This window comes from Brassica napus, chromosome C6 (assembly GCF_020379485.1).
Source record: "Brassica napus cultivar Da-Ae chromosome C6, Da-Ae, whole genome shotgun sequence".
Lineage (NCBI taxonomy): Eukaryota > Viridiplantae > Streptophyta > Magnoliopsida > Brassicales > Brassicaceae > Brassica > Brassica napus.
Genome location: NC_063449.1, coordinates 1,049,039 through 1,111,637, shown reverse-complemented (window position 1 = coordinate 1,111,637; position 62,599 = coordinate 1,049,039). Strand labels below are relative to the sequence as shown.

Here is a 62,599-nt window from a genome sequence, read left to right as displayed (position 1 = left end):
TCTAACCACCTAAGTTCTAAGTTCCCTAAGCTAGCAGGAGTTCTCTAAGTCTAAATTCTCGGATCCATTTTCTTTTGCTCCAGCTCTCCTTATATAGTTGTTTTAGGTCGGTGGCCCATTTACACCTTTGCCTTTGGGCCCAAGTTTATCTCTTTTGGGAATATTCCATTTTTCGTCGATCTTTGTAGTTATCCTCGAATCTTGATATTTATCTTCGGAAACTTAACGTTTATCCTACTTCCGCGAGTTAGGATAAACCGTCATAACTCCCATTGGGCTCGGGTCCCTTCTAAATCGTAGATCGGCCTCTAGACACGTTTAGATCCTCTCGGGCCGTTTTTAGGCCTTCAGGCTTTTCTACGATTTTAGTTGTAAAACTTCGAGAGTTACTCCGATCGAGACGAAACGAGAGGTATATGATCCAAAAGTCGGATATCACAACTACACGGAGGACACGAGAGTCAAAACGAGTCGGACTGGCCGGGATTGGATTGTCCCCGCCCTAGGGCGAGGTGAACCGGGCGTGGATCGTCCTCGCCCATGGGCGAGGTGACCGTAGTGCTGGTCGTCCTCGTCCATGGGCGAGGTGACCTTGGTGATGGCCGTCCTCGCCCATGGGCGAGGTGACCGTGGTGCTGGTCGTCCTCGCCCATGGGCGAGGTGACCTTGGTGATGGTCGTCCTCGCCCATGGGCGAGGTGACCGTGGTGCTGGTCGTCCTCGCCTATGGGCGCGGTGACCTTGTGAGAACGGTCCAGCTCTCGGGTCTTGACCTGTCTCTTTTCGTACCGATCTTTCCGGATACCCTCGTCCATAAGTATTTGTATTCTTCCGATCTTTCGTTCGAGAAGACTTTCGTGAAGAATTTGCTAAAATGATAATCTTAGCCGTTGATTTCGAGATAACCGTTTTCGACCCCAACAGTTAGCCCCCCAGCCTGCAAGACTCGGAGACGATTTTGCGGGCGAGTGAAGTGTTTTTAATCAGAATTTTCGGTTAAGAGTACATTTTCTCGTTGATTGTCTTTTGAGATTATTTTATTGCGGAAATCCACGTCACCCTCATATCCTTATAAGTAGCAACTCATCAATTACAATTCTTCACACATCTTATTCCTTCAAACTTTTCTCTCTTCATTCTCTCAAGCAAGAATGTCTTCCTCCCAAAATGAAAAGAAGAACTCCGACGTCGAGATGGGTGAGGCCAGCCCGGTTCTACAGATTCCGGCCATTCATGAAGCCACTCCGACTTTCGTTGCTGGATTCCTTTCTTTCAAAGAGAGGCTATCCAGGCGTAGTCCCGAAAAGGAAACGAGTCAGACCTCTGCTGAAATGTCGGGTATCTCTTCCTCGTCTGCGCTGTCGATCTCAACCGAAGGAAATAAGTCTCTGAGCGATGCTGCGCCCCTCGTAGGAAAGGATACGGTACCTGTGCAAGTGCCAACTTGGCCCAACCTTCGGGCTCTTCCACTACCCCGGTCTCGATTCCTGAGAAAGGACAAGTAATGGAGTCGATGCCTCCGCCTTTGGACAGGAAAGAGATCGTCTTAGGGCTTCCTGCGCCTAGTGCCGCTCCGCTGCCCAAAGGTCGCAAAAGGAATGGCGCCGCAACCGAGACCGCCAAGAAGAGGAGATGTTCCAAAGGTGCGGAAGGAGAGCCTTCGGGGCCTTCACCGCAATATCGTGCCAAGGTTCATTTTCGAAAAACAAATTTTCTTGTAGGATACTTTGTTCTTCAATTACTCTGACTCTTATTTCGTTCGCAGTTCATATCGTTGATCGACGGGATGATTAGCGACTGTGGTTCGGAGGTGGAGCGTTTGACAGAGGGACTAGCAGAGTCGCAGGAGGCGTTGAAATGAATTGAGGCCACGCTGAAATCTACTGAGGACGCTCACGCTGCTGAGACTTCACAGCTGGAGTTTCAGGTCAGCGGTCTCGAGCGGGATCTCAGAAAGTAGGCGAGTGCACTGTTTAGGATGAAGAAAGAGAAAAAAGCCAAGGCTTCCGAAGTCCGTCGTCTTCAGCGCCAAATCCAGAGTCAAGAGGAACCAAGGACTCGTGAGCCAGCGGGGACCGTTGTCCCGCGGGACGAGTTTCATGCCTGCCAAACGAGGATGTCTGTTCTCTTTGATTCCCTCATGGCAGTCCGTAAGAAGGATCTGGCCCTGGCGGGCATCGAGGGAGGTCTAGGTGAGATCCAGCTACTCAAAGGCGAAGCGGTTCCGACTCTGGACTCTGAAAAGGCCAGGCTACTGTTTCATAAGGAGGAACTGATGGCCTCCGAAGGTGACTTCGATTCGATCCTCTCTCTATCCTGAAATCTGAATGCACCCTCGCGCCGTGTTTGGAAGAGACCAAAGGGCAAGTCCGTGCGGCCGAAGAAGGCGAGGGCGATGCAGTCGAGAGAGGTGACGGTGAAGTGGTTAAGGGAGGTGATGTCGATGCGGTCCCGAGCTCCGATGAGGTTGAGGATGAAGGCGGTGCTCCGAGGAGTGCCTAGGGTAACGATCCTTTCGGGGATTTTCTTTGTTTTGTTTTGGCCTGTTCATGAGGCCGTAATTTGTATGTTCCGGGACTGGCCGTTGGTGGCTTCGAATCCCTGCCCTTGTTAGGGCTTTTTGTAAGAAGCTTGGCTCAATCTATAAAACTTTTCGGTTGTTATAAATCGAGAGAACTTCTGTTTTTCGAAGTTACAGGGCATGGTGTGAGTTGTCGTCTCATTCCCCCCCGAATGATCACTGTATCCATCGTTTGTTGAGTACGCGAGTTTACGTGGTTTTCTGCTTTATGCGAAGGCTCATGAAAACGAACAGATTTAAGTGAAGAGACAAGTTTTGGGATCCATATCAGGGTGTTGATATTATGCCTTTGAGATGTCAAAATCCAGCAAGGCTGGGTTTAGGGCAATACCTAGGTTTACTTTCGGACTGAGGCTATGCGATGACATGTAAGACCCGATCCCGGCTCTAAGCCCAAACTGATCCGCGACCTTACCATCCAACATTTGAATGTCTGATTCCGGTTTTAAGGTCTTTTAATTGCTAAGTTCAATTCCATTCCAAGTGAGGTTCATGATCAAAACAATCTTATCAAGTGAACATAAGGCAAATCGGATTGTATATATATAATAAATGAGATCTATACATCATCCATAGATTCATACTAATTGGTTTACACACTTAATCTATCATAAGTTCACAGTTTGCACAAGAGGCTATCAATACTTCACATCTATCCACAATGACCCATTCACCACACATCTTCCCTTGGCTTGAATCCTCACGGCATCTTTCCTTTACCACGGTCCAGGTCCGATCCTGAAACCACGCAAACCACAAGATAAACACAACAGGCCGATAACCTAAACATCAAGTCTAAGATTGCATGGTTCGTCCCTAAGAGCTAGGGTCTGTCCAGAATGGACCTACCCAAATAAATTCCCAAAAACTAAATAAAATCCATGACAATTCATGATAATTCCCAACTAAGAGATTCCCATAATCAGATCTCAACCGATCCAACCCGAGGTATGAGATCCGACCATAGAACAGCCCGGCCAATGCCTAAGGCTTAGTCTCTGAACCGGCCAAGGCCTGGGTTCAGCGTTCCCTGTCTCCATCAATCCAATAACATCACATGACATAATATAAAAACAGATTCAGAAGAAGTAAAGAGTATGGATGTATCTGCCAAGCAATCCGACCACAAGTCCATACGGATCATCCGCAGGCCCGGGGCCGTCTCTTGCAATCTACACCACTAACCTTAGGAGTTCTTTCCCCTGGAGGCACGTCCTTCTCCTTCTCCTTCTCCTTGTCCCTCTGTCTGGTATCCATCTCTACGGCCTGGTCTTCCCACGATCAGAACACGCCAGCAAGATCACACCACTCCACACGGTTCTCTTCTCTTAACCGCCGGTCTCTCGCTCTTTATCTTTCTGGTAAGATTTTGGCAGAGCTTTGCCTAAGGAATTTCGTGCCATTATCTGTGCCAGGGACTATTTATTTATAGAGAAACTGAGCCCCAACTGCCCTGGAGAAACCGGCACAAGCAGTTAGAGAGAAAGGGCACAAAACTGCCCCTTTTGCACCTTTTCGGAAATAACTGCCCAACTGCTCTTCTCTCCTTTGGGCTGTCCGAAAACTAGTCCCAGAACATCATCCTGAGTCCCTTGTCTGAGGCCAAGACCCACAGACCCTTGGTGGTTCATGTCAAGACCCCACCAGCCCATAACCGCCCATGACCCGACCACACCGGCCCAGACCATAACACTCCACTGAGCTGAGTTGAGCTGGTCACCAACTGTTCCCAGCTGAGTGAGCTAGTCTATCAGCTTCAGTGAGCTACCCAAGACTTAGTGAGCTAACTCCACACTATCATCAGCTGGTTGAGCTTGCTCTCGGCCTTGTCCAGCTACCGGTCACTCACCCAGCTCTCTTAAGTTTCCGTTTACTTCATCCTGGTCAAATCCCAGCTTCCTGATGCCCTTAACCTTGCCTTTGAGCCATGATACGCTTGTCCTTAGGTCTGATGACCTGACTGGTGCGTCTCCTCGCACCATGGCTCGTCCCAACGATCCTATCTAGGATCGGGGATGCTACAAGTCTCCCCCACTTGATATGGATTCGTCCTCGAATCCGCACCAAGTACTTCTTCTTCGAATTGTTTCATCCACTCAGGAAACTCAGCTTTCATTCTTGCCTCTGTCTCCAAAGTTATTTCTTCTCGCCCATTGCTCTCCCAAATCACCTTGAGCATTTGGGTTGTTTTGTTCTTAGTTGTCTTCTCCATTCTGTCCATGATCCGAACCGGCCTTGTTTCTAAGGTGAGGTTTGTCCCTAGATCATAAGGAATCTCTGGTATGAAGACATCCTGATCCGACAGGCTCTTTCTTAGTTGAGAGACATGGAACACATTGTGAAATGCATCCATCTTGGACGGCAAATCCAACTTGTACGCCACTGCTCCCACTTTCTCAACAATTTGGAATGGACCCAAGTATCTCAGATCTAACTTCCTCCTACCTGAGATTCTCACCCTTCCTTTGAAGGTTATCATCTTCAGGTACACCATATCACCAACTTCGAATTCAAGTTCTTTCCGACGTTTGTCAGCATAATGCTTCTGCCGGTCTTGTGCTGTTCTCATCTTGTCCTGAATGAACTTGATCTTCTCAGTTGTTTCCTCAACTATCTCTGGCCCTATCATGCTGCTCTCCCCCACTTGGGTCCAGCATAATGGTGTCCTGCATGGCCGCCCATATAAGGCTTCATAGGGGGACATGCCAATACTACGGTGAAAGCTGTTATTATATGCAAACTCCACCAATGGTAGATGTCTTTCCCATGAGTCGCCCCAATCCAGGACACATGCCCTTAGCGTATCCTCTAGTGTCCTGATTGTGCGTTCTGATTGCCCATCTGTCTGGGGATGGTAAGCTGTGCTCATGTTCACTCTCGTTCCTAAGGCCTTTTGAAAAGCCTTCCAGAAACGTGAAGTAAACCTCGGGTCCCTATCTGACACAATGCTAGATGGAACACCATGTAGCCGCACGATCTCGTCCATGTACTTGACCACGATCTGGTCGACCCCATCTGTTTTCTTCAAGGGCAGGAAGTGTGCTGATTTGGTGAGTCTATCTACTACCACCCAAACCGCATCATTCCTTTTCCTGGTTGTGGGGAAGCCGGTCACAAAATCCATTGTGATGTGATTCCACTTCCATTCCGGAATGGGTAAGCTTTGTAACAACCCACTCGGAACCTGATGCTCCGCCTTGACTAACTGGCAAGTAGCACACTTGGCCACCCACTCAGCTATGTCTACCTTCATTCGTATCCAATGATAATACCTCTTAAGATCTTGATACATCTTTGTTGCACCAGGGTGTATTGAGAACTTGGATTTATGAGCGGTCCTCATAATTTCTTCTTTCAGATTCTTATCATTGGGTACACTGACTTGACCTCGTACCAGAATGGTTCCATCTGACGTGATCTGGTACTCAGTCAGTTCGTTCTGAGCAACCTTTTGTAGGTTCTCGTCCAAGCCTTGTGCTTGCCTGATCCTGGTAAGGAGATCAGCCTGGTTTACTGCCTCTAAACCCAAAGGCTCGTCCTCGCTGGCCAAAGTGTTCAGATGCAGAGACCGGACCATCCCTTCCAACACCCCTGCTTCCTTCTCAGCTGATACCTCGGCCCTCCTACGGCTCAAAGCATCTGCTACCAAATTTGCTTTACCAGGGTGGTAAGCAATATCCAAATCATAGTCTGCCACAAACTCCATCCATCGTCTCTGTCTCAAATTCAACTCTGGTTGAGTGAATATGTACTTGAGGCTCTTATGATCGGTAAGGATCTGTACCTTAGCACCATATAGATACGATCTCCAGATCTTCAATGCAAACACCATGGCCGCCATCTCCAAATCATGGGTTGGATAATTTCCTTCATGCTTTCTCAGTTGTCTCGAAGCATAGGCAATCACCTTCCCATGTTGAGTCAGGACACATCCCAACCCTATGATGGACGCGTCCGTGTATACTACATAAGGTTGATCCGCCTCAGGTAGTACCAGAACTGGCGCACTTGTCAACATGTCCTTAAGGGCCGTGAAACACTCCTCACACTTCCCTGTCCAGACAAACTTCACGTCCTTGCCTGTGAGTTGAGTCATGGGTTGAGCCAAACTCGCAAACCCTTTGACGAACTTTCTGTAGTAGCCGGCCAACCCCAGAAAGCTTCTGACCTCCGTAGCATTCTTAGGTTGCGGCCAAGCCCGGATAGACTGAATCTTCTCCGGATCTACAGACACTCCTTGGTCTGAGACAATGTGTCCAAGGAACCCAATGCTCCTCTGCCAGAAACTACACTTGCTTAACTTAGCAAAGAGTTGCTGTTCTCTTAGCCGTTCAAATACTGCCCTCAGATGTCTCTCATGGTCTTCCTTGCTTCTGGAATATACAAGTATGTCATCTATAAAGATGATTACAAATTCATCCAAAAAATCTCGGAAGATACCATTCATCATCTTCATGAACGCAGCTGGAGCATTGGTCAGACCAAATGGCATAACCACAAACTCATAGTAGCCATACCTGGTCCGGAATTCCGTCTTCCTGATATCGTTGGGCTCTATTGGGATTTGATGATATCCCGAGGCCAAATCAATCTTGGAGAACCACTTGGCTCCCTTAAGTTGATCCAACAACTCATCAATCCTGGGTAATGGGTACTTGTTCTTCACAGTCACCCTATTCACCCCTCTGTAATCAATACACAGCCTGAAGCTAACATCCTTTTTCTTAACAAACAGGACTGGTGCCCCCCAAGGCGAGACACTCGGGTGTATAAACCCTCTGTCCAACAACTCTTCAAGTTGTTTCTTTAGCTCGGCCATCTCGGCAGGAGCCATTCGATAGGGACTTTTAGACATTGGGGCCGTCCCTGGTTCCAGTTCTATTATGAACGGATATGCCCTATCAGGGGGAATGCCCTGTAGCGTCCGAAACACGTCCTCGAACTCACTGACCAGCGGTATCCCATCTGGGTCACCACCCCCCACGACCTCCTTAGTGGTGATTGTGGCCAAGTAAGCCTCACAACCCTTCTCAAGCATCTGTTCTGCTTGGATTGCTGATACCACTAAGCAACCTGAGGCCGGTTTAACACCCTGGAACCTGATCGGGGGTCCACACCCACTCTCAAATTGCACCGTACCCCGGCGGCAATCTAAGGTGGCCCGATTCTTTCCAAGCCAGTCCATACACAATATCACCTCGTGATTCTTAAGGGGGACTACAACCAGATCCACGGGCATTATGTAAGGCCCCGACCCGGTTTTCCTTAACGCCGGTACGTCCTTAGTTCGCTTACCTCGACCAAACTGGCCCTATCCGAATTTATTCTCTTAACTTAGGATTATTATCCAATTTTCCTCTAAGAGGTTCAGTTCAGTACACAAGGTTTGCTAAGTCTAATCCAGCAACTTAGCAGTCTACTAGTAATCGCAGCATAATGAACATGTACCTTACTGCCTCGGTACTTTGTTATCTGATAATCCATCCATACAATCCTTCATTGCTGTCTTCCTGCTTCCCATCCGTCTTACCCAGCCAGCTCGATCAGATACTTAACCGAATCCCCTTCTTCCTTAGTCACTCAGCCAACAATCCCCACGTGACCCAAGTAAACAAAGAGAGACGGCTTGGTCTCCAACCAGCCATCCAGAACAGACAGTACGCCAGCCTTGCTAGCGCCTCAGAACCAGTCCCTGATCACACCCGGATCAGTCAGTACACGGTCGGCTCCACAGCCCTCAATCCAGTCAGTTCTCCTCACGGCCATCCTGCCCTCAAACCATCCGGTTCCAGTATCACGTTCCTTTGAGCCGTGCCCATCAGTACACTATCTAATCCCGTACAAGTCTCGGTTCAGTCAACACCAAACCATCAAGATTCGGCATGTACCATAGCCGGTACAGAACGTTAAGACTCGATCCGAGCCCTAACCGCCTCAGACACCCCTTCCCGTCTGATCCGCATCGTCAGTACAGACGCCTCCCATCAGATACTATCAAGCCGTCTACGGAAACAACCGACCAAGCCTCATCAGTCTATCCCTTTCAGTACGTCGCCAGTACGGATCGCCTCCCACAATCCGGTCAAACGGATCATTTCAATATCGGAATACTCCTAGGCCCGGACCGCCCAAATCCCAGTATACACGGTAAATTGTATCCATTCTCTCATGCCTTTAGTTCGTCCGAACGGACTGATAGCATATGCTGTCGCACAGAGTTCTCACCCAGTCCGTACACAGTATCCGATCGGGATTGATCAGATCAGGACATCGAACCCAACAGATACGCTGTCTCTAGGCCCGCGACCACTGCTTCTCGATCTTAACCACCACAGGCTCTAGTATGCGTCGCGATCCATCAGTACACGGTAGTGTCATTACAGATTAAACCGGCGGTCTTCATGTATGCCACCCGAACAACCAGTACACGGCTCCAGTCTGCACCGACTAAGCCGGCAGACTCTTTTCTGTGGCTTGCGCATGGTCCCCCGGACAGTAACCGTCGTATATCCCATTAACCCATGTCGTTCCATCGTTCTATACCCGGCTTGCCTTCAACGACTCAGGCCACGCCGCACGCACCATCGCTCTACAGCCGGACAGTCGGATTAGGACCCGATCGGCCCTTCTCCGGTAACTCCATCCCTCTCCATTCCTCTCTGTATTTCCCTTTTTTATTTATGTCTCCCCACCCGCGTGGAAGAAGTGTCCCCATAAAAGGAATGTTTTGGGCGGTTTTCTCCCCAACCGCCAGTTCCATAACCGCCTCCGCATCCCTTCCAGTCCGTAACCGCCCTAGACGGTTTCTCTCTCGTTTCTTTCTGTGTTTTATGTTGTTTTGTCCAGGAACCCGTGTCCCTCTCTCTGATCCGCGAAATCCCACTTAAGGGAAACAGATGGGCGGTTTCTCCACCAACCTAACCGCTCCGCGCCCAATCCCAGCCTGTAACTGCCCTCGGCAGTTCCTTTCTCTCGGCCAACTGCCTTTGACGGTTTCCTATCAGTACATAACCGTCCTTGACGGTTTCCCAGTAACTCTCGGTAGGTCCAACTGCTCTATAACCACCTTAGCAGTTTCAGAACTCAACTGTCCGTAAACCATCCCAATCAGTTAAGCAGTCCAGTAACCACCCGGAACCGTCTTGTAACTGTTCCGGTAACTACTTAGTAACCGTTCCAGCCATTTTCCTTGGCTAATCAGTTCATGTTCAGCTCAGTATACGTTCCTGTCAGAACATATACCAGTCAGTCCACACATTGACTAACTGATCTCAGATGACAAGTCCAGCTGCCTTGTCTGAATCCGTCCAGCTTAGTCCGACTAGCTCATCTGCTATGTTCGGACAGACATTATCATCTTAACCGGACCAGTACTATCCAGATGACATGTCCAACATGTCTGTCCCGTCTGATCAGTCCGGCCTTGGTCTGATCCAGTTCAGACTGCGGGATGGGGATGTTACACATTACCCTTTCCTGGATCATCACTGGAATGTCCTTAACCAGTCCCAATGAATGCATCACTTGGCCACCGGCTGCATATACTATGCAAGGATCACCCCCCGTCCCAATCTGGAACAAACCTTTTCCGATTAACCCTGGGCTCACAAAACTGTGTGTAGCTCCAGTGTCGAAAAGTACATGTGTTTCCACACCACCAATAGTTAGGGTCCCTACAAAGACTCAATCTAAGTATCTAATCCGTTCTAGGTTCCGTACCATGCAGTTCTACTGAATTGAAAAATAATAAGCCTAGAATTATTACCAGTGATCGACTTGAACGATTTAGTCTCGTCCTCGTCCTTGGACAGCTTGTAAACCCTTTGCGTAGAGGTCTGGCCCCGGCTCTGGCTTGACTTGCTTGCCTCCCCGCGGCCCTTCTCCTGTTCTGCTTGAAGTTTGGGACATTCTCGTTTGAAATGTCCCGCCATCCCACAATGGTGACATCCCCTGGTATCACCCCCACTCGAGCCCTGTCTGCGGCCTTGCCACAACGAGTAGAAGCTCCCATAGCCTTCCAGCACTCGCCTCCATGACGTCTCCCACACTTAGGACATTCAGGCCTACCACTTGAGGTTCTACCCTCCTCGGCCGTGTCCCTTTTCCTCTTCCGATCACTACCGGAACCACCAGAAGACACATGGCTCCTGGATTTCAGATTAGCCTCTTCGGCCAAGTTAGTCTCAACCATAGCCATCCTCTACACGAGTTCAGACACCGTCTGGAAATGACCAACCGAGCAGTAGGTTCGCAGTTCGACCCTTAGGCCCCGGACAAACCTACGTATCTGTACCGTCTCCTCTTCCAGCTCTTTACCTACGTAACGTCTGAGCCTGTTGAACTTCTCCTCGTACTCACGCACTGACATGCGTCCCTGAGTTAAGTCCAGGAACTGAGACTCCAGACGATCCCATGCTTCAGCTGGAAAGTACTTGTGGTTGAACTCCACCTCAAAGTCTGAGAAACGCTCAATACTCCCATTGGTGCGTTTGTCCAGAGCTAACCACCAGTTGTGTGCATCACCTTCCAGGAAGTGAACTGCAATGTCCATCTTGTACTCCTCTGGGCAGCAAGTTGAGCTGAAGTTCCGAGCTAACCTGCTCCTCCACTCATCGGACTCGATAGGATCAGTACTACCAGCAAACTGCTTCGTACCTAGCTTGGAGATGTGAGCTAACAAGCTCAAATAATCCACTCTCCTAGCTGGACGAGCTGGTGGGTCAATCTCCATTACATCAGCCTGGACCGTAGCTCGATCCTCAACTGTCGTAGCAGCTGTTCGAGCTACCTGTGCAGCTGCTTGCGCTACACCTGCTGCTGTCCCAGCTGTCTGAGCTGCCCTCCGAGTTTCCTGAGCCGTGGCCTGAGCTGGTGTGACCTGGCCCACAGAAGAATTCACCAAGGTGCAGTAGAGCTGGTGTGGCCTGAGTTGGCTCGAGTGAACGCCAACATCTGAGTGCCCATGGCCTTAACCACGTCCAACACCTCGCGCATGGACGGCTCAGCCAACTCTACTGTACCCGTTCCACGACCTGCCTGATCTCCTGCATGGGAGGATTCACCTTCCTCTTCACATCCCAACTCCTGTTGCTCGCCCAGGTTATCTACCTGAACCTCAGTAGGCAGGATCGGCCCCAAGGGCTCCCCGGTCTCATTGTTAACCAGCCCCGTCTGGGTTGGCAACACTTGGGTGGGATTGGTACCATCTCCAACAACCGGTACAGAAGCACCAGCCACTTCCTTGCCCCTCCGTGACTTTGTCGTCTTAGTTCCCTTAGGAGTTGAAAACACAAACCAGTTAGTCCCATGAACTTGTTTAAACCTCAATCAACACACACGGTTTAGTAAAACATCATTTACTACCCAATCTTACCATGAGACCCAAGCCAGAAGTGTGGTGAACACATAACCCAACAAATCCTAGAATCAAGCATGCTCAGATACCAACTTGTAAGGCCCGATCCCGGCTCTAAGCCCAAACTGATCCGCGACCTTACCATCCAACATTTGAATGTCTGATTCCGGTTTTAAGGTCTTTTAATTGCTAAGTTCAATTCCATTCCAAGTGAGGTTCATGATCAAAACAATCTTATCAAGTGAACATAAGGCAAATCGGATTGTATATATATAATAAATGAAATCCATAAATCATCCATAGATTCATACTAATAGGTTTACACACTTAATCTATCATAAGTTCACAGTTTGCACAATAGGCTATCAATACTTCACATCTATCCACAATGACCCATTCACCACACATCTTCCCTTGGCTTGAATCCTCACGGCATCTTTCCTTTACCACGGTCCAGGTCCGATCCTGAAACCACGCAAACCACAAGATAAACACAACAGGCCGATAACCTAAACATCAAATCTAAGATTGGATGGTTCGTCCCTAAGAGCTAGGGTCTGTCCAGAATGGACCTACCCAAATAAATTCCCAAAAACTAAATAAAATCCATGACAATTCATGATAATTCCCAACTAAGAGATTCCCATAATCAGATCTCAACCGATCCAACCCGAGGTATGAGATCCGACCATAGAACAGCCCGGCCAATGCCTAAGGCTTAGTCTCTGAACCGGCCAAGGCCTGGGTTCAGCGTTCCCTATCTCCATCAATCCAATAACATCACATGACATAATATAAAAACAGATTCAGAAGAAGTAAAGAGTATGGATGTATCTGCCAAGCAATCGACCACAAGTCCATACGGATCATCCGCAGGCCCGGGGCCGTCTCTTGCAATCTACACCACTAACCTTAGGAGTTCTTTCCCCTGGAGGCACGTCCTTCTCCTTCTCCTTCTCCTTGTCCCTCTGTCTGGTATCCATCTCTACGGCCTGGAGTTCCCACGATCAGAACACGCCAGCAAGATCACACCACTCCACACGGTTCTCTTCTCTTAACCGCCGGTCTCTCTCTCTTTATCGTTCTGGTAAGATTTTGGCAGAGCTTTGCCTAAGGAATTTCGTGCCATTATCTGTGCCAGGGACTCTTTATTTATAGAGAAACTGAGCCCCAACTGCCCTGGGGAAACCGGCACAAGCAGTTAGAGAGAAAGGGCACAAAACTGCCCCTTTTGCACCTTTTCGGAAAGAACTGCTCAACTGCTCTTCTCTCCTTTGGGCTGTCCGAAAACTAGGCCCAGAACATCATCCTGAGTCCCTTGTCTGAGGCCAAGACCCACGGACCCTTGGTGGTTCATGTCAAGATCCCACCAGCCCATAACCGCCCATGACCCGACCACACCGGCCCGGACCATAACACTCCACCGAGCTGAGTTGAGCTGGTCACCAACTGTTCCCAGCTGAGTGAGCTAGTCTATCAGCTTCAGTGAGCTACCCAAGACTGAGTGAGCTAACTCCACACTATCATCAGCTGGTTGAGCTTGCTCTCGGCCTTGTCCAGCTACTGGTCACTCACCCAGCTCTCTTAAGTTTCCCTTTACTTCATCCTGGTTAAGTCCCAGCTTCCTGATGCCCTTAACCTTGCCTTTGAGCCATGATACGCTTGTCCTTAGGTCTGATGACCTGAATGGTGCGTCTCCTCGCACCATGGCACGTCCCAACGATCCTGTCTAGGATCGGGGATGCTACATGACAAGTCGGCTTTTGTTTTGCCTGTTTGCGATTTTAATCTGATTCGTACCGATATAAAGTCCGCGAATTGTTATCGGCTTATATGACTTGTCTTGATACGAATTGAGCTACCTCCAAAGACCGTTTGGAGATGCTGACCAAAATTTTGGATTTCTTGTACAGCGCGCTATGGTATCCTTGTCGGATGTAAGAGAGCCTATCCTTTCGAAGGCGGCTGATGTCTGTTTAGGACGTTAGGGTTCGTTTGTTGTGATCAGCAACAAATAAATGATGCCAGTTTAAAGGCATTTTACCGTTAGAGGTTTTGGAAACGAGAACGTCATTTCTGTAGATGTCGAAAAAATCGTAACTTTAAGCGTGTAGCGACGTCTCGCAGAGCCGAAAGTTGACCTTTTCTTTTGTGCCGCATTTGGTCGCGGGCTTTTTCCGAAGGATGCCTCTTTTACGAGCGTTCGGGGGTTTTGTCGGATTTAGTGTGATTACTAATCGATTTTGCTTAGGCGCTTTGAGCGAGTCTTAGATTGCCACTTTAGCCGTTTGGCGAATAGCGGGATTGGCGACCGTAAGGTCGCGTTATTCCGCAAAAAATATCGAAAAAGCTCGAGTTTTTTTTTTTGAAAGTCGTGGGAGTATACGAGTATACGTACCCACTCCCCCTTTTTTTAAGATGGGGGGATACCTGAACTCGCTTGGCGAGCTGCCTACGTACCCTTTTTTCGGGGATCAAGCCATCTCGTAGTTCTTAGTTCCCACATTGCGATTAGCGGTAGTATTTTTTAAGATGCATCGCGTTCCAGGTTCTTTGGATCTTGACGTCTTGCATGTTCGTGATTTGGTACGATCTTGGTCGGACCACCTTTATGACCTTGTATGGTCCTTCCCAGTTTCCTCCCAGTTTTCCTGCGTTACGTTCGGCAGTGTTTTGGAAGACTTTCCGCAGAACCAGATCACCTTCCTTGAACCTGCGGTGGCGAACATTTGAATTGTAGTATTTCGCGGCAGCATGCTGGTAGTTATGGATTCTTATGAGAGCTTGGTCTCGTCGCTCGTTAATGAGATCGAGTTTGTCCAGCAGCATCGCGTTGTTGAGATCTTCTCGTTCGGGGAGGAATCTTCTCCGCACTCCGGGGAATTCTACTTCCGCTGGGATCATGCATTCCGTCCCGTAAACGAGGGCGAAGGGGGTTTCTCCCGTAGCCCGTCTTGGGGTTGTATGATGTGACCGAAGAATTCTTTCGAGCTCATCTGCCCATCGTCCCTTTTTGGCTTCTAAGCGCTTTTTTAAACCGTCAAGGACGGTTTTGTTAATGGTCTCTGCCTGGCCGTTACATTGTGGATATCTAGGAGTTGACTTGTTCAGCCGTATCTTCCACTTCTTGCAGAATGCTTCAAATCGGGTAGAGATGAACTGAGATCCGTTGTTTGTTACGATTTCGTAAGGGACCCCGTGCCTGGTGATAATGTTCTTCCATACGAAGCTCTCGACTTGTACGTCTTTGATACTTGCGTAGGATTCTTCTTGTACCCACTTCGAAAAGAAATCCGTAAGGACCAAAAGGAAGCGTTTCTGTTTTGAATTGTGTAAAGGTCCGACGATATCTATGGACCATCGCATAAAGAGATACGAAGATGAAATGGACGAGAGGACCTCCGCAGGTTGATGGATGGTGGGCGCGTGCCTTTGGCATTTTTCGCATTTTCGTGCGAATTTCTCCCAGTCTTTGATCCTAGTTGGCCAGTAATAACCGTGGCATTTTATTTTGACTGCGAGTGACCTTCCACCGGAGTGGTTTCCGCACGATTCGGAATGGACCTCTTCCATCACTTTTCTCTCTCTCCCTCGGCGCAGGTCATGAGTGGGCCGGAGAATCTCCATTTGTAGATTTCTCCCTCTACCGTTACATATCGTGCGGCTTGGGTTTAAATTTTGGGTGCCGCCCATTTCTCGGCGGGCAGTGTTCCGTCGGCTATGTAGGCTCGGATCGGCTCTAGCCATGGGCTGTCGCTACCGTATTCCGGCTGATCCATCTTTCCTTCTGGTGGATCTTCGATTTCCTCCGCATCTTCGATTTGTCCCCAAATCAGATTGGCGATCACCGGCAGTCCGATGCTCGGATGTTCAATGAATTCCACGGGGATTACCCGTTTTAGTCCTGGATCCGAGCTTGACGCGAGCGCGGCTAAGGCATTTGCCTGGATGTTTTCCGAGCGAGGAATTCTTGTGAGGGCGAAGTGGTTGAAGTCTTGGGCCAGATCCTGGACGAGTTTTAGATATGCGTCCATTCTTTCGTCCCTTGCCTCATATTCTCCGCTGTATTGATTTGCGACTAACTGAGAATCGCAGTAAGCGTGGATGTTGCAAATCTTCAGCCCATGAGCTAGTCGTAATCCTGCAATGAGTGCTTCATATTCAGCCTCGTTGTTTGATGCATGGAATTCTAACCGAAAAGACTGCTCCAAGATTTCCCCGGTGGGCGACGTGAGGCAAATCCCAATTCCGGATCCTTGTTTGGACGATGATCCATCAACGTGAAGAACCCAAGTTGAATCTGGTTCCGTGTTTGTCATATCCCCCGTGGGAAATTCTACTAAGAAATCCACCAGCACCCGAGATTTTGCACAGGTTCTTGGGCGGTACTCGACATCGTACTCGCTCAGTTCGATTGCCCATTTCGCGAGCCGTCCTGACTGACTCGGACTGTGCATAACCGTGCGCAGGGGAAAGGTGGTGAGAATCACTATGGTATGAGATTGGAAATATGGCCTGAGCTTTCTCGCCAATGTTACAACAGCGAATGCTAGTTTTTCCATCAAGGGGTACCGCGTCTCAGCGTCCAGCAAGGTTTTACTTATGTAAAAGATTGGTTTTTGTTCACCGCGTTCTTCTCTGATCAAAACACCACTTACTGCTGTTGCGGAGACCGCAATGTATAAGAATAGAGGTTCTCCCTCTACTGGTTTCGCAAGAACAGGAGGAGTGGCCATGTAACGCTTCAGCTGTTGGAAAGCCTTTTCGCACTCTTCCGACCATTCGAACTTTTTGTTCCCTTTCAACGTGTCGTAGAAAGGCAGGCACTTGTCCGTCGAACGTGAGATGAAACGGTTCATAGCTGCCACCCTACTGGTTAGCCTTTGGACTTCTCATTTTGTCTTTGGTGAGACCATTTCTATCAGTGCGTTTATCTGTTTGGGGTTGGCCTCGATCCCGCGACACGTGACCAGATAACCGAGAAACTCTCCTGATGCGACTGCGAACCTACGTTTTGCCGGGTTTAGTTTCATGTTATGTAGGTTCAGCCTTGCGAAGCACTCTTCCAAGTGGGATACGTGGTCGTGTTTGTCAAGGGATTTTACGAGCATGTCATCGACGTACACTTCCATAGTCTTTCCGAGCTGTTCGGAGAACATTCGATTGACAAGTCGCTGGTAAGTAGCACCCGCATTCTTGAGACCGAAAGGCATTACCTTGTAGAAATACGTTCCGCGGTCGGTGATGAATGCGGTCTTCTCGCGATCGTCGGGATTCATCATGATTTGATTGTACCCGGAGAAGGCTTCCATGAATGATAAAAGTTCGTTCCCTGCTGTTGTTTCGACCAGTCGGTCAATGTGCGGAAGTGGGAAACAATCTTTTGGACAGACATTGTTGAGCTCGGTGAAGTCGACGCATACTCGCCATTTGCCGTTTTTCTTTTTGACCACGACGGGATTGGCGAGCCAATCCGGGTATCTAACTTCTGTTATTGACCCTACTTTGAGGAGTTTCTCAACTTCCTCGTTTACCGCAGTAGCACGCTCTGGTCCTAGCTTCCATCTTTTTTGTTTTACGGGTTTGTAGGTCGAGTCAATGTTGAGTTCGTGACATGTTATGCCGATGTCGATTCCTGGCATATCCTCCGCGGCCCAAACGAACGTATCGAGGTTCTTTTTAAGACAAGCCATGAGCTTTGTTCTCAATGGTTCGCAGAGGTTGGCTCCGATCTCGACGCATCGTTCTGGGCGGGATTCGTCGAGACAGACCGAGATTACCAGTTCGCAAGTTGGTTCGCGCTTCCCTTGTAAGACCCGATCCTGGATTCCTCAATCCAACCAGACCGCAGCCTCACCAAACAATACAACCAGTTTCATTTACATATTCAAGTTCAAGTGTTAAATAATTCTAAGTCTTTTTCATAGTTTTGAGGTTCCAACATTGACTAAGGCAAATAGATATTTCATAGATAATAACCAAGGTTCATACATCATTCATCATCCTAATAAATAGATCACACACTAGAATCGCATAAGTTCACAAGTTGCACAATATGCTACAATAATTACACAATTTTCCGAATCAACCCAATCACCACACATCTTCCCATGGCCGCGGTCCTCATGGTGCTTTTCCCTTACCACGGTCCATTTCTGGTCCTGGTTACAACACAGACAAACACACAATCACAAGGTTAGATTACAAAACAAGAATCAGTTCACATTGCATGGTCGGATCCAATCTAGACAAGAACAATCATCAAAAATGTCAAATCTGACCCCTTTAAAAAGAGATCCAAATACCAAATAAAATTCATGATAATTCATGACAATTCAGAAGAAAAATATTCCCATAATCATATTCAAAAGAACCGGCTCAGATCATGGTGATCTCGGCCATGATCAGCCCACACAAGAACAAGGGGCTTTCATGGGGATTTGATCAGGCCTAGGCCTTAAGATCGATAGATCCTTCCCCGTAACATCATAAAACAATCCCTAGTACAATATACATGAAGAAAATAGAGTAGAAGAAGTCAGAGTAAGGAGTAGCCAATCGATCCAAACCGGACAGACTCACACGGCCATCATCCGCGGCCTTGTCCGGTTACTCTTGGCTACACCTCTCACCTTAGGAGTTCGGTCTCCAGGGGCGTCTTCCTTCTCTTTATCCTTTGCCTCCTCCTTGTCTTTCTGTCTCAAATCCATCCTCTTGATCAAACGCCCAACACACCAGGAACACTCAAGAACAATCTCTTGGATCCAATCGGCCAATCCAAGGTTTGTGTCTCTCTTTCTCTCTTGAATTTTCTCTGTGTTTCTCTCTGTCTCCAGATGAATAAAATCGACCAGAATGGCAGAAATCAGAGAGAGAGGACGACTTAAACTGCCCTCAACCACCTGGGGTAGCAGTTACCAAGAATCAGATCCCTTCTTCCCAAAACCGCCCCATAACCGTACCATAACCGCCCATTGGCGGTTTCTCCCCTTTTCTTCCTTTGACAAATCGATCACTGAGCCTCAGCTCACACTCTGGAAACTTGTCCACTCCCTGTCCCAAGTCTAAGATCAATTTGGTCGAACCGTCCCATACCCGGTCCATCGGCTCGCCCAGTAACCGTCCCAGACTCGTCCACACTGATCCGAACCAGAACGCACCGTTCACCGGATTGAGCTGACCTCCAGCTGTTCCCAGCTGAGTGAGCTAGTCCACCAGCTCCCGTGAGCTGAATAGATCTTAGTGAACTTAATACCAGCTGAACCGAGCTGATTGAACTCAAACCAACACTCGTCCAGCTGCCTAAACACTCACTCAACTCTTTTAACCTTGTTTCCATCCTATCCTGGTTAAGTCTCAGCTGACTGATGCCCTTAACCTTCATTTAGGGCCATGATACGCTTATCTCAAGGTCCAATGACCTGACTGGTGCGTCTCCCCGCACCATGGCCCGTCCAGCCGATCCTATCTAGGATCGGGGACATGACAAGTCTCCCCCACTAACTTGGGATTCGTCCTCGAATCCATGTTAAGTGTTTCCTCAGGAAGAAATTGTCTGTACCAGTCCGGATACATAGCTTTCATTTTTGCTTCTGTTTCCCAAGTGATGAGGTCTTTACCATTGTAATCCCACACCACTTTGATCATGGGAACTGTCTTCTTTCTCATAGCTTTCTCTGACGGATCCACAATCCGAACCAGCAAGGTTTCCAAAGCCAGGTCCTTACCAAGGTCAGCAGGAATCTCGGGCAAGACAATGTCTTGTTCAGACAAACATTTCCGAAGTTGGGATACATGGAACACATTGTGGTATGCATCCATTGCTGATGGCAAGTCCAACTTGTATGCCACTGCACCCACTCTCTCTATAATTTTGAATGGACCCAAGTACCTAGGATCCAGTTTCTTTTGTCCAGAAACCCTGGTCCTACCCTTAAAGATAATCATCTTGAGATACACCAGGTCATTGACCTCAAACTCAAGATGTTTCCTACGCTTGTCTGCATAGCTCTTTTGGCGGTCCTGCGCCTCTTTCATCTTCTCTTTGACCATCCTGATCTTTTCAGTGGTCTGTTCTACAATCTCAGGACCCAACATGCTACGCTCCCCCACTTGGGTCCAGCATAGGGGTGTCCTGGACGGCCTACCATACAAAGCCTCATACGGCGACATACCAATGCTTGTATGGAAGCTGTTGTTGTAAGCAAACTCCACTAAGGGTAAGTGTTTTTCCCAAGACTCTCCCCAGTCTAACACACACGCCCTTAGCATATCCTCCAAGGTTTGGATTGTCCTTTCTGACTGCCCATCCGTTTGAGGATGATAAGATGTGCTCATATTCACTCTGGTTCCCAAGGCCTTTTGGAAAGCCTGCCAGAAATAAGATGTAAATCTTGGATCTCTGTCCGAGACAATGCTTGCTGGAACACCATGCAACTTCACTATTTCGTCTAGGTACACTTGCACAATCATATCGACCCCATCCCCTTTCTTGATCGGCAGGAAATGAGCCGACTTGGTCAGACGATCAACCACAACCCATACTGCATCTTTCTTATTCCTGGTCGTGGGAAACCCAGTCACAAAATCCATTGTGATGTGATCCCATTTCCATTCTGGTATGGGTAGGTTCTGAAGTAGACCACTGGGAACCTGATGTTCTGCCTTCACCAGTTGACAAGTGGGACACTTAGCCACCCACTCTGCAACATCAGATTTCATCCTCACCCAATGATAGTACCTTTTCAGATCCCTATACATCTTGTTCAGTCCAGGATGAACTGAAAACTTAGACTTATGAGCCTGTCTCATAATCTCTTCTTTGAGTTCCTTATCATTAGGAACACTGACCCTCCCATTGACCAAGATGGTACCATTGTCAGTTGTCTGGTACTCGGTCTTGTCATTGGCGGCTACCTTCTTTAGATTTTCATCCAGGCCCTGTGCTTGCCTGATCCTGGTCAGGAGATCGGCCTGGTTCACTGTCTCCAACCCCAATGGCTCATCTGAACCAACCAAGGTGTTGAGGTTCAAGGACCTGATCATCCCTTCCAGTTCATCCGCCTCCCTCTCAGATGACACTTCTGCCCTTCTGCGGCTCAAAGCATCAGCCACTAGGTTAGCTTTCCCAGGATGATAAGCTATGTCCAGATCATAATCTGCAACAAACTCCATCCATCTCCTCTGCCTTAAGTTTAACTCAGGCTGAGTGAATATGTACTTCAAGCTCTTATGGTCTGTGAGTATTTGCACCTTGGCACCATAAAGATATGATCTCCATATCTTTAATGCAAATACTACTGCAGCCATCTCCAAATCATGGGTAGGATAGTTACCCTCATGCTTCCTTAGCTGTCTGGAAGCATAGGCTATCACCTTCCCATGTTGTGTCAAAACACAACCAAGACCAGTTATGGATGCATCCGTATACACCACATAAGGCTGATCAGTCTCAGGCAACACCAGGACAGGCGCATTAGTCAACATGTTCTTGAGTGCTGCAAAACTTTTCTCGCACTCCTCAGACCATGTGTACCTCACGTCCTTGCCTGTCAGCTTAGTCATAGGTTGAGCTATGCTCGAGAACCCCTTGACATATTTCCTGTAATAACCAGCCAACCCCAAGAAGCTTCTAACTTCCGTAGCATTCTTTGGCTGTGGCCATTCCTGAATAAATTTGATCTTATCTTGATCCACTGAGACTCCTTTACCAGACACCACATGTCCAAGGAACCCAATGCTCTTCTACCAGAAACTACACTTGCTTAGCTTAGCAAAGAGTTTCTGTTCCCTCAGACGGCCCAATACCGCCCTAAGGTGTCTTTCATGGTCCTCTTTTGTCTTGGAATACACGAGTATATCATCAATGAAAATGATCACAAACTCGTCCAAGTATTCCCTGAAGATGCCGTTCATCATCTTCATGAATGCAGCAGGTGCATTGGTCAGTCCGAACGGCATAACCACAAACTCATAGTGGCCATACCTAGTTCGGAACGCTGTCTTCCTCACATCATCTGGTGCAATGGGGATCTGATGATACCCAGAGGCCAGGTCAATCTTGGAGAACCACTTGGCTCCACGAAGTTGATCCAACAACTCATCAATCCTGGGTAAAGGGTACTTGTTCTTCACAGTCACCCTGTTCAAACCCCTATAAGCAATGCACAACCTAAAGCTACCATCCTTTTTCTTAACAAATAGGATTGGTGCTCCCCAAGGTGATACACTAGGGCGTATGAACCCCTTCTCAAGCAACTCCTCAAGTTGCTTCTTCAGCTCTGCCATCTCAGCTGGTGCCATTCTATATGGACTTTTTGATAATGGGGCCGTTCCAGGTTCCAATTCAATGATGAATGGGTCAGCTCTATCAGAGGGGATGCCCTGTAGTGCCCCCAAACACATCCTGAAATTCCCGAACCAACGGTATACCCTCTGGGTCACAGGCCCCTACCTCACAACCATTTCCAAGCATCCGTTATACTTGGACTGCTGAAACCACCAAACTACAAGAGGTTGGCTTGATTCCTTGGTACTTAATCGGGGGTCCAAACTCGTTCTCAAGTTGCACCCTTCCCCGGTGACAATCTAGAGTTGCCCAATACTTTCCCAACCAGTCCATGCCCAAGATCACTTCATGATGCTTGAGGGGGACAACAATCAGATCTATAGGCATCGGCCTATCCAAGATCACCACAGGGATGTCCTTAACCAGACCGTGTGAGTTCATAACTTGCCCTCCGGCCGCACTCACTCGTTCAGGACCATCCCATGTTCCATACTGGAACAAACCTTTTCCAATCTTACTTGGACTCACAAAACTATGTGTAGCTCCAATATCAAATAATGTGTGTGTTTCCACACCACCAATACTTAAGGTCCCTACACAAGACCCATCAAAGTATGTCTATCCATCCTTAGGTTCCATACCATGCAATTCTACTGGAATTGTAAAAGTAGTAGTCTAGAATATTACCAGTGATCGCTTGGAAAGGCTGAGTCCCACCCACATCCTTGGATAGTTCATACACATGAGGTGTTGAGGTCTGGCCTCGTCCCTGGACTGGCTTGTTAGCCTCTCCACGACCCTTACCCTGGTTGCCTTGCAACTTAGGGCAATCTCTGCGGTAATGGCCCTTCTGGCCGCAGTGGTGACAGGTCCTGGACTCACCCAACGGGCTTGGACAATCCTTGGCTGAGTGATCCATCTTACCACATCGAGTGCAGGCACCCATGGCCTTCCAGCACTCTCCACCGTGGTAGCGACCACACTTAGGGCACTCTGACCTACCACTTGAGGCTTTACCCTCCTCGGTCGAGTCCCTCTTCCTCTTCTTGTCACCACTCTGACCCGAGGATACCACCACACTCTTCAGCTTCTGCTTACCCTCCTCGGTGAGGTTGGTCTCCAGCAAGGCCATCCTCTCAACCAACTCAGAAACCGTGTGGAAGTTACAAACAGAACAGTAGGTTCGAAGCTCCACCCTTAGGCCTCGGATGAACCTTCGGACCTGAACCTTCTCATCCTCCAGTTCTCTTCGCACATACCTCCTGAGTCGGTTGAACTCTTCTTCATACTCACGAACAGTCCTCCGTCCCTGAGTCAAGTCCAGGAACTTGGACTCCAAACGATCCCACGCCTCAGCACGGAAGTACTTATGGTTGAACTCAACCTCGAAGTCAGTAAAGTGCTCAATGGTGCCATTGGTACGCTTGTCCAAGGCTAACCACCAATTATGTGCATCTCCCTCCAGGAAATGCACTGCTATGTCCTTTTGGTAATCCTCAGGACATCGTGTGGACTTGAAGTTTCGAACCAACCTGGTTCTCCACTCGTCCGCCTCCATAGGATCAACACTTCCAGCAAAGTGTTTGGTCCCCAACTTGGAGATATGCTCCAGCACCTTCAGGTAGTCCATACCATGCACTGGCCTGACCGGTGGGTCTATCTCAATCACCTCAGCCACACGGCCAGCACCAACATCAGCCACTCCAGCAGAGACCCGAATCGGGGGATTAGCCTGTCCCACGGACGAGTTCACCAATGGTGTGAACGCCTGTGTCAAGGAGGCTATCTGAGCTCCCATGATCTGCCTAGCCTCCACCAAGCCCCTTATGGTCGGCTCAGTGACCTCCTCGGCACCAGTGACCCGAACATTGTTTGCATCAACATTCTGGCCACTCCCAGCACCAACGTTGGACGACCCAGTGTCATCTCCATGGACTTTCTCTTGCTGCTCGTCCACATTAGTTTCATTAACCTCAGTAGGAAGAGTTGGACCCACTGGAAGTCCGGTTACATTGCCCACCTGCTCCACCTGAGCGGGTAGCACTGTGGTTGGAATGGTTCCAGCTGGTAACCCTCCGGTCTGTTCAGCACCATCCTGCCCCACTGCTCCAGACGCTCCAGTTGCCTCCTTCCCTTCCCGAGATTTATACTTTCTTGTACCCTTAGGAGTTACCAACACAAACAAAAGGTTAGTCCACCACTGAACACACAAACCTCAATCACTCCTAAGTTAATCAGTACAAAAGATTACTTAGAACTCAACTATCTCACCATGAGTCCAAACGGCCAAGTGTGTGGTGAACCAATAACCCAACAAATCCTAGAATCAAGAATGCTCTGATACCAACTTGTAAGACCCGATCCAGGATTCCTCAATCCAACCAGACCGCAGCCTCACCAAACAATACAACCAGTTTCATTTACATATTCAAGTTCAAGTGTTAAATAATTCTAAGTCTTTTTCATAGTTTTGAGGTTCCAACATTGACTAAGGCAAATAGATATTTCATAGATAATAACCAAGGTTCATACATCATTCATCATCCTAATAAATAGATCACACACTAGAATCGTATAAGTTCACAAGTTGCACAATAGGCTACAATAATTACACAATTTTCCGAATCAACCCAATCACCACACATCTTCCCATGGCCGCGGTCCTCATGGTGCTTTTCCCTTACCACGGTCCATTTCTGGTCCTGGTTCCAACACAGACAAACACACAATCACAAGGTTAGATTACAAAACAAGAATCAGTTCACATTGCATGGTCGGATCCAATCTTGACAAGAACAATCATCAAAAATGTCAAATCTGACCCCTTTAAAAAGAGATCCAAATACCAAATAAAATTCATGACAATTCATGACAATTCAGAAGAAAAATATTCCCATAATCAGATTCAAAAGAACCGGCTCAGATCATGGTGATCTCGGCCATGATCAGCCCACACAAGAACAAGGGGCTTTCATGGGGATTTGATCAGGCCTAGGCCTTAAGATCGATAGATCCTTCCCTGTAACATCATAAAACAATCCCTAGTACAATATACATGAAGAAAACAGAGTAGAAGAAGTCAGAGTAAGGAGTAGCCAATCGATCCAAACAGGACAGACTCACACGGCCATCATCCGCGGCCTTGTCCGGTTACTCTTGGCTACACCTCTCACCTTAGGAGTTCGGTCTCCAGGGGTGACTTCCTTCTCTTTCTCCTTTGCCTTCTCCTTGTCTTTCTGTCTCAAATCCATCCTCTTGATCAAACGCCCAACACACCAGGAACACTCAAGAACAATCTCTTGGATCCAATCGGCCAATCCAAGGTTTGTGTCTCTCTTTCTCTCTTGAATTTTCTCTGTGTTTCTCTCTGTCTCCAGATGAATAAAATCGACCAGAATGGCAGAAATCAGAGAGAGAGGACGACTTAAACTGCCCTCAACCACCTGGGGTAGCAGTTACCAAGAATCAGATCCCTTCTTCCCAAAACAGCCCCATAACCGTACCATAACCGCCCATTGGCGGTTTCTCCCCTTTTCTTCCTTTGACAAATCGATCAATGAGCCTCAGCTCACACTCTGGAAACTTGTCCACTCCCTGTCCCAAGCCTAAGACCAATTTGGTCGAACCGTCCCATACCCGGACCATCGGCTCGCCCAGTAACCGTCCCAGACTCGTCCACACTGATCCGAACCAGAACGCACCGTTCACTGGATTGAGCTGACCTCCAGCTGTTCCCAGCTGAGTGAGCTAGTCCACCAGCTCCCGTGAGCTGAATAGATCTTAGTGAACTTAATACCAGCTGAACCGAGCTGATTGAACTCAAACCAACACTCGTCCAGCTGCCTAAACACTCACTCAACTCCTTTAACCTTGTTTCCATCCTATCCTGGTTAAGTCTCAGCTGACTGATGCCCTTAACCTTCATTTAGGGCCATGATACGCTTGTCTCAAGGTCCAATGACCTGACTGGTGCGTCTCCCCGCACCATGGCCCGTCCAGCCGATCCTATCTAGGATCGGGGACATGACATCCCTTCTAGAGCTTCGACCCTCTATGACTGCCAGAAGACTTCCGAGTCTTGTTCTGGGGCGCCCTCGTCGAGAGTCAGCTTTCTTTTCTTCTTGTGGGAAGCTTCGATCGCAAAGTTCTTTCTTTTTAGCTCAGCAGCGAAACATACTTGTGACATCCTGTGGTCTCCTTGAATTGTTTCGACTCCATGAGGGGTTGGAAATTTAAGGCATTGGTGGAATGTCGATGGGATCGCTCTCATGGAATTCAGCCATGGAGTTCCAATGATTACATTGTACGATGTTGGGCGATCGACGACTGTTACAGGCTGGAAGCTGGGTCGCCCAAATGGTTGTTGGAGGTTCAAATCGGATCAACCAAAGATGTGACCGGTTGGTCGATATGGTCTGAAATCGATTGTAAACCTGAAACAAAAGCAAAACCAATGAGATGCGGTTTATGATATGAATAAAAGAAACAAATAAAAGAGATATAAAGGATAGATATGGCGGAATCAAGATGCTGGATGTGTATCACTCTCAGCTTGATCAAATGATGGATTGAAGTGGATTTGCGGATGAAGGTTTGATTGAATCTCTCAATCTGATGGAATGATGGATCGAATTGATTGACTCTCTCAATCTGTGTATTGATCTTATTTGATTTACACAAATAAAGTAGACTCACGAAATCAATAGAACAACAAAGAATCTCTTTTTGAATCCTAAAGACCGATATTTTATACAAAGAACAATCTTTGATAAAAACTGAATAATTTTTTTATTAACTTGGTGATTGAGGATGTTCTTTACAATGAATATCTAAGAGCTTATATAATTCTCTGGAAAATAGGCCTAACATTCATAAGAAGAAAAGAAAGGAAACAAATCAAGCAAACTAACAAAATCGTAAACTAGCCGTTGGAGCCTTTTATGGGATTTTGGCTCCAAGTGAGAAACTTGATTCTTCTTGAACCTGGACGGTTTAAGGGGATAAGAGAGCTTCCTTGGGATCTTCATGGGTGCTTGATAGGTACTGATGTCGTGCCTGATCTGAAGAGAAAAGAGCTGTTGGACAGTAATGTCGGTTTGCTCCAAATAAGGCAGGTTTGAGTAAATGAGGATCCTCCTGATCCAATGGTTGCTGGTGCATGGTATGAACTTTTAGAACTCTTCTGGATCTCTGGATAGAATTCCTGAATGTATAGATTGATCTCCTGGTTGCCAATTTCTGGTTTGAAGCTGATTGAACCGGCTACCTTCCAATTGAGGCAAGTGCAGAACTGGTTTGGCCGGTTTTGGAGATTGGATCATAACTTCATAATTCCGTGGCCATTTCTCCAGATCTTGGGCTTTCTGGAAATATGATAAACTTCTATTTACTCCTATGATGGGCTTTGCTTCAGGCCGATTCTTCATTGGGCTTGAATATTCTTCTAAAGTCGGGTACTCGCAGATGGACGGGCTGAGAAACCTCTGACTTGTAAAATTCATAACTTCTTTCTCCATGAATACTTTGGCCCGATTCTAATTGGCCTGGACTCCTTCTTGAATTTAGAATCAATAAAAACTAGTCTCGTCATTTAAACCCTCCTATTTTGTAAGATATGACATTTTTAGTGCACGTATGTCCTGGCTGGCGCCTTGGCTGGTTGAGTAGGGCTTTGGGTTGACTTCTGGTTCAGTTGCTGATCTGATGACCGCATCATACCCTCCCCCCCTTGACAAAGTTTTGTCCTCGAAACTGGATAACCTGTACCAAGATAGAGCAAGTCAAGTTTCATTCTCTTTTGAGAGTTTAGACCCTTACCTTGATATAATTTCGGTTTGGTGATGCATGATGCATCTGGTGGCTCATCTTTGGACAGATATGAAAGGATCACGCCTCTTCTATGTTTATGGCCATTGCATCTCTTCTGGATTGGATGGTCCTTCAAATTTGTGGTGGCCACGTTTCTGATCCTCTTTGGAGTTGATCCTCCTAGCAACATAAGATAATCTGGTGGGATTTTTTTGAAGCTTTCTTCTTTGCAACCTGAAAAATTCTCAACTTTCTGGAAAAAAAGCAAGTGAATTATATCTGTGTTTGGAAACTAGTAAAAATAATTTGAAATTTCCAGACTTACTTTGATAGCTTCCACAAGTTGAAGAATGATTTTCTTCTTTATACAACTTGTTTTTGTTTGCTGCCTTCTTTGCAACTTTTGACCTTGGTTGTTATGAACTTCTTCTTGTCTTATTCCTGGATCAATTTTTTTTGGCAAAGACAAGTGCATTATACCTGGATAATCAAGTGTCTTGGGCGTTTTAAGATCAGAGAAACTTACCTTAAGCCTTGGCATTTGAACAACACTTAGTTTAATTTTAGGCTTCCACGTGTGAGGTGGTTCATGGCTGTGCTTATGGTCTGGTTCTTTCCTTGGAACTTCAGTAAGCATATAGCTTTCATTTGTTCCCCCTATACCAAGAACAAAAACGTCAGCACTTGTATCTAAAAGTGGTGTTAGATACTTACCTTGGTGTGATACTTTGATTACTGGTTTTGCTTCTTTAAGCAACATGGACTGCATTGTGTCTTGAACCAGCTTCTGTTCCATCACAAGTGTGGCGTCTGGTGGCTCCTCTCCTTTGAATTCATGCTCCTTAGTACCTGTTACAACACCTTTTGACAAAGACAAGTGCATTACACAAGAATTTGGAACCAATAAATCAGATTGAATAAAACTATCACTTTTAATAGATAATTCTGTTTTCTTTCCTAGTGATGTTTCTATCAATGCTTGCTTAGTAGGACATACCACAGCATAATGTCCTTTCTTATGACATCTATAACATGTCTGATATTTCAAATCCTCAGATTTAGAAGACTTACCTTGGCTTGATGGCTCTTCTTCCTTTGTGTTTAAAATCTCCTTGTCTCTTGGACTTAAATCATGGACAACTTTGGATCTCAACAAGGATGTGGAGATCGTGTCTTTCTGGACCTCAGGACTTGTCTTAACATCTTCTTTGGACAAAGACAAGTGACTCATTCCAGTGGGAGATGATTTATAAACAAATTTATCAAGTATAGGACTTACCTTGGCCTTTTCTTGAAAAATCGGTTTGTCTGATTTTTCTTTGTGTCTGGCCAATGTGTCTTGGCTGACAAAGTTCTTTTTCTCCATGGCCTTTGGGACCTCATAAGGCTGGTATTGATCATATAAAACCGTGGGCCTCTTGTTTGACCAAATCTGGTCTTGATGGATTAAGCTTCTTTGGCCTTGTTGTGGTACAACCCTCTTTGCCCCTTTAGACCCATGGCTTGAAAACCTCCTTGGGTACCTTTCTCTAATATCTGGTGTTGGAAGTGAGGATACATACTTCCTGATCATGGCATCTTTAAGATCTGCCCACGTTTTGATAGTCTCTCCATAACTCTTCTCTTGTGAACAATCTACTCTTTTCCACCATGAAAATGCTTTTCCGGAGAGTTGTTTGATGGCATGGCTCAGCCTTTCTTTCCTTGGCACGCAATGGTATGAAAACCATTCATCCATGGTTCTTTCCCATGAGAGATAATCATCTGGCCAAGTGCTACCTGAAAAAGAGTACATCTTAACATCATTAGTAAATTTAAAATTATGATAAGAATGAGTTAAGTAATCATCGGTGTAAGAAGTTTGCTGTGGGGTGTTCCATGAAGGATCTGGTGGTTTGGGCTCAACATAGCCAGTCTCTGGTGCATCTCCAAATCTTCTTTCTTCATGTTGTGGTCGTCGGCCTTGTGGCTTATTCCTTTTTCCCAACTGAGCAATCTTATCATTGAGCTCTTGTATAGCTATTAGTTGTTGGCTCAGTGCGGCCTCTAGGGTTTGGCCGTGTGCTTCTCCTAACATTTCTCCCTGAAATCAATCTCAAAGATCAAGTGAAGTAGGGGAAGTTTTGGTCGAGAATAAGAACAATGAATAATGCAAAACTATTTTAAACTAAACCGAGAAAAATGCAAGTATGAACCGATATAAAATAACTATGCAATAAATAATTTTTCTTTTGGTTTTCTGAATGTTACCTCGAAATTAAACTATATGATATGATAAGAAACACAAATGGAAAGAAAATATGGAAACAAACTAACAAGGATATTTTTTTTTGAGTTTTTAGTTTAAGAAATGCAATAAACCTAACAATATGAAACAAATGATTCAAACTGATGATGAATGATTTTTTTTTTTTTTAAATGCAGCATTATGATATGCACAAATTACTTCAACTAAAATGGTCTAATAAAATAACTAGGATGATTTTTTTTTTGAAGGATATGCAAACAAAGGAAACAAATTCAAAATGGCAATTTTTATGGGATTTTCGATTATGGAAACAAAACAAAAAGGGAAAGAAACACTTTTCTTTTGGGATTTTCGATTTTTTAATGAATCAAACACAACTTTTTCTTTTCTTTTTCGTGGCTTTTGAAAAGTATGAACAGCAAGAACACAAGAACAAATGCAGAAACAATACTTGAAACAAAAGACAGTTTTTTATGGGTTTTCGGTTTATAAGATGGAAAAACAAATGCAAGCAATATGAATGATTTTTTTTTTTAATGCAAATAAGAAACTTATGAAACAAATATGGTATGCAAGAAAATAAAATGCTAGGCCTTTTTATTTTTATGCAAGATTCAAACAAGAAACAAATATGGAATGAAGATTTTTTTTTTTAAAATGAATGCACAAAATCTAAAAATGGCAAGTGGAGCTGCGGAATGAATGCAAACACATGGCTTTGAATGGTGACCAAGGAACGAAAGGGAACACTGAATTCTTTATCATTCCCAAAAAAAATCACCATTCACAAGGAATAGTTTTTCCTTCTTGTTCCTCCCCATTCCTTTTTTTGTAGAGAAATATAGAACAAAAGCATTCCTTGTTAAATTTGATAAGGAACAGGCATTCGTTTTCATTCCTGCAATTTTATTCCTATACGTTCTTTTCCTATTCGTTCTTCGTGTTCCCGAAAAGGTCACCAGTCGGAGCAAATTATGAGATTTATTTTTCAAATTTTCGTGAATCAAATGCAAGAAACTTCTTCTCTTTTTTTTTTCTTTTCTTAAGAACAATAACAATGCAAAACTGTTTTTATGGCTTTTTTTATTTTAATGATGAAACAAATGCAAGGAAGATGAATGCTGCAAGGATAGAATGGACCTGACTCAACAACCTTTTGGCTCTGATACCAAATGTTACAGGCTGGAAGATGGGTCGCCCAAATGGTTGTTGGAGGTTCAAATCGGATCAACCAAAAATGTGACCGGTTGGTCGATATGGTCTGAAATCGATTGTAAACCTGAAACAAAAACAAAACCAATGAGATGCGGTTTATGATATGAATAAAAGAAACAAATAAAAGAGATATAAAGGATAGATATGGCAGAATCAAGCTGCTGGATGTGTATCACTCTCAGCTTGATCAAATGATGGATTGAAGTGGATTTGCGGATGAATGTTTGATTGAATCTCTCAATCTGATGGAATGATGGATCGAATTGATTGACTCTCTCAATCTGTGTACTGAGCTTATTTGATTTGCACAAATAAAATAGACTCACGAAATCAATAGAACAACAAAGATTCTCTCTTTGAATCCTAACCGATATTTTATACAAAGAACAATCTTTGATAAAAACTGAATAAATTTTTTATTAACTTGGTGATTGAGGGTGTTCTTTACAATGACTATCTAAGAGCTTATATAATGCTCTGGAAACTAAGTCTAACGTTCATAAGAAGAAAAGAAAGGAAACAAATCAAGCAAACTAACAAAACCGGAAACTAGCCGTTGGAACCTTTTATGTGATTTTGGCTCCAAGTGAGAAACTTGATTCTTCTTGAACCTGGACGGTTTAAGGGGATAAGAGAGCTTCCTTGGGATCTTCCTGGGTGCTTGATAGGTACTTATGTCGTGCCTGATCTGAAGAGAAAAGAGCTGCTGGACATTAATTTCGGTTTGCTCCAAATAAAGAAGGTTTGAGTAAATGAGGATCCTCCTGATCCAATGGTTGCTGGTGCATGATATGAACTTGTAGAAATCTTCTGGATCTCTGGATAGACTTCCTGAATGTATAGATTGATCTCCTGGTCGCCAATTTCTGGTTTGAAGCTGATTAAACCGACTACCTTCCAATTGAGGCAAGTGCTGAACTGGTTTGGCCGGTTTTGGAGATTGGATCATAACTTCATAATTCCGTGGCCATTTCTCCTGATCTTGGGCTTAATGGAAAGATGATAAACTTCTATTGACTCCTATGATGGGCTTTGCTTCAGGCAGATTCTTCATTGGGCTTGAATCTTCTTCTAAAGTCGGGTACTCGCAGATGGACAGGCTGAGAAACCTCTGACTTGTAAAATTCATAACTTCTTGCTCCGTGAATACTTTGGCCCAATTCCAATTTGCCTGGACTCCTTCTTGAATGTAAAATCCATAAAAATTAGCCTCGTCATTTAATCCCTCCTGGTTTGTAAGATATGGCGTTTTTAGCGCACGTATGTCCTGGCTGGCGCCTTGGCTGGTTGAGTAGGGTTTTGGGTTGACCTCTGGTTCAGTTGCTGATCTGATGCCCGCATCAACGACCAATAATTCCGTGATTTTTACGATGCTCCCAGCTTTAACCAAGAGGTTGATTGAGCCGAGGGTCATAGTAGTGTCTCCTGAGAGTCCGAAAATTTGACTGGGACCTTCCGTGATGGCGCACATGTCGATTTCCATTCTCTCGAGGGTGCTTTTATAGATAATGTTGGCCGAGCATCCGGTGTCGACCAACACTCTTGCTACGTCGATGTCCTGGATGGTCAGTTCGATGACAAGGAGATGGTTGTGAGGTTTGACCTGGTCGGCCGTTGCTCTGTCCTTGAAAGAGACGCCATCGTGAGCTACTGGAGCGGACATCTTGTATCTTTAATCGTTTGTGATTTTTGAGTTAGAGAATTCGACCCCCCCCCCCTCCTTCTAGCGCCAAACTGTGGGAACCGAAATTCACACCGTCGATTTTAATGAATAAGTATGGAGGAAACCCAAGAAAACCCAATTTTCCTTGAAGGTCCGAATTCTCTGCGTAATCACTTTCAGAAGGTAAAAAGATAGATAGCAAGATAAAGATAAATAGTCGCTCGGAGGCATTTTATTAATGAAATAGTATGAATACATGACTTCTCCGAGAGGAGTTGAGATATGCTAACTAGACAAAAGCAGAACAGAAAGGCGGCAAAACGTTCTAAGCCTTGCCTTACTAGTCTAACCACCTAAGTTCTAAGTTCCCTAAGCTAGCAGGAGTTCTCTAAGTCTAAATTTTCGGATCCCTTTTCTTCTGCTTCAGCTCTCCTTATATAGTTGTTTTAGGTCGGTGGCCCATTTACTCCTTTGCCTTTGGGCCCAAGTTTATCTCTTTTGGGAATATTCCATTTTTCATCAATCTTTGTAGTTATCCTCGAATCTTAATATTTATCTTCGGAAACTTAACGTTTATCCTACTTCCGCGAGTTAGGATAAACCGTCATAACTCCCATTGGGCTCGGGTTCCTTCTAAATCGTAGATCGGCCTCTAGACACGTTTAGATCCTCTCGGGCCGTTTTTTGGCCTTCGGGCTTTTCTATGATTTTAGTCTTAAAACTTCGAGAGTAACTCCGATCGAGACGAAACGAGAGTTATATGATCCAAAAGTTGGATATCACAACTATACGGAGGACACGAGAGTCGAAATGAGTCGAACTGGCCGGGATTGGATTGTCCCCGCCCTAGGGCGAGGTGAACCGGGCGCGGATCGTCCTCGCCCATGGGCGTGGTGACCGTGGTGCTGGTCGTCCTCGCCCATGGGCGAGGTGACCTTGGTGATGGTCGTCCTCGCCCATGGGCGTGGTGACCGTGGTGCTGGTCGTCCTCGCCCATGGGCGAGGTGACCTTAGTGATGGTCGTCCTCGCCCATGGGCGAGGTGACCGTAGTGCTGGTCGTCCTCGCCCATGGGCGAGGTGACCTTGTGAGAACGGTTCGGCTCACGGGTCTTGACCTGTCTCTTTACGTACCGATCTTTCCGGAGACCCTCGTCCATAAGTATTTGTATTCTTCCGATCTTTCTTTCGAGAAGTCTTTCGTGAAGAATTTGCTAAAATGATAATCTTAGCCGTTGATTTCGAGATAACTGTTTTCGACCCCAACAAATAAGACTCAATACAGTAAGTGAAACGAGATCCGATATTACAAATGAGATCGGTAAAAGAAAAGACTTAAAGCGATGTGAAAATGAGGTCGATGTGTGTGTTAAACTCTCTCTAGGGTTTTCGTCGTGTCCTCTTTCTTTCTTGATCTCCTCTTCTTTTAGTCGATTTCACTCGGATTCTTTTCAACCTTTCTGCGATCTTCAGACGTCGATATCGGCCTGTTAGATGTGTTTTATCTGGGCTGGTCCTTATCTCTGTGACGGGCCGCGTGATATATTTCCATCCTCATTATGTTTGATGTCCTTTTCCTCGTTTCTGGGCCTGCCCTCTGTTCGGCCTTTCTTGGCCGTTGCTAAGCTCGAACGGACCGATTTTGGATCCAACAAACATGACCGGCAGGCCGATCGTCTACCAAGATTCTGGAGTGCTACATGATGGGTTAGAGACAATCCGGCCCGGCCACAAAGGGTGCAATTTGTAACTAGGCCAGTCCACCCACTAACACGTCCCATCAGATTAAGGCCTAAGGCTTTTCAACACGTACATCAATCTAACATTGTGTTAGCTTGGAAAAATAATATCAGTAACAACAATTCGTTTACACAAAACATGGCTTTATTTATCATATAGGGTACATGGTTCACAACACACAACATAATATACAAGTAGTGGCATGCCAAGAAAGCAAAAGTACATACTTATAGTCTGAAAATGACTTTAGCAAAAAGAAGCAAACTCTACACCAGCCGGCCTAACTCCTCGCGGCTGCTGCAGGCTGACTCGATCTACTGGTCACCTGAAAACAACAACGAGTGAGGAGTGAGTAATCACATTGCGTTAGCATCCGCAGGGACCATCGCAATGTTTTGTTTCAATTAAACAGTCGGAATCCCCTTGTCCGTACCAGTTCTGAGTTGGTTGTTCGACGCCCGGGGAAAGCTCCAGAAAGAGCCGTTCCCACTCCGTCCCCTGGCCGACATGAGGCGGTCCGCTCTCGCCACGTTAGCAGCTCAAGCAGCCCGCCAACAGTCGACGGGTTCGGAACTGGGACCCCCGAGCCCAGCCCTCAGAGCCAATCCTTTTCCCGAAGTTACGGATCCATTTTGCCGACTTCCCTTGCCTACATTGTTCCATCGACCAGAGGCTGTTCACCTTGGAGACCTGATGCGGTTATGAGTACGACCGGGCGTGAGCGTGATGCAGCCATCCAAATAGAGGTTCCCCTGGTTAGGCGTGGTCCGACTACCCGGAGTGGAGCCAGGGCCATAAGAGTCGGTTTCTCTAAAGGTGTCCAACAAATCCTTGATCAAGATGTTCAATCCGGCCAGGAAGAGTTACTGATTGAAGAGATGATCCAATTGAAGATTCAAGATCAAGCGTTCAATAGAGGTTCAAGATCAAACCGGTCCAATCCAATTCAGATCACTCGCCCAGAATTGAACCGGCCTAACCATCTCTACATGTGATCTTGGTTCAGACCCTGTCCCAATCCCAGCCGGTTCTGAGTAATCCGCCCCATTCCATTTAAGGCAAGCAGGTAAGATTTCACTTATGATTTCTAACCGGTTTATTGTTTTTGGTTTGTGTTGGTTATTTCTTTTAATTTCAATTGCATGAACTTATGGGCAAATTGTTTAAGTCCTTTTCTTTTTATTTATTTGAATCCAATAATTCAAGGCCACTTGTTTAGCCTTTGCTTTAGTTGTCCAAGAAGTGTCGGCCCATTCTTGTCTAGGCCTTGTCGATTTTTAGAGTCCAAGAGAGTCCATGTTGCTTTGCTTCAAAGTCCCCTAGAAGGGCATAGTTGCAGGGTATTTAATCCCTACTATAAGCAGCCTTGTATTATTTTTAGTTCATGAAATATATGAGTCAGTTTGCCCCAGCAAAGAAACCCTTTTTTCTCTAGACTTGTGTGTGAAGCCGGCTAGAAAGATCCCTTGAATCTTATCAAGTTTTCATCACCAAACTTGTGGCGATTCCTCACTCCATACCATCCACCGATCCAGCTTGAGAGAGACTTCAGTCCAGCAAGCCAGATCCCATCTTCATGCCATCTCCATCTCCTGTTCATGTTGAGAGAGACACAAGTCTAGCAACTTGAATCCATCAGCCATCTCTATCCTTCTCTTGTTTTTGTTTCATTGCATCTTTTGTTTCAGATCGGCCATTAAAATAAAACCCATAAAAATTCATATTTGTTTATGTTCTTCACTTCTCAGTTAGTTTACTTTCTGTTCTTCATTTTTTATCCATAAAAACTCATAAAAATCATTCTCTCTTGTTTCAGGTACAAACCGGCCGATCCTCTCTCCATCGCATCCGCCTAGCCGCTCCCTTGTCCATCCGTTCGTCTTGTCCAGTCCGATCTCTTGAACCTCAGTCTAGACAATTGAGTAGTCTGGATCCCAGCATGCAACATTTGGTATCAGAGCCTAAGGCTCTTAAATAATCGGTTGTTTCTTATCCTTAGATAACTTGCATCTCGCTTTTGTGTTCATTTCTTTGCATTAGAAAAAAAAAAAAAGTTCTTGCTGTTCTTGCTGTTCTTATTGTTCTTGATTGTTCATCTTAGTAGTTTCCTAGATCATTTTCGTGCATCCAAAGGAGGAGTCAATCTGTTTGTGAGATTGATCGACCAGCTTTCCTTAACCGGAGGTCGACTTTTCCAAACAGCATTAATTTTGAATTTTGATTGCTTGAACATCAAGATTAATTGCCTTGATTGATTTGCATTCATTTCTGAGTGTTAGATTGATCGGAGCATTTAAATTAGGATTGTCAATCATCATTTAGTTTTTATAAAAAAAAACAAAATCTTTCAATTTAATCTAGATTTCTAATTGCATCTGATTTGGACTTTCCATTTCTGTTTTCTTGATTGAGTCGACTTTCTTTTCAAAACTTAAAAAAAAAAAAGATTTCACTTTCCATTTATAATTTAAAATCCAGTTTTAAATTTCATTAAAAAAAAAAATTCTTTCAATCTATTTTCAAACTTGAATTGCATTTAGTTTCTACTTTCCTTTTTTTTATTTTCTTGATTGATCTGATTTTCAAATCCAAAGTTAAAAAAAAAAAAAAAATTCAACTTTCCTTTTTAAACTTTTCGAATTTCATTTCCATATTAAAAAAAAAAAAATCATTTGTATTTACTTGATTGATGTTATGAACCAGATTGTGGATGGCTCATAACTAAGAGATTATGATTTGTAATCTTTCCATTTATCTATGACGGTGTAATCTCCTATATAAGGAACCTCTATTTTATGAATAAAGAGAGACTTTTCCATTACTTTTATAACACATTATCAGCACGAAACTCTAAATCCATAAGCTAATACCCAAATCAAAAAACCCTAAAATCCTAACCCTAGCCGGCGATCCGACGAACCCTAAACCTCGATCGCGTCTCTTGTTCCCACATCTGTTCCAGCTCGCGTCCCTGATCAGCTTCAGCCCCAGGCGTTCCTGATCCTAGCTCAGACGTTCGCGACCCGAGAGCAGCTCCAGCATGCGACCTCTTCCTCGTTCGCGAGAGCATCAGACAGCTTGCGTCCGACGATCAAGGCGTTCCCGATCAAGCAACAAAGGACGTCCGCGACCCGATAGAAGCGACTCAATCCATTCCAGCTCGCGTCCCGTTCGTGTCCAGCTCGCGGCTCAACTCCTTTGGTGGTCCGATTCAACAATCATCTAAGGTTAAAAGGTAATTCAAAACCTAAGAACCCATAATCGAACATGGATTGATTGATAAAGAAGGAAACCCTAAAACACTAATCTTTATGAATCAAAACCATAGGGTAATAGATCAAAAATCCTAATTGAGTAAATCGAAGCTCTAAAAGTTTGATACCCCAAACCCTGAATCATGTTCCTACATGATTAAAACCCCAAATCGGCTTTTACAAGTTAAAATCCGATAAACCGTAACCCTATATCTATAAACCCTAAATAATATAAGTATCAGAATTAATTATACTATAATTATCAAATCACATATTAAAACCCTAATCGAATATTTTGAAATCAAAACTGTTTTCGGTTTTGATCATTGAGGTTTTAAATCTGATTGAATCTGATGCTATGTTGCTAGAATTGTTTGACCGTTAAATTGATAGATTTATATCTCATCCTGCTTGGTTAATTGTTCATCTGATTTAAGATTGTTTAAACCGACCAGCCTGTTAAAACATTGATTGAGTCCGATAGGTTGCTAGCTTGCTTTGCTTATATAATCCGATAGGTTGATAGATTGATTGAGGATTACTTGTTTAAAATCTGAATGATCTGATTGCATGATTCTTGAGGTTTAATATCATCTGCTAGGATTGATAGTTTTGTACTCTGATCTGTTTTAAATAGAAACCCTAAATAATCCGTATGATAGGTTATATTGATCTGATTTGGATGTCTTTGAGAATTGAGAATCCGTATGCTAGGAAGATAGATTCATGATAAAATCTAATGTCTTGAGGTTTAAGATTGTATGCTAAGTTCGATTAAATTGATTGATCTGATTATATGTTTTTGATGTTTGATAAATTCAGATACTAGATAAATTATTTACACATGGTTTATGCTAAATACCAATCAGCCTTGAAACTGATTCATTGAAATTCATGCTTGAAATCTATATTCTAGTATTGCTAAAATCAGCCTTGAAACTGATTGAGTGATTAATAAACTTTTTACTAGTGTTGCTAAAATCCATTGATTGTTAAACCCTAATTGCATGATTAATTGAATCCGTTTTTGCTAGTCTTGATAAACCATAATATTATGAGCACATAGAAATAGTATTGCTGAGACTTGCTAGAAATTGACTGATTGATTAAATGCCTTTAAGATTGATAGTCTCATTGTCCTCACAAGATTGAAATCCGAATTGATTGTTTTTAAGAGTAAGGCCGCATGAAAATTATACCTAAATATTGAGTGATATATGATTTGAGATGTCGAAAATCAACCTGGATTTTGCTGCCCTAAATCTCTCTGGAGATAATTATTTACGGTGGGCATTGGATACAAAGATTATCCTAAAGTCAAAAAGACTTGGTGAATGTATCATAGAAGGCAATAATGCCAATGAGAAAGATTGATACAGGGCAATATTAATTATTAGCCATCATCTTATTAAGAGTCTCAAAGATCAGTATCTGACTATAGAGAATCCTCTAGACCTTTGGACAGAGTTAAAAATCGAGATATGATCACCAAAGAACGGTGTTATTACCAAAGGCCCTATTTGATTGGAGGAATCCCAGAATCCAGGACTATAAGTCCGTGGATGAGTCTATTGCTAGCTGGGCAAAATAATGGATTACTGATGAGAAACAGTGAATTGAGACCTCCTGGATTAACCCCATTACCTGATACCAATAAGGCCGCAGAAGAAAAAAAAGGTAACCACGTCCAGAATGATAGACCACACGGTCATGGCCGTGGAGGGTGGAAAGGACGTGGCCATGGCCACTATAACACATTTGGCCGTGGGAATCACTATGGCAGAGGCCGTGGGTATCAACCCAATTTGAGCCATGGTCAAGGCAGTGGCCGTGGTATATCCTTTAAACCACAAAGCTCGACCAAATCAGTGTGCCATAGATGTGGAATGGGGAACCATTGGGCTAAGATATGAAGGACTCCCAAACATTTTTGTGACCTCTATCAAAGAGAGTCTGAAAGGGAAGAATCCTGAAACCCACTTGGTCTATAAAGATGGTGAAAATAATTTCGAACATGATCAAGATGATCTTATGGAATATGAGACTTATGATTGCCTAAAAGAATCAAGTTGATAATCTGATTTCGACATCAAACTTGTGTGATTGCTTTGCTTGTATGCTTTCTCTGATTTTTATCTCCTTGAATTTATTTCTATTACATTGTCTGCTTAGATTAAATGAATGAATGATTTTTCTATATGAGTACACTGAAAAACGCCAATATAAGTACTAAAGCAGGTATCGCCAGTCTGAAAGAAGACTATGGCTAGGCTAATATATTATTGCCTAAGGGTATGCATCTAGAAATCAGTGATGCCTTATATTCACCCAGCTCTAAGAGCAAGAGCAGCCTATTGAGTTTTAAAGATATAAGAATGAATGGTTTCCATATTGAAACAATGGGCGAAGGAAACAAAGAGTTCCTTCAGATATATGTATAAAATCGCCCAAGGCCATAATAAGTCCTAAAGACTATACATGCATTCTCTACTGACCTAGACTATGCATAGATCAGTATGATAGAGGCTAAAAGCCTGCGAAAATATACACTTTATGGCACGACCGGATTGGCCATCCTGGTCCAAACATGATGCGAAAATTGATATTCAAAAGGCACACATTAAAAGATAAGAAGAGTTATCCCAAAGAATCTCACGTGTGTAGCATGTACACAAGGGAAACTCATTAGGCCATCACCAGTAAAACGGCTACGAGCCCCTTTTTCATAAATAAAGACTATATGTCTAGATAATACTGGTGAATACATGTCCCAAGCGTTTAAATGATTATGGTATGTCCATGGGGGTAAGTGTGGACAATTCTGTGATACATGTCCATACCAAGAACGGCTTGGCCGAAATCTTTTAAAACGCAAATAGCTGATTGATAGACCATAACTTATGAGGTCAAAACTCTCATTCACAGCTTGGGCCACACGAAATTTACATGCACCTAAGTTAATACGCATCAGGCCATTTAGTGAGCATAGATATCCCCTATCAGAATTATTAACGGGTCAAGAGCCAGACATACCCCATCATAAGACATTTGGATGTGCTGTCTATGTACTAATTGCTCCACCACAGAGAACTAAGATGGGACCTCAAAAGGAGGATGGGGATATATGTTGGATATGATTCTCCCACAATAATAAAGTACTTTGAGCCAACTATGAGTGATTATATTTGAGGCCAGGTACATGAATTATTTTAAGACCAGGAGGAGAAAAATAATAAAGCTGGTTAAAGAATGGTAAAAGAAATAGAATGGAATCAACCATCAATTTCTTGGCAAGATCCTTGGACTAAAGAACATGAAATAGACGTCCAAAGATTATACATTTACAAAGCTAGCTAATCAAATGCCAGACACATTTGCTGACCCGAAAAAGAATGACTAAGTCATATATAAACCAGCTTGTAAAGCACCAACGAATTTGATGTCCAAGAAGAGACACAGTCAAGTTGCTACAGAGTCTAGACAACGTATGAAACGTGGTAGACCAATAGGTTCCAAAAGATAAGAATCCTCGGAAACAAAAGAAAGGTGCAGAGAATGATAATCAAAATCCAAATCCGAGGTTACTAAGGAAACCATCCCAGACATGGAGATAAGGCCGGCCGGCTCTAAGGTACAGGTACCAAACAATGTAGCTTGGGACGCCAAGCTGCAAAGTATTAAAGGTCCTGATAATAATGAATCTCAATCGATTATATCATGTCTGGAACATAATGGAACCAATAAGGAATGTCGACATAAGATGATTTATTTGCATACAAGGTAGCACTTGAATTTATGAATATAAGCGAGGATCATGAACCCACGTCAATATAAGAGTGCGCACTCGTAGAACAGATTGGATTGAATGGAAACGTGGGGTTAAATAGTTTAAAGAAGAAAGACGTATTTGGCCATATGATTAAGACGCCATATGATGTTAAAACCAGTGGATATAAATGGGTCTTGTGAGGAATAGAAATCGTGAGATATAAAGCTGATGTTGCACAAGGATTCTCACAAAGACCAGTAATAGATTATGAGGAGACATACTCCCATGTGGTGGATGCAACTACTTTTAGATTTCTCATAAGTCTGGCTATATAAGAGAGAAAATTAGACTTGCAGCAAGTTGATGTAGTGACTGCATATTTATATGGTCCACTGGATAATGAAAGTACTAGAGGGTATTGAGCTGAAAGTACAGCAAGTTCTCGAGAACAATATTGATAATCATCAAAGTATATGATCTGAATATCCTAGGAACCTCTGGATACAATTTTCCAAACAGTTGAATATCTCAAGAAAGAGTTTGAGATGAAAGATCTTGGAAAACAAAGTTTTGTTTGGGATTACAGCTTGAGTACATTAACAATGAAATCCTTGTGCATCAAATAGTATATACAGAAAAGGGTACTCAAGAGATTTAATATGGACCAGTCTCACCCATTATCTAGTACATGGGCGTGAGATCACTTGTTTTGGACACTGATCCATTCAGTCCAAAGGTGGACGATAAAGAAGTCCATTTAGTCCTGAGATGGACGATGCAGAAGTCTTGTTTTAGACACTGATCTGATTGGTCCATAAGAAGGACGATGAAGAAGCCTTTGATTTTGGTTTATTTTATACTAACCAGCCCAAAGAGGGGTTATTTGGTTTTGTTGATTTGTTTTCAGACAAGTTATGTTTTACACATGGTGGTACACGCATATCACAGCAACATCATCCAAGATTTCGTGTGTGTGTATTTGAGGTCGATGACTTAATATGTTCGATCATATTGTGGCATGGCCGATGGTAAAGAAGAACCAACTATCATGTTCGATGACAAAACATATTCTGCCCAAGATCTTCATCACCCACGGATTGCAGAAAATTGGAGAGGTCCAAGGGACCTTCAGTAATGTCCAAATCAGGGGCAGTAATGTGTTTTACTCTTTTTCCTTCACCATGGTTTTGTCCCAATTGGGTTTTCCTGATAAGGTTTTAATGAGGCAACATTAAAGCACATTAGAAGCTCTAAATGGTTATGGCATCCAAGGGGGAGTGTTATGAACCAGATTGTGGATGGCTCATAACCAAGAGATTATGATTTGTAATCTTTCCATTTATCTATGACGGTGTAATCTCCTATATAAGGAACCTCTATGTTATGAATAAAGAGATACTTTTCCATTACTTTTATAACAATTGATTGTTTCTTTTATTTGTCTAAGTCTTTTCATTCCTCTTTCTTTATCTCTTTCTATTTCCCTTTGCACTTGATCTCTTTTCTTTCTTGTATAACAGGAGAGACATGGGAGACGTCAATGCTAATGATGTTCCAACCCAAGCTGACATCAATGCTCAGCTAATAGCCGGCCAAGCCCAACTTACGGCCACTATGAATGCAGTAACCGAGCAGCTGGATCGACTGGAACAAGGGAACCGTCCCAATGGCCCGCGCCCTAGAAGAAGGAATCATCCTTATTTGGAGGATCCACGGCTACACTCTGATGAGGACAGCTCTGATTCTGTACCACCCGATCGAGAAGACCCTCGACCTGTCCAAGCTGAACGAGAGGGTCGGCGAGAACATATAATCCAAGGAGATGGGAGTCCGATCAGGAGGAGGCGCCGAGAGGATGAAGTTCCTTGGCAAGGAGGCAAAGACCTCAAACTTAGCCCGCCCACATTTGCTGGAAAGGTTAACCCGGACGCTTATGTTGAGTGGGAAAGGCGCATGGAGTACATCTTCGAGTACTACAACTACTCCGAGGCCAGGAAGATAGCCTTAGCCGCAGCCCAACTGACTGACAATGCTCTCTCCTGGTGGGATAGAGAAGTGTCTGAGGCCGGCCGAGTCTCGAGTTGAGACTTGCGAAGAAATGCGATCCAAGCTTCGCACAACGTATGTTCCAGCTTATTATCAACGGGACTTACAAAAACGTTTTCGTAAATTATCTCAGGGAACTAGGACAGTAGAGGAGTACTACGAGGAGTTTGAGTCCCTCAGGAACAAACTCAAGATGCGTGAGACTCAGGAGACGCTGATGGCACAGTTCATGGACGGTCTGCAAGATCGTATCGCCCGAAAGGTGGAGCGCCAGCAGTATGAGACCTTCCACGACCTGCTACATTTTGCCATTCAAGCTGAGCAGCACATTAAGAGGAAGACTGCGTCTACGACCAAGGGCAAGAGTACTTGGACGCAACCGGCTTCCAAAGGTGCTGACAAGGGCAAATCCATTGAAGTGGAGAACCGGTTCAAGAAGAACCAAGCCGAGCAGTCTAAGACCGATCAAGCCGATCAAGGTAAGACCCAAGCTCAAAATCAACGGACCCGTGACATTACTTGTTTTAAATGTCAGGGAAAGGAGCACTACGCGAGAGATTGCCCAAACAAACGTGTGATGGTCCTCAAGGCTGATGGTGAAAATGAATCCCAAGACGAGGCCGAGGTCGAGACCTTAGTGTCTGATGAAGTGGTGGTCGATTATGCTGAGACCGGAGAACTATTGGTTACCAGACGTTCTCTCAGTGCCCTCTTCGACCCTGAAGCCATCCAAAGAGAAAACATCTTTCATACAAGATGTAGCGTGGAACAAAAGGTATGTAGCCTGATCATAGATGGTGGTTCTTGTACTAACGTGGCTAGAAAGTATCTTGTTGATAAGATAGGTTTGATCAAGACGCCCCATCCGCGGCCATACCGACTTAAGTGGCTCAATGATGAGACTGAGCTCAAGATAGCCGAGCAAGTTGTTGTATCTTTCAGTATTGGCAAGTACCATGGCCAGGTCAAGTGTGATGTTGTGCCCATGCAAGCCGGTCACATACTCTTAGGGCGGCCGTGGCAGTTCGACAAAGAGACCATTCATCACGGCCGAACCAATGTTTATAGCTTCAACCACAACAACAAAAAGCACAGCCTAGCACCTCTAAGTCCTCAAGAGGTTTATGAGATGCAACAGGCCATGGACCATTCCAGCAAGGTAAGTAAGACTAACCTTTATCTCACTTCCAGTCAAGTAGTTAAGTCTTTACACCACGAAACGCATGTGATACTAATGGTCTTTAGGGAAGGTTGTTTTCAGGTATTGAGGCCCAAGAGTTACCCGCTGAGGTACAAGGCCTCATGGAGCAGTACAAGGACGTCTTTCCTGATGAGATCCCAGCCGGTTTACCCCCTATCCGCGGCATAAAACATCAGATGGACCTTGTACCAGGTGCGCCCTTACCAAACCGAGCCGCCTACCGAGTCAACCCTGAAGAAGCCAAGGAGTTAGAGAGACAGGTCCAAGACCTCATGGATAAGGGTTACATCCGCGAGAGTCTTAGTCCGTGTGCAGTTCCGGTCCTATTGGTGCCTAAGAAGGACGGGACCTGGCGCATGTGTGTGGACTGCCGAGCCATCAACAACATAACCTGTCATGTCCCCGTTCCGGGAACTTGACATGGGACATAGACATTTCAACAGAAACGGGACTGCTTTGGTTCATATCATGGGAATTGATCGTGAACAGGCTGTAGTGAAGTGAATGATCAGGATGGATCTTGAGAAAACCAAGTCTAGGTCTGGAAATAGACCAAGGGACTTAGTAGGATTGAATAAGATGAAGAGAGCAAGCTGGACGAGTGATGAGACAGCTGGACGATGTGAGAATGAAGCTCGGTCAGCTGGGCGAAGCTCGGACAAGCTCAGTGTAGCTCACATCAAGTTCGGCCAGTTCAGCTAGCTGGACTACTAGCTCACTCAGCTGGGTCAGCTGGGAGTCAGCTCAACTCAGCTGTATGAGTGTTGGAAGCTCAGACCAGTGTGATAGTTCTGGGCGGTTACTGGGCCGATTGGTTGGCCAAGGATGGCTATGGGCCGATGGGCTTTTCTGGTCAGGCCATGGGCATGGGCAATCCGTGTGGGCTTGTTTTGGACATGTCCAGGAGTGATTTGACAGTTCCAGGACGTCTGGTAACTGCCATAGGCGAAGGGGTGTGATCTGGTCCATTGATTAAATCAATGGCCAGAAATGATACCGAAGGGATGCAATGGTTAAAAAGTAACCACTCCTTCTCCTATATAAGGAAGGCAAGTCCGTGCCTATGCAGGCACACCAGGGCTTCCTTCTACACCCTGAAACACAAAGAAAACCAGAGAAAAAGAGAGGGAGAGAGAGAGTCGGATTGCTTCATCCAAGATCAAGAGTGGTGTGAAGGCAGCAAAGAGGCAGTTTTGTGGGCAATCACAAGGGGAGTTGAGAACGACCCTTTGATGGTGATTGATCATGGATGATCACGTCCTAGGCTTCCTCTGTGTCCTGGGAACACACGCAAATGGTCAGGAGGGATGGGAGAAGGCTGGACTCCACTCTCAAAGGCATGAACAGCCTTGAAGGCGGATGCAGTGTGGAAGCTGGTTTCATGGAAGTTCCATGGATGGGAAGTTGGTGTGACCCTTGAATAGATCTTATCAATACTGGAGGTATGTGATAAGACAATGATGGAGGTGTGCTCTGGAGGGGCATGGCCGTCCATGATAAGGGAAGGCACATGATCTAATCAGATCATGTATAAGGTAACCGATTTTATGATTACTTTCCAGTTTATATTTCTGTCTCTTGTGGTGCGATCCAGGTCAAGTATGGCACGCCCCTTGAAGACCATATATTCTGAATGATTATGGTGTAATCTGTGGGTTCAGACTTGATTGCACTGAACCATGGCCTTGGCCGGTTCAGGAATGATGCTCATGGCCTTAGCCGGCCTTACATAGTCAGGATCCATATGATCCGGGTCGATTCGTTGGATTCTGATTATCGGAATCTCTTAGTTGAAATTTATCATGAATTATCGTGAATTTTAATTAGTTTTTCGGAATTTATTTGATGGGGTCAATTTCTGGCCTGAGACTGACCAAAGTCGGTTTCCACATGATCCGGACCTCTGGGTCGGATTCTGTTGATGGGAAACCTACTTGGGGGATTTATTAGGAGTTTTCATGAATTTTGATTAATTTTTGGAGCACTTTTGAAAGTAGCCAGAAATGCACTTGAGAGGCCAATACTAGGTGGTGGAGACCAAGAGTATTGAGCTTGGTGTGTTTATTTAAGGAAGGCCGTGTGAGATCTGATCTTGGGCAAGGATGGACAACCTGATCCATGGATGATGGATCAAGGTGTCTGCTCTGATTGATCTGAGGATGCACCGGTTGTGAGAGAAAGGCTAATCGGCTCCATTGGGACATAGTTCCATGGCCAGTTAGGTATGTATGAAGACTCATCAGTTCTGAGTCATGTGGGGTGGCTGGTTGATTGACTTGGAGTCTGGTTGGCATTATTAGTCATGAGAGGACTTGACATTATTAGTCCATGAGAGGACTTGACATTATTAGTCCATGAGAGGACTTGACATTATTAGTCTATGAGAGGACTTGATATTATTAGTCCTTGTGAGGACTTGGTATGATTAGTCCATGAGATGACTTGACATTGTTAGTCCATGGGCTGGACTTGGTTTCATAAGCTGATAAGCTAAAGGATGTTGAATGAAGCATGAGCCTGGAAGGGCCAAATGCATGTCCTTAGCTGTTTGAAGACTTCTCAAGGGTTACTTAAGTCAGTGGGGATGGTTGGCTGAATGACTAAGTACCTAGGGGAGTTTTTTTATGTGTAAAGGAGCTGGATGCAGTATATGGCAGCTGGCCATAGCTCGGTCTTATCTCAGTTCGAGTGTGACAGCTCGATCAGCTGGTTTACGAGTTCATTCAGCTAGAGCAGCTGGGCCGATAAGCTAACAAGCTCTGTGGATGTGGCTAAGGTATGATCTAGTAACTCTTGCTTAGCTCTAGATAAAATGGACTAGGGGAACGGAACCTCAGATTCGTATGAACCATTAGCTGAGGTGATTCGACCGGACGAGTATTAGATTGGTTATAGACCAATGGATGATAGATGTTATTCCGCTGCGTATGTGTTGTATTGATCTAAGCTAGGAAAGACTATGGTAGTCTTGAGCTAAGATTTGAGTTAACCCTCGCCTATGGGCGATGTTTTAAATAAATGGACAAAATTTTGAGAGGTTCGGTCAGGGTATGGACCGAGCGACGTGAGGCATCGACCGCGGCCTAGTCGGCCGGAATCGGGTCTTACAAGTTGGTATCAGAGCATGCTTGATCCTGTTAAGGACAGTGCTCAAAGGTGTTGAGTTCCAAACCAAAATTAATTCTGAAAACAAAGATGACTTGGAACCTTAGCTGTGGTGAACCAAGTGAGAGTTGAGGTAAGATTGGGTTTCATGCTTGTGAACGGAGAAGTTCCAAGATGAGCCGGCTTAGCCAAGATGCACTCTCCAAGGCAAGACCCTGAAAACAAAAAGGTTTGTTTATCTAGTTATTTGGGAGTAGTAGACGGATTGGACGATGAACGCAATGCAAGATCTTTGTATGGACGACCTGGACAAAGGAAGTAACGTCGACCAGAGAGTGGCTTAGGTTGAAAGAAACGTGCAGCACTCTCTTGGAGGTTCGTGTTATCCCTTGTTGGCCGTTCAAAACAAGTGAGCCTATGCGATGTTCATGTTTGTCTAAGGGAGACGCTACATGGCTAGTACATGAGTGGGCTTGGGATCAGATGGATCAGCTTGGACTCAGTGTAAGTCAAGGTAGGATTCCTTAAGATTGAGGTAATGGAATGGATCAATTCCAAGAGGAATTGGAAACATGATGCTATGTATGTTAGTATGATGGGGATTGAGGTATATTATAAACATTCTCGTGAATGGTATGGGACATTCATGGAAGTGTGACACTTTGGAGAATGGTATGGGACGTTTTCCAAATGTGTTATCAAACCGAGATCCTACTCAACTAGATACCTAATGTTGTGGAGGTATTTAGTGATTGGCAACGTCATGAGGGATGTTACGGACATTCCTTATGGTATGGTCATGACCTGAGATGATTCCAAGAGAATCATATTGAATGATTACAACGAGATGTTGTGAATCAGTCTGAGGTAGGCAATGCTTATGGAATGAGCAGCCTGGGGAACATGGCAAATCCGCTAAGGAAGAGTAACTTAGGGATTGCATAATTTTACCAAGACTCAATAGAGATAAGCATTACTCCTCGTTGATCCATATGGATCGGTTGGGGCTTGACCAGTATGGCAAGTGACCAGGAGAGTGGAACAGCTTCGGTATGCAATCGAGTCCAGAGAAGGACCAGGGTTGGCTTACTCGAACGAGTCCAAATGGAATTAGATACTTTGAATGGACCTTGTGAAGGGACCTTGAGTATTGGTGGTGTGGAAACACACGTATTGTTTGACACTGGAGCTACACATAGCTTTGTGAGCCCATGAATGATTGGAAAAGGTTTGTTCCTGACAGGAACTGGGGATGATCCTTGCATAGTGAATCCGGTCGGAGGGCAAGTGATGCATTCACTAGGGCTGATAAAGGGCATCCCGGTATTGATCACAGACAGGGTAATGCCTGCGGATCTGATTGTTGTCCGCCTTGAGAATCATGAAGTGATTTTAGGTATGGACTAGCTTGGAAAGCATAGGGCCACCCTTGAATGTCACCGTGTACGGGTGCAGTTTGAGATGGGTTGTGAAGCCCCGATTAGCTTCCAAGGAATTTGTTCGACCTCTGTGGTTTATGCAGTCCATGCGGAACGGATGCTTGCAAATGGTTGAGAGGCCTACTTGGCTACCATTACCACTGGGGAGGTCGTGGGGGGTGGTAACCCGGACGTGATTCCGCTGGTCAGTGAGTTCGAGGACGTGTTTCGGGCGCTATAGGCATTCCCCCTGATAGGGCTAACCCGTTCATAACAAAACTGGAACCAGGGACGGCCCCAATGTCTAAAAGTCCCTATTGTATGGCTCCTACCGAGATGGCCGAGCTGAAGTCGATCAAGTCCAGTGAGGGACAAGGATCGCAGCACAACCAAGTCGGAGATTGACCTATGGTTGGAACAAAGACGATCATTTCCGATGAGGGATGAGGATCGTAGCACAACCAGGTCAAAGATTGACCTATGGTTGGGGTGATACGGTTGAGTCCCGGAGTGGACCAGAACCGCAATATGATCAAGTCTGGTAAGGGACGAGGGTCAGGACACGACCTACTCGGAGTTGGACCTATGGTCGGAATGCACGATCGAGTCCCTGAGTGGACCAGGACTGGAATATGATCACGTCCTAAATGGACCAGGTTCAACTTTTGACAAAGTCCGGTGGTTGACAGAGTCAAGATGAGGCGGTTTAGTCTAGAATGGACTAAGATCGCAATATGGCCAAGCTGGGAGAGGCTGTGGCTGGTTAAGGATGATCCAGTAATTGGTGGCTGGAATCATAAACCTTAGTGTCCGGGAAGGACTTAAGGAAACAGAATAATCTGTTAGGACTCATGGTGGAATGAGCAGCCTAAAGATTGGAACATGTTCGCTAGGACTTGGCTGGTGCATCGAGTGGCTTGGAGATTGGTTGAATCTACTAAGACTTGAGTACGCAGTATGTTCCTAGGGACTGAATTTGATCTAGTCATGGACTAAGATCCGGAAAAGAATAAAGTCTAGAGTAGATGACATTCTAAAGAAAGATATGGACTTGGTGTCTACTAGGACTACAACCTGGAGAGTTGGGTCAGTGTCACAAGTCATGTCTTTGTGTTGGTGCATGATGGACCACTTGATAAGATTTTGGGTTAAATCTCTATCAAGTGGGGGAGAATTGTATATATGATGATCAAGACGTGATCAGTGAGAAGGAACAAGGAGGGAGATGTAACGAATTGGTTAGGAAGAACCAATCGAGCATGCTCCATGTTCCGGATGCAAAGAGTTCGATCGGAACCTATTGTCTTGAGACAGGACGTCAGCACCACTGGATTCGAGGACAAATCCATCCTAAGTGGGGGAAACTTGTCATGTCCCCGTTCCTTGAACTTGACATGGGACATAGACGTTTCAACAGAAACGGGACTGCTTTGGTTCATATCATGGGAATTGACCGTGAACAGGCTGTAATGAAGTGAATGATCAGGATGGATCATGAGAAAACCAAGTCTAGCTCTGGAAATAGACCAAGGGACTTAGTAGGATTTAATAAGATGAAGAGAGCAAGCTGGACGAGTGATGAGACAGCTGGACGATGCGAGAATGAAGCTCGGTCAGCTGGGCGAAGCTCGGACAAGCTCAGTGTAGCTCACATCAAGTTCAGCCAGCTCAGCTAGCTGGAATACTAGCTCACTCAGCTGGGTCAGCTGGGAGTAAGCTCAACTCAGCTGGATGGAGTGCTGGAAGCTCGGACCAGTGTGACAGTTATGGGCGGTTACCGGGCCGATTGGTTGGCCAAGGATGGCTATGGGCCGGTGGGCTCTTCTGGTCAGGCCATGGGCATGGGCAATCCGTGTGGGCTTGTTTTGGACATGTCCAGGAGTGGTTTGACAGTTCCAGAACGTCTGGTAACTGCCATAGGCGAAGGGGTGTGATCGGGTCCATTGATTAAATCAATGGCCAGAAATGATACCGAAGGGATGCAATGGTTAAAAAGTAACCACCCCTTCTCCTATATAAGGAAGGCAAGTCCGTGCCTTTGCAGGCACACCAGGGCTTCCTTCTACACCCTGAAACACAAATAAAACCAGAGAAAAAGAGAGAGAGAGAGAGAGTCGGATTGCTCCATCCAAGATCAAGAGTGGTGTGAAGGCAGCAAAGAGACAGTTTTGTGGGCAATCACAAGGGGAGTTGAGAACGACCCTTTGATGGTGATTGATCATGGTTGATCACGTCCTAGGCTTCCTCTGTGTCCTGGGAAACACTTAAATGGTCAGGAGGGAAGGGAGAAGTCTGGACTCCACTCTGAATGGCATGAACAGCCTTGAAGGCGGATGCAATGTAGAAACTGGTTTCATGGAAGTTCCATGGATGGGAAGTTGGTGCGACCCTTGAATAGATCTTATCAATACTGGAGGTATGTGATAAGACATTTATGGAGGCGTGCCCTGGAGGAGCATGGCCGTCCATGATAAGGGAAGGCACATGATCTAATCAGATCATGTATAAGGTAACCGATTTTATGATTACTTTCCAGTTTATATTTCTGTCTCTTGTGGTGCGATCCAGGCCAAGTATGGCACACCCCTTGAAGACCATATATTCTGAATGATTATGGTGTAGTCTGTGGGTTCAGACTTGATTGAACTGAACCATGGCCTTGGCCGGTTCAGGAATGATGCTCATGGCCTTAGCCGGGCTGTACATAGTTAGGATCCATATGATCCGGGTCGATTCATTGGATTCTGATTGTGGGAATCTCTTAGTTGAGATTTATCATGAATTATCTTGAATTTTAATTAGTTTTTCAGAATTTATTTGATGGGGTCAATTTCTGGCCTGAGACTGACCAAAGTCGGTTTCCACATGATCCGGACCTCTGGGTTGGATTCTGTTGATGGGAAACCTTCTTGGGGGATTTTTCAGGAGTTTTCATGAATTTTAATTAATTTTTGGAGCACTTTTGAAAGCGGCCAGAAATGCACCTGAGATGCCAATACTAGGTGGTGGAGACCATGAGTATTGAGCTTGGTGTGTTTATTTAAGGAAGGCCGTGTGTGATCTGATCTTGGGCAAGGATGGACGACCTGATCCATGGATGATGGATCAAGGTGTCTGCTCTGATTGATCTGAGGATGCACCGGTTGTGAGAGAAAGGCTGATCGACTCCATTGGGACATAGTTCCATGGCCGGTTAGGTATGTATGAAGACTCATCAGTTCGGAGTCATGTGGGGTGGCTGGTTGATTGACTTGGAGTCTGATTGGCATTATTAGTCCATGAGAGGACTTGACATTATTAGTCCATGAGAGGACTTGACATTATTAGTCCATGAGAGGACTTGACATTATTAGTCTATGAGAGGACTTGATATTATTAGTCCTTGTGAGGACTTGGTATGATTAATCAATGAGAGGACTTGACATTGTTAGTCCATGAGCTGGACTTGGTATCATAAGCTGATAAGCTAAAGGATGTTGAATGAAGCATGAGCCGGGAAGGGCCAAATGCATGTCCTTAGCTGTTTGAAGACTTCTCAAGGGTTACTTAAGTGAGTGGGGATGGTTGGCTGAATGACTAAGTACCTAGGGGAGTTGTTTTATGTGTATAGCAGCTGGCCATAGCTCGGTCTTAGTTCAGTTCGAGTGTGACAGCTCGATCAACTGGTTTACGAGTTAATTCAGCTAGAGCAGCTGGGCCGATGAGCTAACAAGCTCTGTGGATGTGGCTACGGTATGATCTAGTAACTCTTGCTTAGTTCTAGATAGAATGGACTAGGGGAACAGATCCTCAGATTCATATGACTTGATTCGGGTCTAGGATCAACCTTTGAGCTAACTGGTAGTTGAGAGAACTAACCATTAGCTGAGGTGATTCGACCGGACGAGTATTAGATTGGTTATAGACCAATGGATGATAGATGTTATTCCGTTGCGTATGTGTTGTATTGATCTAAGATAGGAAAGACTATGGTAGTCTTGAGCTAAGATCTGAGTTAGCCCTCGCCTATGGACAATGTTTTAAATAAAGGGAGAAAATTTTGAGAGGTTCGGTCAGGGTATGGACCGAGCGACGTGAGGCATCGACCACGGCCTAGTCGGCCGGGATCGGGTCTTACATAACCATCAAGTATCGGTACCCAATACCAAGATTAGATGATATGTTGGATGAACTAAGTGGATCTGTTGTGTTTTCTAAGATTGATCTCAGGAGTGGATATCACCAAGTTCGTATGAAGGAGGGTGATGAATGGAAGACTGCCTTCAAGACCTAGCAAGGTCTATACGAGTGGCTAGTCATGCCGTTTGGTCTCACCAACGCCCCCAGTACTTTCATGAGACTCATGAACCAGGTTCTTCGACCTTATATCAGTAAATTTGTGGTTGTGTACTTTGATGACATACTGATCTATAGTCGTTGCTTAACTGATCACCTTAGCCGCCTTGAACAAGTAATAAAAGTTCTTAGACAAGAATGCCTATATGCTAACTTAAAGAAATGTGTGTTTTGCACTGATCAATTGGTGGTTGTGAGTTCACAGGGACTGAAGGTCGATGAGGAAAAGATTAAGGCGATTCAAGACTGACCCACACCGACCACGATCGGACATGTCCGCAGTTTCCATGGTCTGGCCAGCTTCTATCGACGGTTTGTCAAGGACTTCAGCACCATTGCTGCTCCAATGATTTCCGTGATCAAGAAGAACATATCCTTTGCTTGGGGACCAGCCCAAGAAGAGTCTTTTAACAAGCTAAAATATAGTTTGACTCATGCACCGGTCCTTACTCTACCTAACTTCTATAACACCTTTGAGATTGAATGTGATGCATCAGGTACAGGTATTGGAGCCGTGCTTACTCAAGGAGGCCGCCCCGTGGCCTACTTCAGTGAGAAATTGAGTGGAGCTACCCTCAATTATCCGACCTATGATAAAGAGCTTTATGCTCTAGTGAGATCTCTAGAAACTTGGCAACATTATCTTTTGTCTAAAGAGTTTGTTTTTCATACAGATCATGAGACGCTTAAACATCTAAGAGGTCAGACTACACTCAAGAGGAGACATGCCAGATGGTTGGAGTTTGTGGAGACTTTCCCTTATGTGATTAAGTATAAGAAGGGCAAAGATGGAGATATTCTATTTTTTCCGATCTTCGTAATTATCTTCAAAATTTCGTATTTATCCGTGGAAACTTGACACTTATCTTCCCTTGCGAACCAAGCGTAAACCGACATGTGGTTTACGGGCTGTTGGTTAAGAAATCGGAAGTTGGGCCTCGGGTCATGTCTTAGGTCCCTTTGGGCCGTCTTTCGACTCGAAGCGTTTATTACGGCTTCTTTCGATAAAGAATGAACTTTCCGTGGTTTTTACGGTGAAGTTTGATTGATAACTTAGAAATGGCGGGGAAAGTGAGATGGGTTCGCTACGGTATTCGGGAGATAGCATCGAAGGGTAGACGAGAATGCATGGACTGATGTCGTATCGACGTTTCGGAAGAGCTCGATCGCTACGTAGCGACCGAACTTTGGTTCGAGCTCGGTCGCTACGTAGCGACCGAGCTCCGGCTTGAGCTCTGTCGCTACGTAGCGACCGAGCGGAATGGACGTTTGGTCGCTACATAGCGACTGAGCTTTGGCTCGAACTCGGTCGCTACGTGGCGACCGAGCGGAGCACGTGTTTGGTCACTGCGTAACGATCCTTCTCGAGCTCTTGTCCGATGATTTGTGTTTCTTCCGCAAAGTTTTTCGTAAAGAAGAATCTATTTTGAAAAAGTATTTGTCGAAGAACTTCGTCATAACCGTTTTTGACCCCAACAGTTAGCCCCCCAGCTCGTTAGAGTTGAGACTCTTGCGGGCGGTTTAACGATTTTGGCGAAGTTAGGCGTATTGAACGAAGTTTACTTCAAATTCCGCGGAAAAGAATTCTCGAGAAAATGTTTTTTTTTTTTTTAGATATAAAATTTCGAGCCCATACTTCTATAAGTAGTGAGCTCTTGTCATTCATTTGCTTCACACCTTTCCTTCTTCAAACCTTTAAAAAATCTCTAGATCCAAATCTCTTGTTTTTAACATGTCTTCTTCCCATGGTGACAAGCGAATTTCCGATGTGGAGATGGGCGAGGCTACATCTCCGGTGCCGATTCTGACTTCTCCGGTCGAAGCGCCGGCCTGCGTTGCCGATCATCTCTCCTTTCGAGAGAAATTAGTTCGTCGCCAAGCCGAGAAAGAAAAGGTTCGAGCCAGCGCCGAGTTACAGTCCTCTTCTGCACTGGCCGTTGCTCCAGGTCATGGGACCGAGGGCGTAACTCCGCGAGATACGGGAACTCTCGCAGGCTCGGTTGGTCCGGATGCTTCGGCTTTACCTGCTGGATCGTCCACGACTCCGATTCTCGTCGAAGATAAGGGGAGGGCCACTGACTCTATGCCGCCTCCTCCTGCCAGGAAGGAGATCGTTCTAGCGCTGCACGCTCCTAGTGTTGTTCCGGTTACTCAGCCTAAGGGCCGGAAGAGGAAGTTTACCAAGGGCGGTGACGGGGAATCTTCGCAGCAAGGAGGCTCGAGCATAGCGTCGGGGCTTCGCGGAAAGGTTTGTCGCTCACTCACTTTCTTGATCGTTGTATATTGTTCTAAAAGACAAAGGATCTCTAACTTTCTTCACGGTTTGCAGTTCGTGTCGTTGATCGACGGGATGATCATCGAGTGCGGTTCTGAGACCAGTCGTCTTGCCGGGGAGTTGTTGGAACTTCAGGGTAGATGGTCCGAAACCAAGGCCATGCTGACGGCTGTCAAGGGTTCTCACTCCGTGAAAGTGTCGAAACTTGAGATCGTGATAGGGGAGCTCGAGAGGGACCTCGGGAAGACGGCGAGTTCATTGCTCAAGGAGAAGAAAGCCATGAAGGCCAAATCTTCGGAAGTTTGTCGTCTTCAGTGTCAGATTGAGAATGATGCAGGATTAGTGAGCCGCGGGATTCGAGAGGCCAAGGACGCTCTTAGTTCTGAGTTCCAAGCTCGCTTGGTGAAGATCTCCGCCTTTCTGGGCTCCCTCGAGTGCATTCGGAACAGGGATTTAGCCTTGGCGACGATCGAAGGCGGGATGGCCGTGGTTCAGTCGTTCCAAAGTGAGACTCCTCCGACCTTAGAGGCCGAAGAGGCCCGACTGTCTGGCTGCAAGGGAGATTTGGCAGTCGTGGATGGAGATTTCGATCTCATCCTAGCTGACCTGAAATCCGTGTGCCTTCTCCCGACGGGTTCAGAAGGCCCTGAGGGGAAGGATCCGGTACTCGGGGTGACGCGGCTCCAGGTTTAGATGAAGCGACGGGTGAAGAGGGAGCGTGAGTTCTGAGGATGACTTTGGTTAGATCTCTTGCGGGAGATTTTTTTTATGTTTGATGTTTCGGCCTTAAATGGTCTTATTTCGTGTTTCGGGACTGACTTTGTGTGGCTTTGAATCCCAGCCGCTCTGTGGCTTTTATGACAAGATGGTCGAGTTGCATTTTTCATAAGCTTACTTATGGAGTGGAAGAAGGGTGATGAGTTGTCGTCTCATATCCTTTTTCGATGTGAAATGTTTTGTTCGAGATCTGTTTCGAGAGTTTTTCCGCGAGGTATCGACTTCGCGGGATATCTGAAGATGTCGAACATAAACATAGAGGCATGGTTTTGGGATCTCGTATCTTTTGGATATCATGCCTTGAGATGTTAGAGACCAGTGCGCTGGGTTTAGGGCAAGACCTAGGTTTACTTTCGGTTTAAGATTTTGTGCGGTGACTAGCCGGCTATCGATTTATCTGTCGCGATTTTAACCTGATTCGTACCGATTTAAAGTCCGCGATAGGTTCTCGGCTTATATGACTTGTTAGATACGAATCGAGCATCTCTCCGGAGACAATTTTTAAGCCAACCGGAAGTGCTGGACCAAAATTTCGGGTTTCTTTTATAGCGCTATTATCCTTGTGTCGGATGTACGAGAGTCATCTTCGTAAGATGGCTATGTCTGTTTAGGACGTTCGAGAGTTCGATGTGATCAGCACCGAACTTGGCGGCAAATGCCGTTGTTTAGAGTTTTTGCGCAAGATATGTGTTAAAATGTTCATCATTTTTTGACGGAGTGTCCGTTTATGTCGTTCGGAAGAAGTAATCGTTGAACCATCTCTCGCGACGTCTCGCGATGCCAATGGATGCTTCTTCCTACCGGCTGATTTATTTTTGAAATTCGAAAATGTTTCGCGGATACAAGATAATTTGCTTGGTTGAGATATGTCGGAAACATCGAAGGCGTGGTCGGATGTTTTCGAGTTTGAGAGTATACGAGTATACATATCCACTCCCCCCCTTTTTGATGGGGGGGGACAGCTGAATTTTCCTTTTGACAAACTGCCTACGTACTCCTTATGGAGATCAAGCCGTCTCGTAGTTCGGTGATTGCGAGTTGGTCAGTGGTAGTATTTTTTGAGATGCATCGCGTTCCAGGTCCTTGGAATTTTTATGCCTTGCATGTTGGCTATTTCGTAGGAGCCTGGTCGGATGATTTTTTCGATTTTATAGGGTCCTTCCCAGTTTGCTCCGAGTTTTCCCGCGTTTCGTTCAGCGGTGTTTTGGAAGACTTTGCGAAGGACTAGATCTCCCTGATTAAATCTGCGATTCCGTACGTTGGAATTGTAGTACTTCACGGCTGCGTGTTGGTAATTTTGGATTCAGATGAGCGCTCGATCTCGGCGCTCGTTAATGACATCGAGGTCGTCGAGGAGCATTGCGTTGTTGAGCTCCTCTCGTTCGGGAAGTAATCTTCTTCGAACACCGGGGAATTCTACTTCTGCGGGAATCATGCATTCCGTTCCGTAAACCAGAGCGAAAGGGGTTTCTCCTGTTGCTCGCCTCGGGGTGGTACGGTGGGACCAGAGGACTCCCTCGAGTTCGTCAGCCCACCTGCCTTTTTTGGCCTCTAAGCGTTTCTTCAGTCCGTCGAGAATGGTTTTATTAATCGTTTCAGCTTGTACGTTACACTGCGGATATCTGGGCGTTGATTTGTTAAGCCGTATCTTCCATTTTTCGCAGAATGCCTCGAACCGGGTGGAGATAAACTGAGATCCGTTATCGGTTACGATTAGGAACTCCATGCCTACAGATGATGTTTTTCCATACGAAACTTTCGACTTGGACATCTTTTATACTTGCGTACAAATCTGCCTCTACCCATTTTGAAAAGAAATCGGTGAGGACTAAAAGGAAACACTTTTGCTTTGAATTATGAAGGGGACCGACAATGTCCATGGCCCAGTGCATAAAAGGATAGGGTGATGTGATGGAGGAGAGGACTTCGGCTGGTTGTCGGATGGTTGGAGCATGCCTCTGGCATTTTTCGCATTTTCGTGCGAACTTCTCGCAATCTCCGATCATCGTTGGCCAGTAGTATCCATGGCGTTTGATTTTCACTGCCAGTGATCTTCCGCCGGAATGATTGCCGCAGGACCCAGAATGTACTTCTTCCATCACTTTTTTTGCTTCTTCCCCTTCCAGGCACGTCATGAGTGGTCCGGAGAATCTCCATTTGTAAATTTTGCCGTCTACTGTTACGTAGCGCGTGGCCTGTGTTCGGACTTTGCGGGCTGCCCATTTCTCGGTGGGCAGGCATCCGTCGATAATGTAGTCTTGAATTTTCTGCAGCCACGGGGTATCGCAGCCGTAATCAGATTGCTCTGATTGCGGTTGTATTGCAACTTCTTCTTCTTCGTCATCTTGACCTTCTATGAGGTTGACGACGATTGGTGGTCCGATGCTCGGGTGTTCGATGAACTCGACCGGAATCACCCTTTTAAGTCCTGGATCAGAACTTGATGCTAAGGCCGCGAGAGCATCTGCCTGGATGTTTTCGGAACGGGGAATTCTCGTGAGGGCAAAACAGTCAAACTTTTGAGCTAGTTTTCGGACCAGTTTGAGGTACGCATCCATCCGTTCGTCCCTGGCCTCATACTCTCCGCTGTACTGACTTGCCACTAACTGGGAATCGCAGTAAGCGTGGACGTTTCGTATCTTCAAGCCGTGAGCCAAACGCAGTCCTGCGACGAGTGCTTCGTATTCGGCTTCGTTGTTTGAGGCGTGGAATTCCAGCCTAAATGATTGCTCTAAGATCTTGTTCGTTGGAGATGTGAGGCGAATCCGACGCCTGATCCCTGCTTGGACGAGGATCCGTCGACGTGAAGGAGCCAAGTGGAATTTGGTTCCTCATTGGTTATGGTCTCTGTCGGTAATTTGACCAAGAAGTCCGCAAGCACTCGTGACTTTGCGCTTGTTCTCGGTCGGTACTCGATATCGTATTCGCTCAGTTCTACCGCCCATTTGGCTAATCGGCCCGATTGACTCGGGCTATGCAGGATCGTTCGTAGGGGAAAAGTTGTGAGGATGACAATCGTGTGGGATTGGAAATATGGTCTTAGTTTTCGGGCCGATGTTACGACCGCACATGCTAATTTTTCCATTAGCGGGTATCTAGATTCGGCATCCAGCAAGGTTTTGCTGATATAGAAAATAGGTTTCTGTTTGCCGCGTTCTTCCCTGATTAGCGCGCCGCTCACAGCTGTTGCTGATACAGCGATGTACAAGAACAAAGGTTCCCCCTCCACTGGTTTTGCGAGGACTGGGGGGGAAGCCAAATACCGCTTCAGCTGTTGGAAAGCGTTTTCGCATTCTTCCGACCATTCGAATTTTTTATTTCCCCGTAAGACATCATAGAAAGGCAGGCACTTGTTTGTTGATCGCGAAATAATACGGTTAAGTGCCGCGACTCTACTGGTCAACTTCTTGACTTCCCGCTTATTCTTCGGCGAAGCCATCTCGATCAGTGCGTTGATCTGTTTTGGATTAGCCTCGATGCCACGGAATGTGACTAGGTAGCCGAGGAATTCCCCTGATGCCACGGCGAATCTTCATTTTGTCGGGTTGAGCTTCATGTTATGGGAATTTAACTGCGCGAAACATTCCTCGAGATGTGATACGTGATCCTTTACTTGGAGGGATTTGACGAGCATGTCGTCGATATAAACCTCCATCGTTTTACCGAGTTGTTGAGAGAACATACGGTTCACGAGTCGTTGGTAAGTTGCGCCAGCATTTTTGAGGCCGAAGGGCATTACCCTGTAGCAATAGGTTCCGCGATCGGTAATGAACGCAGTCTTTTCGCGATCGTCAGGGGTCATCATAATTTGGTTGTAACCTGAGAAGGCATCCATGAAAGACAGAAGTTCGTTTCCTGCCGTTGCTTCTACCAATCGATCGATGTGTGGCAGGGGGAAACTATCTTTTGGACAGGCCTTGTTTAGGTCGGTAAAATCTACGCAAACTCGCCATTTTCCGTTTTTCTTTTTGACTACTACGGGGTTGGCGAGCCAGTCTGGATACCTCACTTCTGTTATTGACACGACTTTAAGCAATTTTTCGACCTCGTCTTTGACCGCGGAAGCTCGTTCAGGTCCTAGCTTCCGCCTTTTTTGTTTGACGGGCTTGAATGTCGGATCGATATTTAATTCGTGACATTTTATGTCAATGTCAATCCCTGGCATATCTTCCGTGGCCCATGCGAAAGTATTGAGGTTCTTTTTTAGACAGGTTACGAGTTCTGTCCTCAAAGGCTCGCGGAGATTGGCTCCGATTTCGACGCATCGTTCCGGAGATGCTTCGTCGAGACAGACTGTGACCACCGGCTCGCAAGTTGGTTCGCGTTTTTCCTCTAGGGCCGCGATGTTACGAGACTGCCAGTAGAGTTCAGCCGAATCTTGACTTCGCGAACCTTGGTCGGAGACCTTTTTCTCCGTTTTTCTAGGAACGGTCTCGAGGTCTGGTCTTTTTTCGTTTTTGTTCTGCGGCGTAACACACCTGTGATACTCTTGGGTTTCCCCATATTTCCTCGATTCTGTTAGGGGTTGGAAACTTGAGGCAAAGGTGGTATGTGGATGGGATGGCACGCATGGCGTTCAACCATGGCATTCCCATGATAACGTTGTAAGATGCAGGACGGTCAACAACTAGAAACTCTGTGACTCTTGTCACGGTTCCAGCTTTGACTGCAAGATTAATCGATCCGTAGGCCATGGTCGTTTCTCCCAAAAGTCCCAGTAGTGGGCTAGGGTATTTCACGATTTCTAATTGATCAATGCCCATTTTCTCGAGAGTATCTTTGAAGATGATATCGGCCGAACTTCCGGTGTCGATTAGCACCCTCGCGACGTCGATATCTCGGATCGTCAGTTCGATAACAAGGAGGTCGTTTGAGGTTTGGCTCGATCGACCGTTGCTCCCCCCTTGAACAAGATGAGGTTCGCGCACGTTGAGTCTTGCATATCGTTCCTGATCGTTGAGTGGTTTTTACGGGTTAGATTGATTCGTACTCCCCCTCCTTCTAGCGCCAAACTGTGGGAACCGAAATTCGCACTGTTGATTTCCGTTTAAATAAGCAAACTAGGAAAACCCTAATTTCCTAGAGGTCCCGGATATCTGCTAATACCACACGCCAAGCAAATCAGAACACAATAATGACAACGAAGAAGTATAAAAATCGTAAGAAGAGAGCAAAGAGAAGTCTTATTCCGAATTTGCGTATGAGCGTTTACAACAAGGTATAAGCCTTGGCTCGAGAGCTGTCGGCGAGATTCCTAGTTCTAACAACCCTAAGACGGCTAAACCTAATTGAGTCGCAGCTCGAAATAACAAAAACGGAAAGTTGCCTAATTGCTCTAAGTGCTAAGTTTGCTGTGAAAAAGTCTCTCTCATGCCTCTCGCCTAGGACCCTTTATATACCGACTCCAAGGTCGGTTTACGCTTTTCCTCTTCTGCTCTTAAGCCGCCATAGCATAAAAATGGAGATATTCCATTTTTTCGATCTTCGTAATTATCTTCAAAATTTCGTATTTATCCGCGGAAAC

The 62,599-nt window shown here is 45.5% G+C and overlaps 1 pseudogene; it reads right to left on the bottom strand.

Annotated features, from left to right (window-relative positions):
- Nucleotides 1-21,034: 21,034 nt before the first annotated feature.
- Nucleotides 21,035-33,157, bottom strand: LOC125589032 (annotated as a pseudogene).
- Nucleotides 33,158-62,599: the final 29,442 nt, after the last annotated feature.